Here is a 72,089-nt window from a genome sequence, read left to right on the forward strand (position 1 = left end):
GACAAAGCTCAAAAGGATGATAAAGTTTATGGATTGAAAAAGATCAAGAAAGAAAGATGATTAGAAGCTCAAAGATGAACGAAGAAAAAGGACTTACTTGAAGATCAAAGAAATAGAGTTTAAGGATGTTTGTATGTAAGTACTTCAAGTAAACTCCAAATATAAAACTGAATTGAAGCTCTCATAAAATCAAAAGAAACTTAGAAAAATAGAGTTTTAGTAAAAACCCTAAAGTATGATTTCAAATGAAAGAAAAGAAGGGTTTAAAAATAAATTTTTTTTAAAAAACAGAAGGGCCAGGTGACTGCCTACTTCTGCCAAGCGACTGCCCAAATTAAATGAATTATTTCAAAGAAGCAGTAGGGCGCCAGGTGACTGCCTGAGCACAGCCAGGCGCCTGGGTGGTCATGCCAGGCGACTACCAGTGTTATGTGTTTTAAAATTCCACTATGGCATACGAATGCCAAGTCGTAGCAGGCGACTGCCACTCGAACGTTTGTTTAAAAATTCTAACGAGAATATTTTTTAAATGGATTTTTTGGGAATTATTCTTTTGAAAAACTTGGGGACTACTTCAAGGAAACTTGGGGGGCAAGGAATTAATTCAAAAATTCTATAAATAGCCCCAAAATTCAAAGATTTTGAACACCAAGAAATTTTCCAACAATCAAAGTTCTCAAAAAGCTCTCAAACTCTCTTGTGTTCATCAAACTACAAATACTGAGTTGCTGCTGATACAAACTCCGTAGTAAAGCCTTTAAAGTCTGAATCTTTCAATACTTGAAAGATATTTGGTGATTTAAATTCAGTATTGAGCTTCATTCTCTTTATATTTGATTTACTTTGAAGTATTCTTGTGCTGAATATTGTACTAATCTACTTTGCTGTGAGAGTGCCTTTTGTACACAAATTTTCTCTATCTTGGTTATTGTTTATAGATGATTCAAGGTTGTAGAATCATTCGACCGAATGAGGGAATATCTTTTGGAGAGGCAGGCTCTAGCCTAAAGGAAGGAATGATTGTAATCAGTATTGTTCCACCCGTCAGCGGAGCTAAACTAGTGAATCCTTTGGTGGTTTGCCAAAGGCGAGGATGTAGGCTGGGTATAAGCCGAACCTCGTAAAAGCTTTGCGTGTCTCTCTCTCTCTTCCTTACTCTTTATTTTTCAGCAATACTTACAACCTATGTGTATGCTTTAAATTATTAAATTCTGAGTGTATGGTTGTTAAATAGACCGAAGGATAATTTGTTTTGGCTTGATCAGCATTGATTGTGGAAACCGAAAGGGACTACGTTGGTTGATCATCCTAAACTTATTAATCTGAAAGTTTGTTTAAAAGCTAAACACAAAGAAGAAGCGTGAGTTTGGAATAACACAGGGCTTACATAAATTCTGCATGCTTTACAATTTATTATAGGGCTATTGATACAAAGATCAAGATTTTTTTTATCTTGTTGATTGGTTGAAGTTGAATTGTTTTTATGTTTACATGTTATGATTGTTGATATAAAACAAAGTATTAAAAAGAATATAAGTTTAAAAATCCAATTCGCCCCCCCCCCCCTCTAGGGAAGCTATCCTAATTTCAATTGGTATCAGAGTTAGGTTATAGCAAATTCCTAACAAGAAGCTATAAAAAGGTCTAAATGGCAAACATAGGAGTAACTCCTTTTGGAGAGGCCCAATCCTCAACTCGTCCACCAATCTTTTGTGGACACAATTACACCTTTTGAAAAAAAAAGAATGCAAATTTACCTCCAACACATGGATTAGAAAGCATAGGAAGTAGTCATGGATGGAGACCTTATTCCCATTAAAATAGTAGATGGAAAATAGATTCCAAAAGAGAAAAAGGATATGATCTATTCATATTATAAAATCAAATAAATTCGAGTGCTATAAATGCTTTATATTGTGCTTTAGATGCTAACGAATTTAACAGGGTCATGGCTTGTAAAACGGCTAAAGAAGTATGGGACAAATTAGAAGTCATATATGAAGGAACTATTGATGTTAGGGACAATAGGATAGACATGTTAACAAGCTAATATGAAGCATTGAAGACGAATCCAGATGAAATCATAACAAGTATGTACACAAGATTCACCCACATAATCAATTCCTTAAGTGCCTTAAGAAAAACTTATACAACTTATGAAATGATTAGAAAAATTTTGAGAGTCCTTCCCTCCATATGGGAACCAAAGGCTACAGCAATTACCGAAGGAAGAAACCTTAAGACCACTTCCTTAGATGAACTCATAGGTTCACTCCTTACCTATGAAATGGCTCTAAAAGAAAGAAATCCTAAACCAAAGCAAAAAAAATTTATTGCACTAAAAGCATCTAGCCACGGCTCAAGTGAAGAAGAAAGTAAACAAGTGACTTAGATCAAGATGAATTAGCATTCATCACTAAGAGACTAGGTAAGTTTTATATAAGGAATAAAAGATTTCCTAGAAAGTTCAATAAAAGAAAAACTGAAAAAGGAGAATCAAGTAGAAAAGAAAATAAAAGTAAAAATGAACCTCCAATATGCTATTACTGTAAGAAACCAGGGCATATCAAACCAAATTGCCTATTGCTCAAGAAAGACAAGAAGAAAAAGAAGGAAGCTATGAAGGCCACTTGGGATGACTCAAGCTCCAGCGAAATGGAAAACGAATCAAGCGGACAAGAGATGGCAAACATGTGCTTCATGGCGAATGATGAAAAGGTAAATTCCTACTACTCTTCAACAGAATCTTGCAATGAATCTTGTGATGAGTCATGTGATAGTATGCCCTCATACAAGGAATTACAAGTTGAATTGTTCTCCCTACATAAAAGATTTATAAAAATCTCCAAGAGAAATATAACTTTAAAGGATCAAAATAAAGAACTATTGAAGCAACTTGAATCATTCAAAACCATTAAAAAAGAAAAAGACTCTTGTATTGAGAAGTTAGAGGAAGAAGTAAGTAAAGTAACTCAAGAGTTAGGCAAAACTCATAAAGAAAACTTGAATAAAAAGGATTTAGAAGTAAATGAACTTAAGAAATTAGTGGGAGATAAAGAAAAAATTATATATAACTTTACAAAAGGTAAAGATAATTTTGAAAATATGATTGGACAGCAAAGGCTACATGGGAATAAAGAAGGAATAGGATATAATGGTAAAACAAATAAAAAGAGTAAGAAATTATACATGGGATACTTCGTCAAGGAAGTCAAGCACTATGCTAGCACTTCCTCAAACAACAAACATGAACATACTGCTTGCTATATGTGCAAGACTAAAGGTTACGTAATGTTTGATTGCCTACTAAAAAGGAAGTATGTTAAAATACAAGGAGAATGGAAAGTTAATAACGGAACTAACAACAAAATAAAGACAGTTAGAAGAATTTGGATTCGAAAGACTAACACAATGAATTCTCCATTGCAGGTATGTTTTAGGACAACATCGTCAACGAACAAGTGGTACTTGGATAGCGGGTGTTCAAGACACATGACCGACGATAAGACCAAGTTTATTTCTCTAAAACAAAAGGATGGAGGATATGTCACCTTTGGCGACAATGCCAAAGGTAAGATCATTGGCATCAGGAGAATAGGTAAAGAACCTTCTATTACTATTGATAATGTGTTACTAGTAGAAGGACTAAAACATAATCTCTTAAGCATTACTCAATTGAGTGACAAAGGGTTTGAAATAACCTTTAAGAAAGAAAAATTTGTTATCCAAAATCCTAAAGGAAATAAAATCTTGTTTATAGCTCATAGGATAAATAATGTTTATTGTATAAACCTTGAGAATCTAATGAATCAAAACGTAACTTGCTAGGTAGCCATGAATGAAATAAGTTGGCTATGGTATAGGAAATTAGGACATGCTAGCATGGACCTATTATCCAAATTATCAAAGAAAAATCTTGTAAAAGGATTACCAAATACCAAATTCATAAAATACAAGATGTGTGATGCATGCCAAAGGGGAAAGCAAGTTAAAACAAGCTTTTAAAAGAAAAAGTATATATCTACTAAAAGACCTCTAGAACTATTACACCTAGACTTATTTGGTCCAACTAGAACCTTAAACCTAGGAGGAAAATAATATGCTTTTGTAATAGTGGATGATTATTCAAGATTCACTTGGGTATTATTCCTAGCAAATAAAGATGAGGCTTGTGACATGCTAATCACCTTATGTAAGAAATAACAAAATGAAAAGGGCTATAATGTAACAAATTTTAGAAGTGATCAAGGTAGGGAGTTTAAAAACAAAGAGGTTAATAAATTTTGTAATGAATATGGAATAAATCATAATTTCTCAGCACCTAGAACTCCACAACAAAATGGAGTTGTAGAAAAAAAAAATAGAATCTTACAAGAAATGGCAAAAACAATGATAAATGAAAATAACTTACCGAAATACTTTTGGGCCGAAGCTATTAATATAGCATGTTATATTGTAAATAGGGTGTCTATAAGATCGAGTATAGACAAAACACTGTATGAACTATGGAAAGGTAGAAAACCTACTATCTTCTACTTTCATGCATTTGGATGCAAATGTTTTATCCTTAACACCAAAGATGAAAGTTTGATACAAAATCTGATGAAGGTATCTTTTTAGGCTACTCTACAAATAGTAAAGCCTATAGGGTTTATAATAGCTCTTACTATCATTGAATCAATACACATAACATTTGATGAGTCAAACAATTATGAAAATGAAATTAAGATTGATGAAAAAGAAGATATTCCACAAAAAGAAGAAGATCTTGAAATAAAAGAAGAAAATAATAATGAAACTTCAAATGAAAACATTGTAGAAAATCTAGAACTGCCTAAAGAATGGAGATATGCTAAAAGTCATCCAAAAGAACAAATTCTTGGAGAAACTTCAAAAGGAATAACCACTCAAGCCTCATTGAAAAATATTTGCAACCATAATGCCTTTTCATCTCAAGATGAACCCAAGAATATTGAAGAAGCCTTAAAAGATGACTCTTGGATTATAGCTATGCAAGAGGAACTAAATCAATTTGAAAGAAGTCAAGTGTGGGAACTTATACCTAAACCCAAAGATAAATCAATCATAGGAACTAAATGGGTGCTTAGAAATAAAAAGGATGAAAATGGGATAGTTATAAGGAATAAAGCTAGGCTAGTAGCACAAGGTTATATAATCAAGAAGAATGTATTGATTATGATGAAACCTTTGCTCCCGTAGCAAGAATGGAAGCAATTAGGATGCTCTTAGCTTATGCAAACTATAAGGACTTCAAATTATACCAAATGGATGTAAAAAGTGCTTTCTTAAATGGATATATAAATGAAGAAGTATATGTAAAACAACCTCCATGTTTTGAAAATTCAAAAAATCCAGATCATGTATTTAAGTTAACAAAAACTTTATATGGATTAAAACAAGCTCCTAGAGCTTGGTATGAAAGGTTAAGCAAGTTCCTAATTCAAAACAATTTTTCAAGAGGAAAGATAGATAGTACTTTATTTATAAAAACCAAAAACAAAGACATGCTTATAGTACAAATTTATGTTGATGACATTATTTTTGGAGCAACTCATAAGGATTTGTGTAATGAATTTGCTAAGTCCATGCAAGAAGAGTTCGAGATGAGCATGATGGGAGAGTTAAATTACTTCTTAGGGTTACAAATCAAATAAGCAAAACATGGAACTATTATAAATCAAACTAAATATATTAAAGACATGTTAAAAAAGTTTGATATGGAAGAAAGTAAACCTATAGGAACTTCCATGAGCACCTCAACTAGTCTTGACAATGATGAAAAAGGGAAACAAGTAGATACCAAGCATTACCGAGGCATGATAGGAAGTTTACTTTACTTAACAGCAAGTAGACCAGATATTATGTTTAGTGTATGTATATGTGCTAGGTTCCAATCAGCTCCTAAGGAATCACACCAATCAGCAGTTAAAAGAATTCTTAGATATCTACTTGGCACACTTGAACTCGGTTTATGGTGTCCAAAAGGAACTGAATTTGAAATGATAAGCTATTCTAATGCAGACTTTGCTGGATGCAAGATAGATAGAAAAAGCACAAGTGGAACTTGTCATTTTTTAGGACACTCTTTAGTCTCTTGGTCCTCAAAGAAACAAAACTCTGTGGCACTATCCACAGCAGAAGCATAATACATTGCAACAAGGAGTTGTTGTGCCCAAACATTGTATATGAAACAATAACTAAAAGACTTTAAAATTCAATATCAAACTATTTCAATAAAATGTGACAACACAAGTGCCATAAATATTTCAAAAAATCTGGTATCTCGCTCAAAAACAAAACATATTGACATAAGACATCACTTCTTGAGAGATCATATGCAAAACGAAGACATAATGCTAGAATTTGTAAATACTAATGACCAATTAGCAGATATATTCACAAAACCACTCTCTAAAAAGCGATTCATATTCATTAGAAGAGAATTAGGAATGATGCATATACAAGAATCCAACTAAAATTTTTTCTGCTTGGCAGGCGACTACCACATTAGTGCCAAGCGACTATCAGGCTACTGACTATCTATTTTTGTTTGACAGACGCTAGCCTTACCCTAGCAGGTGACTGCCTCACACTGGCTAGGGTTTAAAACCCTATTTTCTATCTTTTTAACTCCCATCAGGCGTCTGCTACTTCTCCTCTCTCTCCTAAAATCATCTTCTTAATCTTCTCCACACAAACTCTTCTTCCAAATCAACCTAAAACCGTGCATCAAACCTACAGTCAACATCTAATCGTGAATAAAACCTAGGGTTTATCAACTTTTTTCTTCAAAACAATCATGCCACGAATCAAATCGGTTGGTAACAAGGGTTCCTCTTCCTCCACAAGGATCAACAACGATGAAATAGAGAAATGGTTAGTTACTCCTCATGCTAGGCAACTCTATAGGAATCAAATCGCTTTAGCTGAACCCATTCTAGGTAAAATTCTTGATCTTACATTCTTCAATTATGATTTTCCTGAAATCATGGATCTTTTTAAGGAAATTGGATGGGAACGGTTTATTACGTATCAAGCAAAAGGGTACTATCCAAACGTGGTTAGGATTTTCTATGCTAACATGGAAAGGTTTGAAAATGGGATCAAAACAAATCTTCTAGGGCAAAATATTCATCTTACTCCCATATCTTTGGGAAAAATTCTTCGAATCAAGTCAGGAGATTTTGAGGTTCACATTGTTGAGAAACAATGGATAATGTCCCAAGGATTTACTCCAAAATAGTTTTTACCCCTAGTAATAACTGATACACCTATCTCCTTTGGGCATCCACCTCTTTACAAACAACTCAATCTTCAAGCTTTAATCCTGCATAAACTGATTACATAAAATATCCTACCATGTTCAGGCTCTCATGATCATATTTTCTTCTTAGATTGTTTCGTTATGTGGTGTATTCTTAAAGGTAAAAAGCTAGATCTTCCAAGTTTACTTCTTCAATGGATCATTATGAAAGTTGATGCCCCTCGTGTCATTCTACCATATGCTGGGATATTAAATATGGTATTTGCTCATTTCAATGTTCTTACACCATCTTTTAACTTCACTAGCAAAACACATTATGATATCTTTTTGAATACTATTCTTAAGTGAATACGATACAAGAACTCTCCTCAAAGGTGGTTTCACAAAGGAGATCATCACACCTCATCTGCACCTCCACTGCAGCCTTTAATGCTATCTTCTTCAGTACACCTTGACCCAGAAACTCTTTCTTGGTTCGTTCCATTTTTTAATCACTATATGACCTTCAATGATGGAATGCAATTTGGACTTGGTTTTAACTGTGGAAACTCATTGTTCAAGCCTTGTTCAATGCGTAGACAAGATTGAAAAACATTTGGCTAGCTCCTCCAAAGGCAAAACACATATGGATATCAGCTCTGCTCCATCTAGTGATGATGAATTTGCAGAGGAAGAAGAAGATGAAAGTGGATCTATGGAAGCTTCTGACTAATGTATTTCATTTATGTGCTATTTAACATTTTTGTCTATGTATTAGTACTTCTAAGTACTTCTTCGGCTAGTATTTCTTATATATTTGTAAGCTCTATAAGTACTATGTTCTTCAGCACTTCACTATGTTGTTTCTGTATTGCTCTCTTTTCCTTTTTTATTGATGTCCAAAGGGGGAGAGATAGTATTTGAGAGAAGGAAGTGCAAAAATGGAATATGTATGGATAGCAAAGCAAAAATGGAATATGTATGGGTATGATTTCATTTTGGAATATATATGGGACTGTTTTTATGAATTTATTGCTTGTAAGAATATGAATATGTATGGGTAAGATTTCATTTTGATATTTTGCAAGTAACATGGTTTGTATAAATATATTTGATATATCATGCTTATTGAAAGGGGGAGCCATGAGCATTATTTCTATTTCCTATTTTTGCTCTCGATTTGTCATCATCAAAAAAGGGGAGATTGTTGGCCTAACAAGGCTTACAATTCTTATTTTGATGATAACAAATCATGATATATTTAATATGGTTTATTTCAAGTGAAATTTTTTCAGGAAGAAGGCAAAGCTTAAAGGTAGTGACAAAGCTCAAAAGGATGATAAAGTTTATGGATTGAAAAAGATCAAGAAAGAAAGATGATTAGAAGCTCAAAGATGAAAGAAGAACAAGGACTTACTTGAAGATCAAAGAAATAGAGTTTAAGGATGTTTGTATGTAAGTACTTCAAGTAAACTCCAAATATAAAACTAAATTGAAGCTCTCATAAAATCAAAAGAAACTTAGAAAAATAAAGCTTTAATAAAAACCCCAAAGTATGATTTTCAAATCAAAGAAAAGAAGGGTTTAAAAATAAAAGTTTTTTTAAAAAAGCAGAAGGGCCAGGCGACTGCTTACTTCAACCAAGCGATTGCCCAAATTAAATGAATTATTTCAAAGAGGCAGTAGGGTGCCAGGCGACTGCCTGAGCACAGCCAAATGCCTGGGTGGTCATGCCTGGCGACTGCCTGAGTTCTGGCAAGCAACTTCTAGTGTTCTGTGTTTTAAAATTCCACTATGGCAGGCAACTGCCAGGTCATGGCAAGCGACTGCCACTCGAATGTTTGTTTAAAAATTCTAATGGGAAGATTTTTTAAATGGATTTTTTGGGAACTATTCTTTTGAAAAACTTAGGGATTACTTCAAGGAAACTTAGGGGGCAAGAAATTACTTCAAAACTTCTATAAATTGCCCCAAACTTCAAAGATTTTAAGCACCAAGAAATTTTCCTGCAATCAAAGTTCTCAAAAAGCTCTCAAACTCTCTTATGTTCATCAAACTACAAATACTGAGTTACTGCTTATACAAACTCCGAAGTAAAGCCTTCAAAGTCTGAATCTTTCAATACTTGAAAGCTATTTGCTGATTTAAATTCAGTATTGATCTTCAATCTCTTTATATTTGATTTACTTTGAAGTATTCATGTATTGAATATTGTACTAATCTACTTTGCTATGAGAGTGTCCTTTGTACACAAATTTTCTCCATCTTGGTTCTTGTTTATATACGATTCAAGGTTGTGGAATTGTTGGACCAAACGAGGGAATATCATTTGAAGAGGCGAACTCTAGCCTAAAGGAAGGAGTGATTGTAATCGGTATTGTTCCACTCGTCAACGAAACTGAACTAGTGAATCCTTTGGTGGTTTGCCAAAGGTGAGGACGTAGGCTGGGTAAAAGCCGAACCTCGTAAAAGCTTTGTGTCTCTCTCTCTTCCTTACTCTTTATTTTTCAGTAATACTTACAACCTACGTGTATGCTTTAAATTATTAAATTCTGAGTGTATGGTTGTTAAATAGACTAGAGGAAAATTTGTTTTGGCTTTATCAGCATTGATTGCAGAAACCGAAAGGGACTACGTTGGTTGATCATCCTAAACTTATTAATCTGAAAGTTTGTTTAAAAACTACACACAAAGAAGAAGTGTGAGTTTGGAATAACACAGGGCTTACTTAAATTCTGTGTGCTTTACAATTTATTACAGGGCTATTGACACAAAGATCAAGATTTTATTTATCTTGTTGATTGGTTGAAGTTGAATTGTTTTTGTGTTTACTTGTTTTGATTGTTGATATAAAACAAAGTATTAAAAAGAATGTAAGTTTAAAAATCCAATTCACCCCCCCCCCCCTTGGGAAGCTATCCTAATTTCAAAGAACATTCTAAAGTATAACCAGAAGAACAACCATATGGATCTTAGGAATATCATAACAATTTTAAAACAAGGATCACAAGGCAGAACCTAAGACACGGTGGTAAAAAAAAATTTAATAAAATCATCATAATTAAGCACATGCCTGTATGAATTTGAAGCAGATCTAACCTAAAATTGTGAGCAAGCACACAAAATAGAAATGTAAGTTCAAAAGCTCCCCCTATCAATTTGAATACGTGCTTAGATGCTATGAGTTAAGCTGTGAGTAAAAAGAAATTCATTATGTTAAGCATACAAGCCATAGTAACTTTCAGACCTAATCCTAGAGTGGGGAGAAAAAAAGTAATGGGATTTTACATAATCTCCCCTTTTGGATTTAAGAGCTAGAATAGATAAAATTAATCATTTATACTGATATCAATTGTGAAAAATCATTAAAATAGTATAAGCAGAAAGTTTTTATTCTTTATAGATTTTACTGGATATATGTTAAACAGTTAGTATTTCACCAGTAAAACCATTCCTAGAACACGTACACCAGAGATCTAATATTAAGTCATGTGTGTTGTGTTCATGTGTACCAAGAACAATTCATATCAAAGAAGATTCAATGACGATGGAATATGATGTTCAAGGTACTTGTAACGACCTGCTTATATATTCATATAATAAAACATATTTAATAATAAATTCAATCTGAACCCGTGGGTAACGAGGACACACCTGACATTCACAGCGGAAACCTAAACAGCAGTAAATATGAATCACATTCTCATACCACAAAATACATAATACCAGAGTTAACTATAATCCAAAACACTGTGTTTATGTACAATCTCCCAAAAATACAAAAATAACTTTAGGACCCCACATCAAAATCTCCTGATCCTAGTTCAAACTTACCCTCCTAACGGGGTAGCACAATAGACTCAACGGTAGCCATGATCCGCCAGTCTTTCTGGGTTTCCTGAAAATTAATTAAGTTCGGGGGTGAGACACTTCTCGGTAAGGGAAAATAAACTAAATGCAGCTATGTGGCAATATGAATATTTGATGCAACTATACATATATAGTATCTTTCATATATTTGAAAACATTCATTATAACATATCTGAATAAACATAACTTTCATAATTTCTAATAGTTTATAATGATCATGAAATGTCTGATATAACTGATAATACTGAAAATTCACCCAGGATGAATAGCTAGCGGATGTCATGTATTACCCCCCATGACGGGTTGTGCAGCCCGAAGGCGGCACCTGACAATGGCTGGCTGACCACTACCGAGTCAAAAATTTCTGTAAGTATGATGGGCACGCCACACCCTGGTCCAGACTGCCAGGTGGACGTCTATTACTCTACACTGAAAGCCACATCGACTATCCATCTCCCACCCCCTTGTGGGGCGGTTAACACAAGTCTGAACATAATATCTGATCTGTATAGCAACGGTATCGTGCTCCTGTAACTGAACTGGACTATCATTTGGGTTCTGATAATACATAATACATGATAATATATAGTTTAATGTAACTAGATTGATAGCATGTTTTGTAATAACGTAAAAACATACGACCTTGTGTCGTTTACTTTCATATCTATGGCCTTGCGTCAAAATCATACATACGACCTTGTGCCGAAATCATATATCATACACAGCCTTGCGCCGGCTATCAATCACGGCCTTGGGCCGAACATTTCATAAATATTGTTTTGAATAAATAATTCATTTATCATGTATTTTGAAATCATAATGTACTGCATTATCTCATATTCTGTAAAAGCATGTTTTATTCGTAAAATTTCCATAACATAATACTTTTCAAGTAAAATAATATTCATGCCACATAGTGCTGAATAAACCGTACATTCCATTCTAAAAAAGGAAAATCATTTTTCCTAGCATATCATACTAATATATATACATTTCAACATAATAGCAGTATTTTCCCAAACATGCATTATTGCCAATCTCTTCATATATATTATACATGCTTCCTAAAAATAAATTTGTTGATAAATAAAAATAATATAATTTGTATGGAAAATAATTGTTTTAGTTTATTCCCTTACCTGATTAGTGAAAAGAAAGCCCCTTGAATATGTTGGTCCTGCACTCGCAAGGTTCCCCGAGCAACACCCTGAAACCAACAACTCTCAGAACTAAACTTTAGTATTTCTCTGTGAATAACCTTTCCTGTAACTATGGAAAAACCAAATTTTGCATAAAAAAGCCTTATCTTAAACTAGGGATGAATTTCAACTCTGCCCCACCAACGATCCACTCCGGTAGATTTGGAGAAAACTTCCCTAGGAGCGTCGTGATGACCTCAGATCGTTGATTTGGTGAATAGCGGAGCTGAAATTGAAGAGAGAGGAGAGAGAAACTGTAGGGAGGAGAGAGAGAGAGAGAGAGAGATTTCTGTCGATTTTTCTGCATAAAATCTGAGATTTACACTATTTATAACATAGCTTCGTCGACGAGCCACATCACCTCTTTGACGAGGTTAAGAGGCAATTTGTCAATGAACTCTCCCCTTCATCGACGAAATTTAGAGGCCCAAATATCCTCTCGGTATCTTCTTATCGACGAAACACACCTTCATTGACGAGCTCATAATGCAACGTCATCAACAAATGCAAAGCCACTTTTTATATATTTTCCTATTTTCCTCCCTCTTATTATTTAAATACCATTATTCTTCAGGTCATTACATTCTCCCCTTCTTATAAAATTTCATCCTCGAAATTTACTATTCATATAACTCATCATCCCTTAAAGGCAAAATGGTCTACTTATTTTATTACTTACTCTCACTTATGGCGGAGGAATACCGTGGTTACATTCCGAGTCCTGGGAGATTGCATATAACAAATGAAAATTTCCCCCAAAACTAAAATACCACTTACTAACTAAAACATTACATATGCCTGCAAAAAGAAATACTACATATTTACTTACATTTCCTAATTACATCTGAATTTCTTAGAACAATTATGGGTACTTTTGTCTGATCTGTTCCTCGAATTCCCAAGAAGCCTCTTCTATGGCATGATTCCTCCATAGAACCTTTACTAGAGGAATCTTCTTATTACGTAGTTCCTGTTCTCTTCTATCCAAAATCTGCACCGGTACCTCCTTATAAACTAGTGAATCACTAAACTCTAATTCACTAAAACCGATTATATGAGAAGGGTCTGGGGCATATTTCCTTAACATAGAAACGTGGAATACGTCGTGCATCCTGGATAAGGCAGGTAGTAAAGCTAACTTGTAGGCAATCGATCCTACTTTCTCTAAAATCTCAAACGGACCGATGAACCTAGGGCTAAGTTTACCCTTTCTTCCAAACCTCATAACTCCTTTAACGGAGCTATATTCAGAAATAGATGATCCCTAATATCAAATTCTAATTTCTTATGGCGATTATCGACATAACTCTTCTGTCGGCTTTGAGCTGCACTGATTCTATCTCTGATAAGCTGAACTTTATCGTACGCCTGCTACACAAGCTCTAGTCCCACAACTCGCCACTCACCCATCTCGTCCCACTACAAAGGAGATCGACATCTCCTACCATATAAAGCCTCAAATGGTATCATGCCAATGTTGACCTGATAATTGTTATTATACACAAACTCTACCAGCGGCATGAACTGAGTCCAACTACCCCCAAAATCCAATACGCACTCCCAGAGCATATCCTCCAAAATTTGTATCATCCTCTCAGTCTGCCCGTCTGACTAAGGATGGAATGTCATGCTAAACGATAGCTAAGACCCTAGAGCTTCCGGCAAGCTATTCTAGAATTGTGACGTGAAACGCGGGTCTCGATCTGACATTATGGACAAAGGCACCCCGTGAGAATGGACTATCTCCTGAATGTAAATCTCCGCCAAATGGCTAAGGGAATAGCTTATCTTGATAGGGAGGAAATGGGCGGTCTTTTTCAACTGATCTACAATCACCCAAATCACATTTTGGCCTTGCGATGTCGATGGCAACCCTGATACAAAATTCATAGATATATGGTCCCACTTCCACTCTGGGATAAATAGTGACTGCAACTGACCTGCCAGCCTTTGGTGCTCATCTTTTACCTACTGGCACGTCAAACACTGGGCTACATACTCGGTGATTTCCTTCTTTATGCAACTCCACCAATAAAACTCTCGTAGATCCCTGTACATTTTCATACTGCCGGGATAAACTGTATACAAAGATCTATGAGCCTCCTCCAAAATAGCCTTCCTGATGTTAGCATCAGCAGGAACACACAATCCGGAACTACCCCCAAAATCCAATACACATGCCCGGAGCATATCCAATATCTGTATCGTCCTCTCAGTCAGCCCGCCTGACTGAGGATGGAATGTTGTGCTAAATGATAGCGGAGACCTTAGAGCTTCTTACAAGCTTTTCCAAAATTGTGACATGAAATGCGGTTCTCGATCTGACACTATGGACAAAGGCACCCTGTGAGAATAGACTATCTCCTGAATGTAAATCTCCGCCAAACGGCTGAGAAAATAGCTAATCTTGATAGGGAGGAAATGGACGGTCTTGGTCAACCAATCTACAATCACCCAAATTGCATTCTGGCCATGCGATGTCGATGGCAGCCCTAAGACAAAATCCATAGATATATGGTCTCACTTCCACTCTGGGATAAATAGCGGCTGCAACTGACCTGCCGGCCTCTGGTGCTCAGCTTTTACCTACTGACACGTCAAACATTAGGCTACATACTTGGCGATTTCCTTCTTCATACCACTCCACTAGTAAAACTCTCGTAGATCTCTGTACATTTTTGTACTGTCAGGATGAACTATATACAAAGATCTATGAGCTTCCTCCAAAATAGCTTTCTTGATGTCAGCATCAGTAGGAACACATAATCTGGAACAGAACCGTAAAGCTCTGTCATCTAAAATGCAAAATTCCTCTACCTAACTAGTCTGCACTCTATCTATCACCTTGGCTAATTCTGGGTCTTCCTTCTGATCAGCTTTAATTCTCTCCTGCAGAGTAGGTTGCACTACTAAATTAGCGATACATACCTGAGGATCACCCTTGACCAATTTTATGCCGAGTCTCTCCAGATCCATCATAATCTGATGTTGGATCCCCATAGCTGCCAACGCTGATTCCCCAGACTTCCTGCTCAGTGCATCAGTTACCACATTTGCTTTCCCTAGGTGGTAACTGATAGTACAATCAAAATCCTTAATTAACTCTAACACCTTCTTTGTCTTATATCCAATTTCTTCTGAGTGAAGAAATACTTTAAACTCCTGTGGTCATAGAAAATCTCACACCGCTCACCATACAAATAATGCCTCCAAATTTTCAATGCATATACCACTACAGCTAATTCAAGATCATGGGTAGAGTAGTTCTTCTCATATTCTTTCAACTATACCACCCTACCATACTACATCAATACATAGCCAAGTACCTTCAAGGACGTAACACTCACCCCCTGACAGAATGATCACTACTGGCGTTGTGACTGGCCTTTGCTTCAGTTCCTGAAAACTCTGTCCACAACTATCATCCCATTCAAATCTGGCATTCTTCCTAGTTAGTCATGTCAGAGGTTCTGATAATGCTGAGAGCCCCTCAACAAAACAATGGTAATAACCAACTAACCCCAAGAAACTCCTGATCTCCTGAATGTTCCTCGACCTAACCCAATTCACTACCGCATCAATCTTACTAGGATCCACAAAAATTTCGTCTCTTAAGATAACATGCCCCAAAAACATGACCTTTTCGGGCCAAAAGTCACATTTTCTGAACTTGGCATACAACTTCTTTTCCCTGAGCATTTGCAAGACCTACCTCAAATGTATCTCGTGCTCCTCACAGCTCCTCGAATAAACTAGTACATCATCAATAAAAACAACAAACTGATCTAAATATAGATGAAAAATCCTATTCATCAAATCCATAAATATCCCAGGAGCATTCGTCAGACCAAATGGCATAACAAGGAACTTGTAATTCCCATACCTGGTCCTGAAAGTCGTCTTCGATACATCTTTTGCTCTTACCTTTACCTGATGGTAGCCTGATTTGAGGTCGATCTTTGAATATACCCATGTACACTGGAGCTTATCAAACAAGTCATCGATACGGGGAAGAGGATATTTGTTCTTGATGGTCACTTTATTAATCTCTCTGTAATCTATACACATCCTCATAAACCCGTCATTCTTTTTCCACAAATAGTACTGCACCTCCCCACGGGGATACACTAGGTTGTATGCAACCCTTATCAAGTAAATCCTGTAACTAATCTTTCTGTTCTTCTAATTCTACTGGTGCCATTCGATATGGTGCTTTAGAAATCGGCATTGTACTTGGAAGTGGATCAATGGGAAAATCTACCTCATAGTTAGGTGGCAAACCCGGTAATTCATCTAGAAACACATCAGTAAACTCCTTTACTACTGGCATACTAGTAAGCTTCACTTCATTCCCTGTTGTTTCCTTCATGAAGGCCACAAATCCCTAACAACCACACAGGAGTAGTCTCCTCACCTGAATAGCTAAGACCATCTGAGGTAGAGATTACACTTGTGATCCTGTAAATCTGAATTCCGGTCTTCCTAGCGGTCTGAATATCACTTCTCTCGAATGGCAATCAATACTAGCAAAGTTAGCTGCTAGCCAATCCATGCCGAAAATGATATCAAACCCATACATGTCCAACACTACCAAATCAGCAAATGAAATCCTCCCCTGAATATCAACTAGACAACCCTGGAGCATCCTACTACACCTCACCGCTAACCCGGTCAGTGTAGTCACTAATAATTCAATTTCTAATAATTGTGTGTCTGCCCCACATAATTTAACACACTCCACAGATGCAAACTAATGTGTGGCCCCTAAGTCAAATAGTGCAATAACTTTAAATGAAAACATATTAATCGTACCTATTACCACGCTGTCGACCGCGTCAGAGCAAAGACCCTAGCTGGAGCCATATTCCTCTGCTGGCCTCCACGTGGCACCTGATAGCCTCCTCGAGTAGGTCTAGGATCAAGAGCAACACCAATCTGAGCCTGACAATCCCTCATCACATGCCCTGGCTCCACACACCGGTAGCAAACACCTCGCCCGGTATGACACTTCCCTGGGTGTCTCTTCCCATAAGTTAGGCAAGTTGGAAGTGGCTGAATACCCTGGATACTACGAGTCTCTGTCTCTTTCCTCCAATCTCTATAGTAGCCACCTCTTTTCCATGAACCATGGCTGACTCCCTGTTAGGAATCAGAAGGTGTGGATCTCTTCTTCTCTCTCTGCTCCTCAGCCTCCAACAGCTCCCCAACCTCTTCTATAGTGGCCCCATTTACCACCTCAGCAAAATCTTGCAACTTCAATATCGACACCTACTTATATATTTCTCTGCTTAGGCCTCTTTCAAACTGCCATACCTTTTTCACCTCATCTGGAATAATGTACGGGGTGAAGTGAGATAGTTCGTTGAACCTCGCCGTGTACTGCTATACGGTCTGGTATCCCTACTTTAAATTCAGGAACTCCTCAATCTTAACTTCCCTGGACGAGGCTAGAAAATACCTGTCAAAGAATGTCTCCTTAAACCGCTCCCACATCATTTCCACAGGTACTGTCCTCTACTGCTCTAAGAGTTTCACTTCTGTCCCCCATCTCTCGGCCTCTCCAGTCAATCTATTGGTAGCAAACAGTACCCTTTGTTCCTTTGAACACTGCAGCACTATAAATATTTTCTCTATCTCCTGCACCCAGTTTTCAATGACTGCAGGATCAGTTCCTCCTTAGAAAGCTAGAGGATTCATCTTAATGAATTTCTCGAATGAGTTACCATGGCCTACCGACAGACCACCCTGTTCCCTCAAACTCCTAACAATTTCTACCATAACTTGATGTGCCACGCTACGCAGTATGGCATCTGAATCACCACCTGCAGCGCCTAAGGGCCCAGCACCCTCATTCCCACGAGCATGGGCACTACTACCACCAGGGTCCATCCTGAAAAAAAAAATAGATTATCTTAGAACCCTATCACCATAACATATCATCACACTAGTACAGTATATCCTTAATTAATTCATCACTCTTGATCTTAATTCAAGGTTCAATCCTACAACCTAGATACTCAACTCGACGATAGTTTACCATGACTTTCCTAAAATCGTCACCCCAGGAAAATCACACAAACCACCACGGAAGTCCTGCATCAAGACTACAAAACCAAACCTCAAATTCCCTTATCCTATACTCTGGTATTATTACTGCTGCACTCTAGAGTCTACAGAACCTAGTATCCTAGGCTCTGATACCAAACTGTAATGATCTGCTTATATATTCATATAATAAAACATATTTATTAATAAATTCAACCTGAACCCGTGGGTAATGGGGACACACCTGACATTCACAGCGGAAACCAAAACATTCACAGTAAATGTGAATCACATTCTCATAACGAAAAAATACATAATACCAGAGTTAACTATAATCCAAAACACTGTGTTTATATACAATCTCCCAAAAATACAAAAAAGTTCGGGGGTGAGACACTTCTCAGTAAGGGAAAATAAACTAAATACCGCTATATGGCAACATGAATATTTGATGCAATTATACATATATAGTACAATTCATATACGTAAAAACATTCATCATAACATATCTGAACAAACATAACTTTCATAATTTCTAATAGTTTATACTGATCATAAAATGTCTGATATAACTAATAATACTGAAAATTCACTCAGGATGAATAGCTAGCTGATGTCATGTATTACCCCCCATAATGGGTTGTGCAACCCGAATGTGGCACCCGACAATGGCTGGCCAACCACTACAGAGGCAAAAATGTCTGTAAGTACGATGGGCCCACCACACCCTGGTTCGGACTGCCAGGTGGACGTCTACAACTCTACACTGAAAGTCACATCGACTATCCATTTTCCACCCCCTTATGGGGTGGTTAGCACAAGTCTGAACATAATATCTGATTTGTATAGCAACAGTACTGTGCTCTTGCAACTAAACTAAACTATCATTTGGGTTCTGATAATACATAATATGATGTGAATTCCTACTTAAATAACAAGATCTGACAAAAAAAAAAAGAACCCAAGATCGTTCTACGTTCAGAATTGAATGAAAGACCTCGACCCGTTGTTTATGACAAATAAGAACCTTGGTATATACGACCTCAACCCTTTGTTTATTGCGAAACAAGAACCTAGGTATAAGGAAGACGCCACAAACGGTGGTGGAAAACCGTTTGATAAGTCGTTGGTGAACGCCACAGGAAATCTCGGTAAGTTCGAATAGTTCTTCAAAGAACCGCAAGAAAATACTCTCACAATTTTATTCAATGATGATCTTTGTTCTTACAATAAGAAAGCTTTTATAGGCATAGCCTAGGAGACAAAGCATTAAACACTTCAAACCACTCTCAACAACTCTCAACAACTTACTAAGACTTCTTGCAAGATTACAAATTAGGCTCAACAATTCTCAACAACTTACTAAGCTTCTTGCAAGATTACAAATAAAAAAAATAGCACAAAAGTTAAAGGTAGGCTCAAAAACTCAACAACTTACTAAGACCATGCAAGCAAATAAGTTGTCTTGCATGATTACAAATTAAATATAACACAAAAAGTCAAAGAGTCAAATCCCATATTTGAATAGCACACCATATTTAAGTTCCATCAAAAACTTGGATTAAGTTTAGTAAACCTTCATATTTCTTTGGGCCAAGCTTGGAGTGGCCCGTTTTTTTAATAAGCCCAAATATATTAAATCAGCCCATGAAGTGCTTCTTTGATCTTCTTGGATCTTGCTCTAGTAATAGGCCTAACTACAACATGCAATGGATCCTTTAACGATGCTTGTTGATTCATATCATTGGCCTTGGCCAGATTCTTCTAGAGCTTCAATCATGTTGATGAATCTTTGTTGTTCATGTGGGTTATGCTCAATGGGCCTCCACGAATTTGCTTAAGTTCATGCCTCTTGAATCAGTCCATTGAGTGCAGCTTTAAATTTCTTTGCTCGTGCTCTTGTAACCGGCCCAATTGGCACTTGAACAAGTTCCTTTGAAGTTGTGCTATGATTTGCATCATTCCCCTCCTCTTGAAAAGGATTTGCCCTCAAATCATCACCTACATCAAAAGAACTCAAATCAGTAACATTAAAATTGGCACTTACATTGTACTCACCAGGAAAATCTAGCTTGTAAGCGTTGTCATTGATGCGCTCTAGGACTTGGAAAGGTCCATCTCCTCTTTGAAGCAATTTAGAATGTCTTTGCGCCAAAAATCTCTCTTTTCTCATATGCAACCAAACCCAATCTCCAGGTTCAAAAAGTAGCTTGTGAGGCCCCTTGTTGGCTTGTTTTGCATACTGCCCCGTTCTTCTCTCAATGTTGATTCGTGCCTTCTCATGAATCTTCTTGACAAAGTCAGCTTTCTTTTTGCCATCTAAATTAACATGCTCAGTCAAAGGATAAGGAGATAAATCCAATGGAGTTAAAGGATTAAATCCATACACAATTTCAAATGGTGAAAATTTAGTAGCAGAATGAATAGATCTGTTATAAGCAAACTCAACGTGTAGTAAACATTCTTCCCATGTTTTGACGTTCTTTTTAATGATTGCCCTCAATAAAGTAGACAAAGTCCTATTTACTACTTCAGTTTGACCATCAGTTTGACCATCAGTGTGTGGATGACAGGTAGTACAAAACAATAGCTTAGTACCTAACTTACACCAAAAAGTCTTCCAAAAATAGTTCAAGAACTTAGCATCTCTATCCAAAACAATTGTTCTAGGCATGCCATGTAATCTCCCAATCTCTCTAAAGAACAAATCAGCAACATAAGAGGCATCATTCATTTTGTGACATGGAATAAAGTGTGCCATCTTAGAAAATCTATCCACAACCACAAAAATTGAATCTCTCCCACGTTTAGTCCATGGCAATCCTAACACAAATTCCATTGAAATATCAATCCAAGGCTCACTAGGAATTGGTAAAGGGGTATACAAACTGTTGGACCTCACTCTGGATTTGGCTTGCCTACATGTGACACATCTACCACTAATTCTCTCAACATCTCTTTTCATGTGAGGCCAATAGAAGTGTTCCTGTAAAACAGCTAAAGTCTTTGCAACTCCAAAATGTCCCATTAATCCCCCACCATGAGATTCCTGCACTAACAACTCCCTCAAGGAACAATTTGGTACACATAACTTATTCTCTCGAAACAGGAATCCATTAAGCCTAAAAAACTTACCACAAGCAGTTTTCTCACAAGCTCGGTATGCTTCACAGAATTCGTGGTCATCAGCGTATAAGTTTTTAATGTGTTCAAAACCAAGCAATTTTGCATCAAGTGTGGAAAGTAATGCATACCTACGAGAAAGTGCATCGGCGACCACATTCTCCTTGCCTTGCTTATACCGGATGACGTATGGAAACGTCTCAATGAACTCCACCCAATGCGCATGCCTTTTGTTTAGCTTGCGTTGTCACTTCAAGTGTTTCAATGACTCATGATCAGTGTGAATCACTAATTCCTTAGGCCATAGGTAGTGTTGCCACATCTCTAAAGCTCGAACCAATGGATACAACTCCTTATCATAAGTTAGGTAGTTTAAGGCTGCCCCGCTTAGTTTCTCGTTGAAGTAAGCAATTGGTCGTCCTTCCTGCATAAGAACTACGCCTATGCCAATACCTGAAGCATCACATTCAATCTCAAACATTTTCTAAAAGTTAGGTAAAGACAATAAGGGGGCGTTGGTTAGCTTCTCTTTGATTAATTGGAACGCCTTCTCTTGTTCTTCTCCCCATCTAAATCCAACATTCTTCTTGATCACTTCAGTATGTGGTGCGGCTATGCTACTAAAGTCCTTCACGAACTGCCGATAAAAACTAGCAAGTCCATGAAAACTACAAATATTACCTACACTTGTGGGACTCGGCCACTCTTGGATTGCACGTACCTTCTCTTCATCAACCTATATACCTTGTGCACTAACAACAAATCTCAGAAATACAAGCTTATCGGTGTAAAAAGTACACTTCGTCAGATTAGCAAACAACTTTTCTTTCCTAAGGACTTCTAAAATAGATTTTAAATGTACTACATGATTGTCTACATTTTTTCTATAAATGGGTATATCATCAAAGTAGACAACTACAAATCTACCTATAAATGCACGCAAAACATGATTCATAAGTCTCATAAAGGTGCTAGGAACATTAGTCAATCCAAAAGGCATGACTAACCATTCATACAAACCATACTTTGTTTTAAAGGTAGTTTTCCATTCATCTCCTTCTTTTATTCTAATATGATGATAACCACTCTTTAAATCAATCTTAGAAAATACAGAAGAACCATGCAGTTCATCTAACATATCATTTAAGCAAGGAATGGGATGATGATACTTTACCGTTATGTTGTTGATGGCTCGGCAATCAACGCACATTCTCCACGTCCCATCCTTCTTAGGTACCAATAAGACCGGAACAGCGCATGGACTCATGCTCTCCCTCACGTGCCCTTTTTCCAACAACTCACTTTCTTGCCGTTGAAGCTTCTTTGTCTCCTCAGGATTGCTTCTATAGACTAGTCGATTTGGAATTATCACACCAGGAACAAAATCAATTTGATGTTCAATCCCTCGGATTGGAGGTAACCCATGTGGTGTTTCCTCTGGAAAGACATCCTCATACTCCTGCAAAAGAGAAACAACAGAACCAGGCAAAGTAAGGTCAAGTTCGTTAGTATTTAGACACGCCTCTTTGTACAAAAGTACAATCATCGGCTTCTTTGAAAACATTACTCGCTTAATTTCACTTACTTTTGCATAGAAATTCTTTTGTTTTCTCTCTAATTTTTTCTCAATGGCCGAATTTTGATTTCCTTTTTCTCTCTCATTTTTCTCAGCCTCTCTATGATTTTCACTCTTTTTCTTTTATTCACTCTCTTTTTGCAGTCTTACTTGATCCTCATATACTTGCTGCGGACTCAATGGTACAAGAGTGATTGATCATTGATTAAGTGCAAAGGAGTATTTTTTTCATAAAGCCATCATGCTTCACACACCTATCAAACTGCCATGGATGCCCTAGCAATAAGTGTCTAGCTTGCATCAGTACTACATCACACAACACTTCATCTTCATATTTACCTATTTGAAATGTGACTAACACCTGCTTGTTCACCCTTATCTCACCACTATCATTTAACCATTGCAACTTGCACGGTCTAGGGTGCTTCAACATGGGTAGTCCCAATTTTTCCACCATAACTGTGCTTGCAACATTAATACAACTACCACCGTCAATAATCACACTACATATTGTGTCTTTGATGTAGCACCTAGTGTGAAAGATGTTCTCCCGCTGCACTTCATCAACTCCTTTTGCTTGCAAGCTCAATGCTCTCCTTGCCACCAATGTCAATGCATCAGGGGCTAAATATTCCTCCTCGGAAACATCCTCCAATGGTGGCATGTCGTCGTCATCAAAATCTTAATTATCAGTCACAATTTCACCATTTTCTTGCAACACCATGACCTACTTGTTTGGACATTGACTTGCTATGTGTCCCCTGCCTTGACATTTAAAACATTTAATGTCACGATTCCAAGAGGTAGGAGTGTCAGTTTTACCTTGAGGAATGTGGCGGGTGTTCGCAAACTTGGGCTCAGCTTTGGACGTTTGTGACTTATCCATTTGCTTGGTATAACTCGGTTTCCAAGAGGTAGAACTAGAGTTATGGGCTGCACGAGACACACCCCCCTTCTTGAGTTGTTGCTCCACTTTGATGGCCATGTGCACCATATCTTCCAACTCCACATAATGCTTCATGTTTACCTTATCTTGGAATTCCCGATTTAATCCAAATAAAAACCTAGCCATTGTAGCTCTCAATCTTCCTCTACATTAGCCCAGATCATAGCAATCTCCATCTCTTTGTAGTAATCCTCTACGCTCCGGCTTCCTTGCCTAAGACCTTGTAGCTTTTTGTACAACTCTCGGTAGTAGTAACTTGGAACGAACCGATTTCTCATCACTGTTTTCATCTCCTCCCATGTTTCTATTGGTCATTCTTTATTTCGCCTCCTGTTTATAACAAGCTGATCCCACCAAATATTAGCATAGTCAAAAAATTCAATCACAGCTAATTTTACCTTCTTTGTTTCAGAATAGTTGTGGCAGTCAAATACGAAATCCATCTTCTTCTCCCACTCAAGGTATGCTTCAGGGTCGGATCTACCTTGAAATGATGGAATCTTCATCTTAATACTACCCAAGTTGCTATCTTCCCAGTTCCTAGCTTCTCTAAACCGCCCTCCATGTCCCCTATTACTAACAATAGAATCCCGATCATCTTCTTCATCAAAACCAACCTCGTAAGGCTCTTCATCTTCAACCCTCACTCCCCTCGATTGAACACTTTCTATTTTATGCACATTAGGGGCGTTTTGTGGCTGCTTCTCACGTGTATTCTCCATTTGATCAATCCATTTGTGAACCTGCTCTAGTTCCAACCTCATCACACGCCTCATCTCACTCATCATGGCCTCCATAAACACTTTCGGATCAGCCAGTTCCGTAGCATCTTCGGCAACGCTCTTAGCACTGTTGTGAGACATGATTGCTACAGCGTAAACTTAGAATGGGAAAAAAAAAAAAAAAAGATCTCACAATTCTCTCCTTTATGTGTTTACACTCAAGGAGGTGAATCACTCTACACTCGTGTTTCACTCAAAAAATATGTGGCTTTTAACCCTCTAATGTTCTCACCACTCTTGCCTTTTTCCACTCGATAATTCTCTTCCAGTTATTTTGAAACTAAACCATACTTCAAAATTTCCAGTAACGATTCACCAAGAACTCATCAAGGAATTCCAGATAACAAGAATACAAGGAATACAACTGAATGAAAACAATCAAATTTTTTTTTTTTTATGATCCTTCTTTTTCTTCTTCTTCTTCTTTTTTTTTTTTTTTTTCTTTTTATGATCAGCAATTGGCTTTTGACAATAACAGAATAAGATTTCAAAATAAACTAGAACAAACAAAATACGAGCGGAATGGGGTAGAGGAAAATTCAACTAAACTAGGGTATGTGAACCGAATTTGGAAACTACAAGAACACAAAATAAAGAAACAAAAGAAAGGTTTTAAGGGATAGGAAAATCTGAACTAGAACTTGTGCTCTGATACCAAATGATGTGCATTCCCGCTTAAATAATGAGATCTGACAAAAAAAATAAAAAGGAATCCAAGATCATTCTACGTTTAGAATTGAATGAAAAACCTCGACCCATTGTTTACGACAAACAATAACCTTGGTATATACAACCTCAACTCGTTGTTTATTGCGAAACAAGAACCTCGGTATAAGGAAGATGCCACAAACGGTGGTAGAAAATCGTTTGATAAGTCGTTGGTGAACGCCACAGGAAATCTCGATAAGTTCAAATAGTTCTTCAAAGAACTGTAGAGAAAATACTCTCACAATTTTATTCAATGATGATCTTTGTTCTTACAATAAGAAAGCTTTTATAGGCATAACCTGGGAGACAAAGCATTGAACACTTCAAACCACTCTCAACAACTTACTAAGACTTCTTGCAAGATTACAAATTAGGCTTAACAATTCTCAACAACTTACTAAGACTTCTTGCAAGATAACAAATAAAAAAATAACACAAAAGCTAAAGGTAGGTTCAACAACTCAACAACTTACTAAGACCATGCAAGTAAACAAGTTGTCTTGCATGATTACAAATTAAATATAACACAAAAAGTCAAAGAGTCAAATCCCATATTTGAATAGCACACCATATTTAAGTTACATCAAAAACTTGGATTAAGTTTAGTAAACCTTCATATTTCTTTGGGCCAAGCTTGGAGTGGCCCGTTTTTTAATAAGCCAAAATATCTTGAATCAGCCCATGAAGTGCTTCTTTGATCTTCTTGGATCTTGCTCTTGTAATAGGCCCAACTGGAACATGCAATGGATCCTTTAACGATTCTTGTTGATTCATCATTGGCCTTGGCCAGATTCTTCTAGAGCTTCAATCATGTTGATGAATCTTTGTTGCTCACGTGGGTCATGCTCAATGGGCCTCCACGAATTTTCTTGAGTCCATGCCTCTTAAATCATTCCATTGAGTGCAGCTTTAAATTTCTTTGCTCTTGCTCTCGTAACTGGCCCAATTGGCACTTGGACAAGTTCTTTTGAAGTTGTGCTATGATTTGCATCATAATACATGATAATATACAGTTTAACATAACTAGATTGATAGCATGTTCTGTAATAACGTAAAAACATATGGCCTTGCGTCGTTTACTTCCATATCTATGGCCTTAAACCAAAATCATACATATGGCCTTGCGCCAAAATCATATATCATACACAACCTTGCGCCGGCTATCAATCATGGCCTTGTGCCAAACATTTCATAAATATCGTTATGAATAAATAATTCATTTATCGTATATTTTGAAACCATAATGTACTGCATTATCTCATAATCTGTAAAAACATGATTTATTCGTAAAATTTACATAATATAATACTTTTCAAGTAATATAATATTCACGCCACACAATGCTAAATAAACCATACATTCCATTCTAAAAATAAAAATCATATTTCCTGGCATATCATACTAATATATATACATTTCAACATAATAGCAATATTTTCCCAAACATGCATTATTACCAATCTTTTCATATATATTATACATTCTTCTTAAAAATAAATTTGCTGATAAATAATAATAATAATAATAATAATAATAATAATAATAATAATAATATAATTTGCATGGAAAATAATTGCTTTAGTTTATTCCCTTACCTGATTACTGAAAAGAAACCCCCTAGAATATGCTAGTCCTACACTCGTAGGGTTCCCTGAGCAACAACCTGAGGCCAACAACTCTCAGAACTAAACTTCAGTATTTCTCCATGAATAACCTTTCCTATAACTATGGAAAGACCAAATTTTGCATAAAAAACCTTACCTTAAACCAGGGTTGAATTTCAACTCTGCCCCACCAACGATCCGCTCCGGTAGATTTGGAGAGAACTTCTCTAAGAGCATCGTGGTGGCCTTAGATCGTCGATCCGGCAAACGGCGGAGCCAAAATCAAAGAGAGAGGAGAGAGAAACCATAGGGAGGAGGGAGAGAGAGAGAGAGAGAGAGAGAGAGAGAGAGAGAGAGAGAGAGAGAGAGAGAGAGAGAGAGATTTCTGTCGATTTTTCTGTGTAAAATCTGAGATTTACACTATTTATAACATAGGCTTCGTCAACGAGCCACGTCACCTCATCGACAAGGTTAAGAGGCAATTCATTGACGAACTCTCCCCTTCGTCAACAAAATTTAAAGGCCCAAATATCCTCTTGGTATCTTCTCATCGACGAAACAAACCTTCATCGACGAGCTCATAATGCAACGTCGTCGACGAACGCTTATGCTACCGCTTTTTATATATTTTCCTATTTTCCTCCCTCTTATTATTTAAATACCATTATTCTTTGGGTCATTATAGTACTTGAAAAAATTGGGACTCAAAAATTAGAAACAGTAATAATGTGAGTCCATAAGGCAAGTGATTACAATCCTTATATTAAGGGTGGGGCATAAGTTCCCCTATATATTTGCGTGCACACATACTTGTGATTTACTTCAAGGATGATGTTCATTTAAGAGCATGCATCGTATATTCATCCTTTCAAAGGATTTCTGTATGCAGCAAATATTAGTCATTCAACATATAGCATGACATATTGTATTTCAATTGAAAAGCACAATAGCCAATAAAGGCTATACTCAAGAATTATGAAATAGGGGTTCAACATAAGAACACTTCCCCTAAGTCCTACAATTTCCCTAGTCACATGGACTTGAATGTTATAACATGATGATCATCCATTTAGGTTCAGTGCAAACGTACATAACCCAATGATTTGGACCAAACAGTGTCCATGAACTAGTCCCTCCTAGGACAAAAGAATGTGTACATGTTTTTCAATTTGTATAGAACTTAAGATTTAACATGTACCGACTTATTCAATTATCTAGCATCCTAGGAAATATAAATGAGTTGCTTATACTAACCAAGGATTGATTTCATTAAGAGTGCTGATCAGTATAAGCAATCATTCTTGAATTTCATAAACTAACTATACTAAATATTTATCAAATGTATTTACCACCTAATTAGTATAGTCATCCCTTAGGCCACAAAGGCATCATAAAATATATATTGAGGCAAACGATAATGTTTATAACCAAAAACCATCCATACTAATTCATCGAACCACAGGATATGATATTCAAAATTTTTCAAAAGAGCCCAAATATTCAAAAAACGAAGTGATGCATATGAGTCATTTATGCTCTTTCTAAATATGGAGCTTAGCTCCCTTGACTGCACATAAAAAATTTCAACTAAGGATGGAGTTCATTTGTTAAATTATTTATCATTCAATCATCCTTTATTATGACTCTCAGTATGCATTATGTTATAAGCATTTAGTTTAAAGATATCTGCCTATTGCATTTCATTCAGCACTTGATAGCCAACTAGGCTATATTCAAATAATCATGCAATAGCTACGAAAGACATACAAGCATGCAATAAATCATAGTCATTTAGGCACATAATTTATGGATTCTAAACATTTTGGGAAAATTCTAACAAAATTTTGGCAGCATGTCGTCTGTAAATTGAGCATTTTCCCATTTTACCATGTACCTAAAACTAATAGGTTCAAGCAAAAAATTCATTATAATCTACATCATGCAGATACTATTTAGTTCAAACGTGTTAGAACCTATATCCACTACCAGCATGCAATTCACAATATACTGCATCAGCCATGCAGTTGGTGTTCCAGTTCAAGCATGCAATTCAGTAGTGCAATCAATGAAAATACATTATTTGTCCATTCAATGAAACTACCATTTAAGAAAAAAAATGGACAGTAAGCTTTCAGTTCAAAATATCATACAATTCATTTTAATTCAATTATAAAACCATCCATCAAATAATTTAGCATTTATCAATCAATGGATAGTACCATTTAGCACACTTGCAGATTATTTCAAAAATATAGTCCATCCATCTAATATGATTCAAACTTTAAACAAAGAATGGACAGTGGCATTCAGTACAGATAGCATAAAGGCATAAAATATAACTATAATAAAATGGTGTTTTGAAAATAAGCACATTGCCATAAAAAGTTTATCAAATGAATTTTATTTTTTGATGCTCCTCCTTAATTTTACAACCTATGCATCATCATCTTCTTCATCTTTTTTATGTCATACAATTTAGCCAAAACTCTAGATTTTCAATTTCTTCAATCGTTGCTTTAAAATAATCCTAATAAGTCTATTTTGCATCTGAATGGCATGACCCAATTCTTCAAGCCACTAGAATTTTAGTTTTCAATAAGACACATTTGGATTTCTTAGATTGGATCTAAAAATTTATTCTGAGGGTAAAAAAAAATTATTTAAACATTTAAGCTCTATTATGAGTTTAGGATATATGAGTTATAGCAAATAAATATAACTTTGTCCAATAAACAGAGATAGCCAATATATTCATATATTTACCAATCATACTAACATATATACATTAAGCAAATAGATTGGATATAATCAATTAAGATTTTCATATTGGCTTGCTTTTCTAATAATCTAAGAATAGTAATAGTGTATACTAAAATTTAAGAATTTAAGCACAAAATACTATTTAGACATTTAAAGCGTCATAACCCCTTTTTCATACTTAATCTTAACATCTTATGAGTATTAATGAACTTTCTTTTAAGGCATCTCATAAGATAAAATGCTATAACACATGATTCAACTAAGGATTTAACATGAGATATATCATATGAATCATGGCATGAAATATTTAATCAAGTAGAAAGAGAAAAGATATACCCTTTCAATTTACTCCTTCTTAATCGTTTAAGCTTGGAGCGGTGTTCTCCTCTCTCTTGGTTTCTATATACCTCTCATGGTTCCCAAAATCCTTAGCACTAGTATAATTTATAAACTTCATAAAGGTGTTAGTAACTAAGGCATAATATAAACATATGCATGACATTCAAATGATATGCATTAAAACTATGTCATGCACATTTAAGACATTTTCAAGTTTGGGAAACTGTGCATTAAAAATCATTTTCAATACGATACGATTTCCATTTCCAAACACTTTTTAAAACCTCCAATCAATTGATTTTACAAAAGCATTTTCAATTTCCAAATTGTAAAATCTATATATTTGTTGGAATTGGTGTATTCCCAAGAGGGAGGTGAATTAGGTATTAAAAAATTATCCTTCGTAGGTCAAATCCAAATCACTAACAGTATAGCTCAACCTAGGGTCTATCTAAATAAATACCAATTACCCAACAAGAATTTAACTGAGCAGATAATCAAGGCAAGTACAGCAGGCTCAATTTATCCCAATCATTCACAATATTTAAATCATACACACATTCATAATAAATTAAATATAAGCAAACATGTGTGGGAAATTAAAGTGCGGGAATTTAGGAGTAGACACAAGATATGTTATCGGGGTTCAGCCAATATTGCCTACATCCTCACCTCTAGCTCACAAGCCCGAGGATTCCACTATTACTCACTTAATGGGTGGAGTGACACCGTATATAACACCAAGTCAAATTACCAAGGTTGACCTCAACCTTTACAATCAATCCTTGTAAGGTAGATTAGCACCCCCTCAGGCCACGCCTGGAATACAACAGATAATCAGTATAATTTTCATGTACAATATATATGCTTCTCTAATAAGCAGATATGTACCAATACGCACAATACAATAACAAATTACACTTCAATATGATATGAATGTATAAGCTCAGTGAAGTCTATATCCTAACTCTCAGTTATATACAACTATAACAATTTATATGTGAGAGTGTTGTGAATAAATCTTTAAGTCAATATATGTATATCAATCACAAGAAATAATCTCAAGATCTTTAGAGCACAAGCACATATCTCAAGAATAATTTTTCAAGTATCAAGTATAAGAGATATTTAGATTCTAGCTTGTCAAAAATGAAATAGCCAATAGCACAAGACAAGCCCTTGAATCTTGCAACAAGAATGCAAAACTCACAAGCTCAAGAGTTTTCCCAAAAGAATTATGGATTAAATACTAAGGGAAAACTCTAGCTCACTCTCCTAAAAATCAATTTCAAATAGGAATGTGCAATGAGAGTGTGAGCTTTTGTACAAGCTTTTGTAAGCTTGTATGAATAAGAATATAAAAGAAATTTGCAAAGATTTTGAGAGAGTTTTTGTTAATCAACTTTGCTAATCAATGCTTAATCTCTCCAAATGAATGAGTATTTATAGATATTCAACAAATTATAACCGTTGGGGGACACGAGAATCATTTTAGAAAATTTTAATGAAGGTTAATTAAAATTAATCTCGTTTTATCGCAGTTAAAAAATTTCAACCCGAAAGGTTTGGTTGACCAACCCTTAGCGATGGTCGACCGAACAGACACAACCTTTTTGAAATGATTGCAAGGTTCGGTTTGCTATGAGAAATGGTTATTTGACCAAACAAAGGTGATTTCCTAAACCTTTGAGGTTCGGTAGCCCGTCCACCAGTTCAATTTACTGGTTCATGGGGTTTGATTTGCTAGGCTCATGGAAGACGTAACTGTCATGGTTCGGTTGACCGAGCCAAGTCAACACTTTGACTTTCTGGCTGGTCAGTCTACCGAGGCATTGACAACACCAATAGGTCGGTCGACCGAAGCCCTTTGAAAAATATTTCCTCTTCTTTTGACCTTATATGATTTTATCCCTATTTGTATATGTTTACAATTAGGCTCAAGGGACTTAATCATGATGTGTCCTATGGTCAATCATGGCCTTGAGAGTTAACCCCAAAAATCCAGTATCGGTCAATTGAAGGTGATCCATAAGGTCATTCTATGGTCTTTGAGCCTATGCATCCTATCATGCATGTAATGCAATTATTACAAACCATATTATTACATACCAACAAATTTAAATGAAAATACAATTGAGAATAGTGGTCTTCATTTCCTTTGCTTCTCCAAACACCATCATATTGTGTGAGCATTGAGTTCTCTTATGGCATCATCTGTATCTTTGTCATTGCGTGCTAAGAATAGTCCTGTGCAAAAAGTCAAGACACTGGTAAGATAAAAATCTATGTCATTATCAAAACGAGATATGACCTATAAGGTCAACAATATTAAAGGTAGTGGAGGATTTGCAAAGGTTTGACCCTCAAAATAGGGATACACCAAATATGAGTCTTTGCAATCTTTATGCAAATAAAGGTTAAGCTTATTGCAACTGGTCTTTGATACCAATGGATGTAATTGGTATAATCCCAAGATAGGGTGATTGGAGATTTTAAAACTTTCTAGGTCAATTTAAGATCTCAGATAGTATTTTGCAACCTAGGGTTTTTCTAAGCAGTCTCAATTCCCCCAATTAATTAAGTATGCAAATATTTAAAACAAATATGGCATTCTCTACAATTTAAATATTTGCATACAAACATTTCATCATATTCCAGTAAAATATTAAGGTGTGTATGTAAAATGAATTACCAATTAATGAGAACATACACGAGTGAAGCATATCTCATTTAATTCAAATGTGTGCATGCAGATAATTGTAACGGTAAATAAAAAAGCGTATACATATGGAAATTAAAGTGCAAAAAATAAATGAGATAGAGAGAGACACATGATATTTTTTATCAAGGTTCAGCCAAACCAGCCTACGTTCCCACCTTGGGCATACCCCCCCCCCAAAGGATTTCACTATCCCTGCTCACTTAACAAGACGGAGCAAAAGTCATTTACAACCTCTCTTTACAGGGCAAGGAGTACCCTAGCTACACTTACCGGGTGAAGCCATAACCCAGCAACACTTTATGGGCGGTGCCAAAAACCTATCTCAATTACCAGACTGAGCCCAACTAGTCTCCCTTACAGGGTGGAGACTCCCCATTTTAATTTACCAAGCTAAACCAAATCGGTCTCCCATACAAGACAGAGACTCCCTAGTTAAATTTACAAGCTAAACCTAATCGTTACAATAAAAATAGTTTTGCACATATCAAAATGCTTTTAATACAAGCACAAATGTACATAATAAAAGCCCAAGAATGTACTCTCAAATATGATATGAAATATGCTCAAAAGAGTAAGGATGCTTATCTCAAAGTAATATTTTTAATCTTTGAAGGATAATGCATATAATAAGTTCTTCAAAGATTTTTCCCTAATAAGAAATTTTCTCCAAATATATTTTTCAATATAAAGTAGGAGAGGCTAGGATTTTTCTTTCAAAGGCATTTTGCAAATAATGAGAATGATAATATTTGAGTTAAAGATGTATATATGATAAGTACTCAAAGATTTAAATAAGATTGATGATTTCTTCAAAATATTTATCAAATCAATCATGTGAAGAAATATAAGTTTTACTCTCAAAAAGATGATTTTCAAAATGAAGATATAAACGAGAGTAAATCATATGATTGAAGAAATAAATGCCTTAAATAAATGCTATCTTCCAAAACAAATTTTTCAAGAAAGTAAGTGAAAGAGAGCTAGAGTGAGTGTTAAAAATGTTTCCCCAAAGAAAAATTTGCAAGAAAAATGTAGTTGGGGGAACTTTGATAACAATTAGCCTAAAAAGATTAGAGAGAAAATTTGGCTAATCAAAGTTACTAAACAAAGTTATGAAGGGGACATTTATAGATTTTCCAAAATTTTGACCATTGGGGACACACTTGCTATTTTTAAAATTATTTAATTAAAAATTTAAGCGTGATTAGCGCTGAAAAAATTACCGCAACCCGAGAGGTTCGGTCGACCGGTCCAAGCATCGGTCGGCTAACCTCACATAAGAAATTCGAATTTCAAACTAGGTTCGGTCGGCCAAGCAAAGGGCTAGTGTATGTTAAATTGCACTGAACTGAAAACATGTACACATTTTTTTTTTATCCAAAGGAAACTAAGTTCATGGACACCATTCAGTCCTAAACTTGGGATATGAACTTCAAGAAGGACCTAAATAGTTGATAATCATGTTATATCATTCAAGTTCATGAACTATGGGCTAATTGCATAACTTAGGGGGAGTTCTCGTATTGTACACACTCATTGTATATCTTGAGTTGTGTCTTCCTTTTTGAACCCCTATTGCATAACTCTTATTCAAAATGCAATATGTCATGCGTACACGCTGAATGACTAATATTTTTTGCATACTGAAATCCTTTGAAAATAATGAATTTTTATGAGTGTCCTTAAATGACTATCGTCTTTGAACTATAATGCAAGTATGTGTGCATGCAAATATATAAGGGGAGGCTAAGCTCCATTTTTTTTAAGAAAAATGAACTTAACGTCTATAATCTCTTGCATGCTAAGTTTTGTTATGAAGGATGAACATGTAATGGATGTGCTTAAATAAGATTCATCCTTGAACGTAAATGCACTTATGTGTGCTTGAAATTATACCGAGGAGCATAAGCCTCATCCTTAAGAGAAGGATTATAACTCTCCTACCCTATGGACTCACACTATTATTGTTTCTACTTTTTGAGTTTGAAGTCTTTCTAGGTGCCTTGAACATCATATCCTGCATTTATTAAATCAATATTTGATATGGATTGTTCTTTGGGGCATATGAACACCATGCATGACTTAGTGATTGATTTTTAGCGCATGCGTGTTTAGGTACATTTTACTGGTGAATAAAATTTTTTTAACATATATCCAAGAAAATCTATTAGAAAAGGTAGTTAACTGAATCTAGGCACGAATTCAAATTGATAGGGGGAGCATCTAAAATTAAAATTCCTATCTCATTATGCTCACTAATTTTTGGCTTAGATCTGTGTTAATTTATTATGGCATATGCTTTATTGTAATGCTTTTATTGAATATTATAAATGAAATTTTTTTGGTTTGCCACAGTGTCTTTGGCTCTACCATGTGATCCGTGTTTTCAAATTGTTCTGATATTTTTCTGATCTACATGGTTGCTTTTTCTGGTTATCTGTTGAAATATTTTGTGCATAAATTCCAAACCAGAAGAACATTTGCTTTCTTGAACTTTATTTAAAGTTTTCTCTTTTAGCAAGCACAATCCCTAGAACTTATTTGCAATATCATAAAGGGATGTATATTGAAAGTCAAGGTGTTATCCCAAGAGGGGGGGTGAACTGGGTTTATAAAATTTCTTTTAAGTGTTTTTCTGAATTTTCAACCTTTTGAAAACTTGAGCAAACACACAAGAATGACTTAATCACAGTCCAAACACAAGCCAAATACCAATCACAAACTAAATAATAAATAATTACCCAATCACACAATACTTAACCAAATTGTGAAAGCCTGCAGCACTTACTTATTTTAGCGTTTGCCAATTTTCAGTTTGTAGCCCTGTATGAATGATATTTTAAGCGCTCCTTTTAATCAAGATTTTCGCAAGTCGTTAATCAGCGTACTCCCTTAAAGGTTTCTGCAAAATACTAACCAGCGTACTTTATTAGATTAAAAATTCTTCTCAATATCAGTTTTTCAGCAATCCTGCACTTTGAAAACAAAATTTGTATATGCTGAAATTAAAATAGAAAAGGGTAGAGAGAGTGAGACCAAGATTTTTTACGAGGTTCAGCTTTTCCCCAACCTACGTCCTTGCCTTAGGCAAGACCACCTAAGGATTCCACTAACTCATTCCTTTCCGGACAAAACAAACCGATTACAACCCTCCTTTAGGGTGGAGCCCCCTCTCCAAGTGATATCCCATGCTCAGTTACAACGATCCAATCACCTGAACCGTCAAAGAAATAAGAAACAAGAAAAGATTTCTTTTGTACAAAGAATGTTCTCAGATATAGATGGTTAGTACAATTGAAAGCACTATACACTTCAATAACGAATATCAAAAGAAATAGAGTTGAAGCTCAAGAATAAATTCACCAGAATACTTCTCTAGGTGGAAATAAGCAATTTGGATGCTTAGCTTAGAAAAGATTGATTAGCAGCTTTGAACTTTAGTAATTCTCGGATTGCAAGAGTGAGCAAGAGAAAGCTTTTGAGAGAATAAGAGAACTTTCAGCTTAAGAGCAGATTTTCAATTGCTTGGTGTAAGTTTGATTTGTGAAAACATGTATTTATAGGTACATAAAGGTTAATTCGTGTTGCCCAAGTTTACTTAGAGTGTTTCCCAAGTTTTTACAAAATTTGGGGCAAACGAAACTTAGTTTTTAATTTTAAAACTTTTAAAAAAATATAGCCATTAACAGTGTTCAGGCGCCTGAAGTCTCGGGGTCAATTGCCTAAGGTTCCTTAAAACTAAGATTTTTCAACTGAAAACAAGGTCAAAGGCCTTAGGTGACAAGGGTTAGTCGCCTGAGGTTACACTGACTCTTCAGAAATTCATCAAAAAAATCTTCAGGTGCCTAAACTTATCCTTCAGTCGCCTGAGGAAAATCTTTAGGTGCCTGAGCTTACCCTTCAATCGCCTGAACAGACAATTTTTTTGTTTTTTCAGTTCAGTTTTCAAATACACTTGGCTCTTTTTCTTTGTTACTTGTAAAAACATTTTCTGAGGTTTTAAAAACAAGGTATCTAAGTTCAATACAAACCCTAATGAGCTTCAAAACATTTCCTCATGATATTCAATATGAAGTACTTACATAGTTCAAACTAAAGCCTTAAATACTCTAAGCTTGAAGTCTTTATATGTTTCTTTTCTTTGAGTCCTCTTGACTTGGGCTCGAGTTAACTTTAGGCTTCCAAATGCTTTGATCATTTTTGTTGACTTGAGCATTGTGGTCCTTGGATCACTTTAAAGATGAGTGTGGCATTGTGGTCCTTGGTGATCTTGAACTTGCATTTCCTTTGTTCTTTTGAACTTTGTCATTTAAGCATTCCTAAAACATCATCACTTAACAACACATGTTAAATCAACCTTCATTTGTTATCATCAAAACAAGATTCAAAAGCCATGTTAGACCAACAATCTCCCCTTTTTTAATGGTGACAAATCAAAGATGAGAGAACCTTTGAAAACACTCCCCTTTACAATAAGCATGCCTTTGTAATAAATATGAAAAATGATGATTTCAAGTATGAGTGAGTTCAAAAATAAGTTACAATCAAAAGTATATTGCATTATAGCTCATGTCATCATATATGCTTCATTAAGTTTTCATGTTCATTTTAGCTTTTACTCCCCCTTGCTATATGCTAAGATTTATATTATTTTTACATTTATGCTATATGCTCATGTTTCATCTCATTTTTCATGGTTGTTGCTTGTTGCTTACTCATGTTTGCTCAATTTTTCTCCCCCTTTGACATCATTCAAAAATAAGTGAGGGGCATTGACACAAAGTGATTTAGCACATTGAGAGCATAGTCATATGAAGGGCATAGTCATATTAAAAAAGGACATAAGTAATAGAGCTTACAAGCCCAACCAAAAACAAACTAAGCAACATAAAACAAGGCTAATACATAGGGAGTTCTAAATACAAAGCAAAGTGACAAATCAAGAATAAGTTATCATCAGCAGCATCATCATCTTCCTTTTCAACTTCTTTTTTATCACCGTCCTCTTCATCACCTTCCTCTTCATCACCTTAATCTTCATAACCTTACTCACTGCCATCCTCAAATTCTTCAGCATCACTTCAAGGAGCAGAATTAGTGTCCATAGGATAAACACCATAAGATGAGCTAGCCTAATCTTATTCGATACGAGTGAGGCACTAATCAAATAAGGAAACATTCTCCTTAAGGGTTTGAAGTCTGGATCTCATGTCTCCACTAAAGGTGGAGAATTCTTGATGAAAGGGAATGAACCAAGAAGGTGTATCAGCAAGAGGTCCTTGGTCTTGAGCTGAAGGAGGAGGAGGAGGTACAACTGCTGCTCTTTGAGGTCTTCCTTCTTTTAAGAACCAACCCTGATCATGCTTTTCATAGCCCATAACGAGTACGTTTTATGAACAACTCAAAAGGTGTGGTAATACCAAGATGAGCAAAAATAAGGTTCAACACACCTCCATATGGAAGAGTGACATGAGTGGCTTCCAAATTGGCTAACATCCATTTCAAAATGAGGCTAGACAGATCAAGTTTCTCTCCCTTTAGTAAACACCATAAAACAAAGCAATTGAGATAGGAAAAATGATCATACGAGCCAACTTTAGGTAGGATGTTGTTGGAGATGATTTTATGAAGTATTCGGGCCTGGAGATTCAACTGCTTATACATAGGTGGATGGCCAAAATATACGGGATCGTTTACCATAATCAGAGTCAAAAACTCTTTGGGTGTGAAGCCTTGCTCTAGAATCCAAGATTGAGCAAAAGCGGGACATTCAAATTCGCCTGGGATGATATGCAAAATGGGAGCTAGGATTTGAGGAGTCAAAAGAATTTTCTTGCCTCTAACCTCAATGGTTAGAACATTCTTACCATGAATCGTATTGGCATAAAAAATTTTGACCAAGTTAGGATACATGCCTTTGGCTTGAAAAATAACAAAATTTTTCCAAGCTATATTCCTAAACATAGGCAATATTTCAGGGAATTTGGAATCAAAGAAGGTGGTGTCGATCACCTTACCAAAAATTGGGCCCCCCAAAATGGAGAGTAGAACGATATCAGAGCTTAGATTAGGGAGTGACTAACCATTGCTCAATGTTGTTATCGTCCCTTCCAGAAGAAGATCCTCGGTCCGTTGTGGTCTTAGTGCAAGGCATCATTGTGTTTTTCGAGAATGGAACGCTAGAATCCGAGGGAAAGAGTGTAGTAGAAGGAGTTTGGGGCTGTGATTTGAGGGATTTTGAGTAAGAAAGCAAGACCAAAGGTTGGAGCTTCAGGTGAGTGATGGAGCAAAAGTCAATAGCCTGAAGTTAGGGTTTTTGTGCTTTAAATATATAAATCTCACGACTTCAGGCACTGAAAGATTAAGTTTAGTCGCCTAAAGATTTACAGAATTGAAATCTCAATAGGCAGTAGCACCTCACTTGCTGGAGGTCTGCTGGTTCAGGTGCCTGGACCTTCAATATACAGTGTTCAGTCGCCTAAGCTTCCAAGCTTAGTCGCCTGAAGTCCCTAATTTCTTAGTTTTCTCATTTTTCTCAATATGAAACCTCCTTAAATTACTTCCCTGCTATGTTACAACCCATGTTCTCTTCTAATGGATATAAATCTTTCTTCGGAAAAAAAGGTTTTGTGAAGATATCTATCCATTGGTCATTTGTATTTATAAATTCAAGTAGGATGTCTTTGTGTTGAACATGATCTCTTAGAAAGTGATGTCTTATGTCAGTGTGTTTTTTTCTTGTGTGTGATATAGGATTTTTATAGAAGTTTATAGCACTTGTGTTATCACATTTAATTGGAATGGTGGTATATTCTAAATTATAGTCTTTTAATTGTTGTTTCATGTATAAGGATTGTGCACAACAACTCCTAACTGCTACATACTCAGCTTCAGCTGTGGATAAGGTTACAAAGTTTTGTTTCTTAGAAAACCAAGACATTAGCGAACGTCTTAGAAAATGACAAGTCCCACTTGTACTTTTTCTATCTATCTTACACCCTGCACAATCGACATCCGAATAGCTAATCATTTCGAATCTAGTGTCCATAGGTTACCAAAGTCCTAAATCTATTGTACGTATCAAATATCTTAGCATTCCTTTTACAGCTATTTGATGTGATTCTTTCGGAGCTGATTGAAATCGTGCACACTTGCATACACTAAACATTATATTAGGCCTACTAGCTATTATGTATAGCAAACTTCCTATCATACCTCTATAATATTTCATATCTACTGGTTTCTCTTTTTCATCTTTATTAAGGCTTATGGAAGTACTCATGGGGGTACCTATGGGCTTACTACTTTCCATATCAAATTTCTTAAGCATATCTTTTATGTATTGGATTGATTTATAAAAGTTCTATTTTTAGCTTGTTTAATTTGTAATCCTAGGAAGTAGTTTAACTCTCCCATCAAGCTCATTTCAAATTCTTCTTGTAAACCTTTAGCAAATTCTTTACATAGATTTTCATTAGTTGCACCAAAAATAATATCATCTACACAAATTTGGATTATGAGCATGTCACCTTTCTTAGTTTTGATAAACAAAGTACTATCAACTCACCTCTAGAAAACCCTTTATCTAGAAGGAATCTATTAAGTCTTTCATACCAAGCCCTAAGGGCTTGTTTCAAACCATACAAAGCCTTAGTTAGCTTGTAAACATATTTATGTTTTTGTATGTCTTCAAAGCCCAGTGGTTGTTCTACGTATACCTCTTCATTAATATAACCATTTAAAAAAACACTCTTTACATCCATTTGATACAATTTAAATTCCTTATGAGATGCATAAGTTAAGAACATTCTAATTGCTTCCATTCTATCTATGGGAGCAAATGTTTCATCATAATCTATCCCTTATTCTTAGTTATATCCTTTAGCTACAAGTCTAGCTTTATTTCTAACTACAATTTCGTTTTCATCCTTTTTATTTCTAAACACTCATTTAGTTCCTATAATTGAATGATTATCCGGTTTGGGAACTAATTTCCATACTTTACTTCTTTCAAATTGATTTAACTCTTCTTGTATTGCTATTATCCATGAGTCATCACTTAGAGCTTCTTCAACATTTTTTGGCTCATCTTGAGATAGGAAAGCATAGTGATTGCATAGATTTTTCAAAGAGGATCTTGCAGTTATACCTTATGATGGTTCTCCTATTATTTGATCTTTTGGATGATTTCTTACATATTTCCATTCTTTTGGTAATTCAGTATTTTCAACAATATTATTATTTGATTTTTCTTCATTTTCTTCTTATTTTTCTTCTACTATGTCTAAGTTTTCTTGTTTTTGAGTAGTTTGAACTTCTTCAACTTTTAATGGTTTATTGAATGGACTTTCTTCATCAAATGTTACATGAATTGATTCCAAGATTGTAAGAGTTCTTTTATTGTATATTCTATAGGCTTTGCTTTTTAATGAATATCTTAGGAATATCCTATCATCAGTTTTTGCATCAAATTTGCCTAAATTGTCTTTATCATTTAATACATAGCATTTACATCCAAAAACATGGAAATAAGAGATGCTAGGCCTTCTGCGTTTCCAAAGTTCATAGGGAGTTTTATTCAAATTTGATCTTATTGAAACTCTATTTATTACATAGCATGCGGTGTTTACCACTTCAACCTAAAAGTATTTTAGTAAATTATGTTCATTTAACATTGTTCTTGCCATTTCTTGAAGAATTCTATTTTTTCTTTCAACAACTCCATTTTGTTGTGGAGTTCTAGGTGCTAAAAAATTATGATTGATTCCATTTTCATTACAAAATTTATCAACATCTTTGTTGTTGAATTCTCTTCCTTGATCACTTCTTATATTTGAATCATTCTATCCTTTTTCATTTTGAAGTTTCTTGCCTAGATTTATTAATATATTACAAGCTTCATCCTTGGAGGCTATAAACAATACCCAAGTAAACCTAAAGTAGTCATCAACTATAACAAAGGTATATTGCTTACCTCCCATGCTTTGAGTTCTAGTAGGACCAAACAAATCCAAATTTATAAGTTCTAAGGATCTACTACTAGATATATGTTTCTTCTTTTCAAAACTTGTTTTGATTTTTTTTCTAAGTTGGAAAGCATCACAAATTTTATCTTTTATGAACTTTGTATCTAGTAAACCTTTAACTAAGTTCTTTCTAGATAGGTTTTGTTAGACCAAGTAGATAAAGGTTTTTCATTCCTACTATGTTTTGATGATAACAACCCATTAGCTGCTCTTAAGGCTACTAACGTTTGTCTCTAAGTCATGATTAGCTATACAGAACGGCGCCTGAATCAACAAATAGTCAAAGCAACCAGTGCCATGACCAAAAGCACAAGTCTCTCAACGCATTCATGGACGATACACAAATGAACAAAGTCATATGAAGAATGAGTGTGTGAATAAAAGAGATATCATCTTGTGAACATCTTGTACATAGAGTAAAACTCAATACTAAGAGCAACAAAGAGGCGTATCACACACACACAACAAAATACTAGTAAAGTCATTTAAAAGTGTATAAAGAAACCCCCAAACGGACAAAGACCTTCTTAGAACTTAAAGGAAAAAATTTTAAGAAGAAGGATCTCGTCAACGAACACAGAGCTTCGTCGACAAGAGTAGCACAAACTTCATCAACGAACACAGGGTTCTCATCGACGAAAAGATACCAAGGGGCATCTGAATTCAGAGCCATAACTCGTCGACGAACATAGGGCGTCGTCGACAAATGGCATGAAGAATTCGTCAACGAACACAGGTTCTTGTCGATGAAAATATACCTACAGGTACCTGAATTCAGAACCAGCAACTCATCGATGAACACAGGGCTTCGTCGATGAATTGACTGAAGAGATCGTCGACGAAGTTCTGGCTTCATCGACGAACGTCGGGCAACAGTGAACATTAAATGCTACAGAACGGCTAGTTTGACCCTTGTCTCATATTCATAAATGCCCAAGGGTTCTCCAGCCTTGCCCTTGTCCATTTGATGTTTAAATAGGAGTGAATAAGCATTTATTTCCTATCAAGAAAATTTATATCGTAAATAGATCATTCATTGGTGTTGTCAACTTTCTAGGGTTTGCTCGTACACTCACTTGCCCTCTTCTTGCCACTCTTAGTCTTGCTTCTACTCTATAGACAAGAGGACATTGAGTAAGGATTTTATTGTTGTAATCAGCTTAAAGGGAGTATTCAAGTTTACATTTATTTCTTATCTACTTCTTGTAAAGAAAGGCTCTTTGTGAGCTATTGTTGGGTGTCTCTAAGTGAGCACCTTGTTGAAAGCTCTTGGTGAGCTGCTGTGTATTGGCTTCTCCACCCGAAGGAGGATTATAGTGGATTTTGGGAATCCTTGAGTTGGTTTCAAGGCGTGGACGTAGGTGGGGTGCCGAACCATGTAAATATCTTTGTGTTCAGCTTCTATTCTTTCATATCTCATTTATTATTATTGTGATTTCCTGCATCTTTACAATGCAACTTTATACACTTACTCTTGGTAAGATTTTTGTAGTTGTAGAAAGTTAGCACATCCTTGAAGAAAGTCTATTCACCCCCTCTCTAGACATTCAAGCGGGCCAACAGGTTTGATAATAGGTCCATGCTTGCATGTCCTAGTCTTCTATGCCAAAGCCAACTAGCTTCATTCATGGCAGCCAAGCATGTTACATCTTGAGAGATTAGGTTTTCAAGGTTTATACAATATACATTATTTACTCCAAAGGTTGTGAATAGAATTTCATGTTTACTAGGATTTTGAACTATACACTTATCATGCTTAAAGATAATGTCAAGACCTTTGTCACTAAGTTGACTAATGCTTAAAAGGTTATGTTTTAATCCATCAACTAACAAAACATCATCAATAGTAAGTGAGAGTTCTTTACCAATTTTACCTGTTCCGACAATTTTACCTTTGGCATTGTCACTGAAGGTCATATAGCCTCCATCTTTTTCAACTAGGGACGTGAACTTTGTTCTATCTCCCTTCATATGCCTTGAACACCCGCTGTCCAAGTACCATTTTTCCTTTAATGGAGTAGTCATAAAGCATACCTACAAGGAAGCATTCATGGTGTTACTTTTGGAACCCAAACCTTCTCAATTCTTTTTAAGTCATACCTAGTTTTAGTACTTACTTTCCATTCATTCTTGATTTTGACATACTTCTTTTTAAATGGACAATTGAACTTTATGTGTCCCTTATTTCTACACAAGTAGCAAGTGGTGTTTCCATGTATATTTGTAAAAGATGTGCTTGCATAGTATTTTTTATATTTCACAAAATATCCCATAAATAAATTTTTCTTCTTCTTTTTTTCAATTCCATTGCAACCAATTCCTTCTTTATCACTTATCATCCTTTGTTGACCAACCATTTTTTTCAAAAATTTCTTTACCTCTAGTAAAATTGTGAATGATTTTATCGTTATCTTCAATTTTTCTTTTAAGATCACTTATTTCTAGGCCCTTCTTGCTTTTATCATTTACTTTTAGTTTTACTAATTCTTGAGACATATTGTTGATTTTCTTCATTAGATCATCAATATGAGAATCTTTTTCTTTTTCAGCTGATTTTGAAATTTCTAGTTGATTCTTAGAATTTTCATTTTGTTCTTGCAAGGCTATGCTTCTTTTAGACACTTTGATGAACCTATTGTGTAAGTTGAATAATTCAGCTTGGATTTCCTTGTAAGAAGGCATACTATCACATGAATTATAATTAGACTCTCCACTAGATTCTTCCGATGAACTATAATAAGAGTTTACCTCAGCATTGTGTGCCATAAAGCACACGTTGGCAACTTCCTGTTCACTTGAGTCATCCTCCGATTCGTTTGAGCTTGTGTTGTCCCACATAGCTTTCATTGCCTTCTTTTTCTTCTTCTTGTCCTTCTTCAATTGTAGACAATCGGGTTTAATGTGTCCAACCTTCTTACAATTATAACATGTAGGTGGATCGTTCGTAGTTTCCTTTGTGTTTATTTCACCTTTGTTAGTTTTAGATCCTTTAAATTTCCTATTCTTCCTGAAAAATTTTCCAAGTCTTTTAGTGATGATTTCTTGTTTTTGTTATTGTTCTCTAAATTTTTTTTCATTCATTGTCATCTCATATGTGAGTAGAGAACCAATTAATTCATCTAAGGAGGTGTTTTTCAAGTTTCTTCCTTCTGTAATGGCAGTGACCTTAGGTTCCCAAATTGGTGGTAGTCCTCTAAGCATTTTTCGGATCATTTCATAAGTTGAGTAATTTTTCCCTAAGGCATTGAGGGAGTTTATTATGTGAGTGAAACTAGTGTACATACTAGTGATGGTTTCATCCAGGTTCATCTTAAAAGCCACATACTCACTTGTGAGCATGTCAATTCTACTATCTCTAACATCTATAGTTCCTTCATAGGTTGCTTCTAACTTGTCTCAAATTTCTTTGGTTGACTTACATGCCATGACCCTATTAAACTTATTAACATCTAAAGCACAATATAGTGCATTCATGGCACTAGAGTTTACTTGCATCATTTTATAATCATTGTCAGTCAAGTCTTTTTCTTCTTTAGGGACTTCTTTACCATCTACGAGTTTAGTAGGAATGTAGTAACCATATGTGACAACCTTCCATGCTTTCCAATCATGGTTTGAATATATATCATTATTCTTTGTTTCCAAAATGTATAATTTAAACCACAAAACATAGGTAGTTTAGCAAATGATTGGCCTTCAGAAAAAGGGGAAACACCTAGGTGTGCCATTTAGACCTTTATATAGCTTCTAATTAGGATTTGTTATAACCTGGCTCTGATACCAATTGAAAGTCAAGGCGTTATCCCAAGAGGGGGGGTGAATTGGGTTATAAAAATTCTTTTAAGTGCTTTTATGAATTTTCAACCTTTTGAACTTAAGCAAACACACCAGAATGACTTAATCACAATCCAAACACAAGCCAAATACCAATCGCAAACCAAACAATAAAAAATTACCCAATCTCACAATACTTAACCAAATTGTGAAAGCTTGCAGCACTTTCTTATTTCAGCATTTGCCAATTTTTAGTTTGTAGCCCTGTATGAATAATTTTTAAAGCACTCCTTTTAATCAAGATTTCCACAAGCTGTTAATCAATGTACTCCCTTTAAGGTTTCCACAAAATACTAACCAACGTACTTTCTTACATTAAAAAGTCTTCTCAATATCAGTTTTTCGCAATCCTGCACTTTGAAAACACAATTTGTATATGCTGAAATTTAAATAGAAAAGGGTAGAGAGAGTGAGACCGAGGTTTTTACGAGATTCAGCTTATCCCCAGCCTATGTCCTCACCTTAGGCAAGACCACCTAAGGATTCCACTAACTCATTCCTTTCCGGACAAAACAAACCAATTACAACCCTCCTTTAGGGTGGAGCCCACTCTCCAAGCGATACCCCTTGCTCGGTTACAATGATCCAATCACCTGAACTGTCAAAGAAACAAGAAAGAAGAAAAAGTTTCTTTTGTACAAAGAATGCTCTCAAATAGAGCCGGTTAGTATAATTGAAAGCACTATATACTTCAATAACAAATATCAAAAGAAATAGAGTTGAAGCTCAACAACAAATTCACCGAAATACTTCTCTAGGTAGAAAACAGCAATTCAAATGCTTAGCTCAGAGAAGATTGATTAGTAGCTTAGAATTTCAGTAATTCTCAGATTGCAAGAGTGAGCAAGAGAGAGCTTTTGAGAGAACAAGAGAACTTTCAGCTTAAGAGCAGATTTTCAATTTCTTGGTGTAAGTTTGATTTGTGAAAACATGTATTTATAGGCACATAAAGGTTAATTTGTGTTGCCCAAGTTTACTTGGGGTGTTTCCCAACTTCTTACAAAATTTGGGGCACAAGAAACTTAATTTTGAATTTTAAAACTTTTAAAAAATATAGTCGTTAACAGTGTTCAAGCGCTTGAAGTCTCGAGATCAGTCGCCTAAGGTTCCTAAAAACTAATATCTTTAAACTTAAAATAGGGTCAAGCACTTGAGGTGACAAGGGTCAGTCGCCTGAGGTTACATTTCCTCTTCAAGAATTAATCAAGAAAATTTTCAGGTGCCTGAACTTATTCTTCAGTCGCCTAAGGAAAATCTTCAGTCGCCTGAACAGACAAATTTTTTTTTTTTTCAGTTTAGTTTTCAAAAACACTTGGCTCTCTTGCTTTCTTACTTGTAAAAATATTTTCTAGGGTTTTAAAAAGGTCTCTAAGTCCAAGACAAACCCTAATGAGCTTCAAAACATTTCCTCATGATATTCAATATGAAGTACTTACATATTTCAACCTAAAGCCTTAAATACTCAAAGCTTGAAGTCTTTATATGTTTCTTTGCTTTGAGTCCTCTTGACTTGGGCTTGAGTTAACTTTAGGCTTCCAAATGCTTCGATTATTTTGGTTCACTTGAGCTTCCTTTGGATCACTTTAAAGATAAGTGTGGCATTGTGGTCGTTGGTGATCTTGAACTTGCATTTCCTTTGATCTTTTGAACTTTTTCATTTAAGCATTCCTGAAACATCATCACTTAACAACACATGTTAAATAAACCTTCATTTGTTATCATCAAAACAAGATTCTAAAGCCATGTTAGGCCAACATATATATATATATATATATATATATATATTCTTGGCAAGAAATGATTTTACATGAAAATATTTTGTTTCTTGCTCATGTGCTTAAATGCCTTCATGACTTGTGCAATTATGTGTTAAAATTTTAAGTCATGAATTTTCAAAAAATTTTAAGGGTGTTGCATAACTAGTTCATCGATTTTTTCGTGAAATGCATGTGAACTAGTTAGATTATGTTTATGCTCAAACTTGTTAGCTTTACTTTAAACCCAAGAGGGGGGTGAATTGGTATTTTAAAATTTTCTCCCCTAGGTCTTATATGCAGCTGTAGTATTACTCAACCCTAGGGTCAATCTTGTGCATATATAAAATAAATCAATATATTCAGTTAAAACTAAATTGCACACATTAAAGCATGCACAGTAAAGCAAGTGAAGAGAAACAGCAACAGATATGTTATCGAGGTTTGGCAAATGTACCTACGACCCTGCCTTGGCTCACAAGTATAAGGATTTCACTAAGACTCACTTCACGAGTGGAGCAGCGCTGAAATACAATCAAGTCAAATTAACACAGGGTTGACCTCAACCTTTACAACCAATCCTTCCGAGCTAGATTAACGCCCTCTTAGGCCACTCTTGGAATACAACCAATTCAAAATACAAGATGTGTACAAAATATATGCTTGTCCAACAAGCAAATTTGTATCAGTATTAATCAAAGCACATCAATAATATAAGAACTATAAGCTCAATGTTATATGTGTGCAAAAACACTCAGAATAATGTCTATGATCGATCAAGTGCAATGAGTGTATTAGCAAGCTAATCTTTGAAACTATATATAGATGTAAATCTCAATCATACTTTAGGGTTTCAAAGATTTCCAACAGTAATAATCAAAATATCTCTAAAATAATTTTCTCAAGATTCAAGCACAAGAGACATTAGAAACGTAAGCTTGTGAAAATGATTTTTTGCTTAAACAAGAACACAAGCTAAGCTGTCTTGCAATTCAAATGCCAAGACCTACAAGCTTTAAGGTTTCCCACACAATAGATTTATTAGATTAAATTGAGGGAAAACCTATGCTTAACTCTCAATCCAAAAATCAAACATACAATGAGCACAATGAGAGTTTCTAGCAAATGGGAATAAAGTATAATCACTCAAAGTACTCTCACAAGGCTTGATTTAGCAAAGGAATAGTAGTACAAAAATGTATAGGCTTTGTGTTTGGATAAAGCTCTCTCAAAAATATAGAGAATTTCTTTGCTAATAAAAAAATGCTAATTACCCCTTAATTGAGCAAACGAACCTATATTTACAGACATAGCCAAAATTATAACCATTGGGGACACCAAGGGAATTATTAGAATTATTCTAATTGAATTTTAAAAAATTAACCCTGTTTAACCCCAGTTAACTTCGGTAAAAATTAGGCCAACCTGAGAGTTTTGATCGACTGAGCCATAGGTTCGGTCGCCCGAACAGACACATGAGAAAAAGCAAGTTTTTCATGTTCAAGTGCTTGAACAAATATTTGGTCTATTGACTAAGGCGATTTTCCAACCTACTCGAGGTTCGGTCACCTGGTCTTAAGTTTGTTTTACCGAACTTACACTTTCAGTCACTTGAGGGTATTTTGAACATAAATGTTTGGGCACCCAAGTTGTTGGAAAAAATCATGATGAATGTTCGGTTGAGCGAAGATGCTAAGGTCTTTTTGGTTTGGTCGCCCGAAGTCAGGTCAACACTCTGACTTTTTCAAACATTTGGTCTACCAAGGCATTTTACCTTGCCTGGTTCGGTCACCCGAAGCCTTATCATTTTAACACCTTAAGTCATGTTTTAAATCAAAAGTTTACCCTGATAGCATATGTGATAATAGGGACTAACCTAAGTGCTTGTGTAAGGACCTAGCATCTTTCTAAGGTCATTTTTTGGCGTATGGTCCCTATATGCATGATGTGCATCAATTATTATAGGTCGTTCTTAATTAAATATTACAGACCCGAATTGAAAAGAATATAAATTACAAAGGAAATAAATATTCTGGGTCTTTAGCTTATTCAAGTCACCTCATGCCATCATATGATCTTACCAATATTATCTTGCACACAAACTTAACTGACATTAAATACCAGAGTATTTGTCATAATCAAGACAGGCTATGACCTATAAAGTCAACATTCTCCCCCTTTTTGATGATGATGTTGACTCTATGAGTCCAATCCTATTTTAATAATGACAAATCACTTGATATTTGATCTGTGCATTGAGATTGTGAACAGGAACTATATTAAGCATGCACGGAAGGATAACAAGTCATGGAAGCCATGAAGAGTCAAGCATACACAACTTTGCAAATCCATGGAACTCAAAGAGTACAAGAATGAAGATGCAAGCAACAAGTTCAAGAACGTCATGGGAATGGGTACGTAGAGTTAATGCATTTACATATTTATATGATTTAATTTGAGACTCAACATATACCCTAGACTAACTTTAGGACTCATGCATTTCATGAACATCATTAGGGGACATTCATGGACTTAGAAATATTTTAAAACACCAAAAAATATTTTTATAAAAGAGCCAAGAAACAAAGCAAAGCAGTTTTTCAAACTATAAAGAAAAAATTCAGGAAATATGAACTTCAGAAGACCGAACTCAATGGTCAGTCGCCTAAAGTTGCAACTTCAGAAGACCTAAGTTAACCTCAGTCGTCTGAAGAATTTCCTTAGAAGACCGAAGATTAAGTTCAGTTGTCTAAGAATTTATGATAAAACATAGAACCTAGCAAAAGCAAAAGCACCTCAGAATACTAAACTCATACTTCAGTCTTCTGAACCCGACACTTTAGTCATCTGAACCCCAAACTTCAGTCGTCTAACCCTATGTCCAGGTTATTTTTTTGAAGCTCTAAGGAACTTCAGTCGTCTGGGCCTTTGACCTAAGTCGTTCGAACTTGCGAAAAAACTTAAAAATCTAATTTTCATTAAGAGAACTCGGGACATATTTTTTTATCCAACAGTTGAGATCTATTCTAAGGGCAAGATACCTATATATTGAACATCTAAACCCAAGTGCATTAGCTAAGATCAGCGTGAGAGAAGAGAATATCCTTTTGACATAGAATTGAGAGACTTGATCATATTGCTATACGATTGCCTACACTCCAACATATACTCACCAAGCTTGGGCAAATCAATTCAGAAAAACAAAAGGGATTTCATTTACACATATTGATTTCAACTTGGTATTGAGGTTTGGTAAATCGATTTATTATTTTCAAAAGTTTCTCATCTCATCGTCTATTATTGAATATTCTTAGAGAGATCAATCTTGAGTTTTCATATACATATAGAGAGTGTTTTTGACAAGTTCATTACTTGAGAAAGTTTTTCTTTTGCCATTGATTAAATAGTTATCATTCAAGTGTGTCCTTAGTTAAAGACTTGATATTTTGAATGCTTCAAAACCATTTGACCAAATATCCTTAGAAGCTCATAACTATATATATATATATATATATATATATATATATATATTAGGGATATTTGCTGAAAAATCCTATGTTAGTTTTTTATCTTTGGTAATCACATCATATATATATATTAAGTTGCATATTACAAAGATCATATCGTGGTTGAAAACTTGAAAGAAGTATTATTGTCACAAAGTGTGTTTCAAATCTTTGCAATCTTCAAAGTTTTTTGTATTCAAAGATTTAACCTAAGTTCTCCAAAGCATTGATTTATATAAATATTTTTGGGAGATTTGATAAAAGGGGAAGTTAGTGAATCATATTATTGCATATAACGATTATATCGTTACATTCATTCTGAGCATCAAGTTTGATTATGTATTATGAATTTCAATTGTACTCACTAGCTTTGTTAGAAGCAACTTTGAGTGTTTTACATATTTGATTGTAATCACGGTTCGGGTTGTGAACCGGGTTTGAAAAGAGTGTTGTATCTCTTGTAAGCAATGGATTAGGAGGAAGTTGTACCTCTTGTAAGCATCGGACGTAAGGGAAGCTCCATCCCAATTTAAGGAGAAGAGATTATAGTGGAATCCTTGAGTGGGTTGCTCAAGGTGAGGACGTAGACCGGGTTGGCTGAACCTCATAAAATCGCATTTGTATTCTCTCTTCCCTTATCTCTTTACTTTTCTCACTACATTTCATTAATCATATTGCATGTGTATGTTGAATAACTCTACATGCACTTAATTGGGCGAAAAGAACTCATTGATATAATAAATTTAATTTAGTCTTACATCCCTGCAATTGATTTGTTAAATATACAAATATGGATTAAATGGTAAATAGTTTCAAAGAATCTAAAATATCCAATTCACCCCCCTCTTGGGATTACACCTAAATCAACATTTGGTATCAGAGCAGGTTTACATAGACTTAGTAGTTCATTTGTAAAAAGATCACATAGCACACATCGGTGTAACTCCATTCGGTGAGGGACACTCATCCACTAAACCACCAATTTTCTATGGTGTAAATTATACCTATTGGAAACATAGGATGAGCATACACCTATTAAATATAGATTAGAAGGTATGGAAAATAGTGACTAAGGGAAATCATGTTCCCATGAAAGTAATTGATAAGGTTAATGTACCTAAAACTGAAGATGAGTATACTGAAGAGGACTGGAAATCAATGCAAATAAATGCTACTGCGATGAACTTGCTTTTCTGTGCATTAGATGTAAATGAATTTAATAGAGTTATGGCATGTAACTCTGCTAAAGAAATTAGGGAAAAATTAGAAGTTACATATGAAGGCACTGGGGAAGTAAAAGATAGTAGGATAGATATGCTCACCAGTGAATATGAAGCATTTAAAATGACTACTGTTGAATCTATTCAATCCATGTACACTAGATTCACACACATCACAAATTCTTTGAATGCACTTGGAAAAACTTACCCTACTTATGAGTTGATCAGGAAAAATACTCAAGGGAGTACCTCCAGTTTGGGAAGCAAAAGCTACAGCAATAGCAGAAGGGAAAAATCTCAAGGAGATGTCTATTGACGAACACATTGGATCGCTCATCACCTATGAGCTGGCAATAAATGAGAGGAAGAATGAGCAAAGCAAAGCAAAGAAAGCCACAGTGCTTAAGGCAACATCTCACAGCTCCAGTGAGGGAAGTGATTCAGAATCAGATGATGACATGGCCTTGCTAACAAAGAAGTTCAGAAAGTTCTTGAAGAAGAATAAGAAGTTCAACCAAAAATTTCGGAACTCAAAGTCATAAAAAGGAGAGTCAAGCATGAAGAAAAAGAAGATCCACCAACATGCTACAACTGCAGAGAGGTTGGACACATCAAGTATGAGTGCCCCAAACTAGTGAAAGCCTCCAAGAAAAAGAAGAAGGCACTAAAAGTCGATTAGGATACGCACAGTACAAGCTGTTCAGAATCTGAATCCAGTGATGACGAGATTGCCAATCTGTGTCTAATGGCATATGATGACCATGAGGTACAATCATCATTCTCATCATCTTCTTATTATTCTAGTCATTCTAAAAATGAGAATGACATGCTTTCATATGATGAATTGAAACAAGAATACTTGTACTTTATTAAAATGCTTGAGAAGAAAACTAAGAAAATTTTTTATTTGAAAAATAAAGTCAAAGAACTTTCAAGTTTAGTTAAATGCCAAAATGAATCTCATGCATCCCTCATGAAATACAAGGATTTGAAAATTGAGGAGTTAGAAAAGAATTTGAAAGATAAATCTGAAATTATTTGTAAATTTACTGAAAGACAAAATAATTTTGAAAAACTCCTAGGAGCTCAAAGAAATTCCCTAGAAAAGGAAGGGCTTGGTTTTAATGGGAAGTAAAATCTAAAGAAGAGACATCTTTACATAGGATATTTTATAAGAGAGTCAAAATCATATGTTCCAACTAAAGATTATCATAGAAATACTACATGTTTTAAATGTAAGAGGTTGGGTCACATAAAATTTGAATGTCCTTTCAAAAATAAAGATGTAAAAATTAAGAAAGTATGGAAGGTCAAAGGAGAATCTAGTACTAACCCCCATGATCCTAAGAAAATCTAGGTACCAAAACTAGTTGTCTGATTGTATCTTGCAGATATGCTTAATATCATCATTCTTAAAAGACATATGGTATATGGATAGCGGATGTTCACGTCACATGACCGGGGATAAAACAAAGTTCACATCCATCACATCCAACGATGAAGGATTTGTCACTTTTGGAGATAATGCTAAGGGAAGGATCACGGGTGTAGGTAAAGTTGGTAATGATTCATCACTAATTATAGATGATGTTTTACTGGTTGATAGTTTAAAGCACAACTTATTAAGTATAAGCCAACTATGTGATAAAAGTTACAAAATGTCTTTTGAACATGACAAGTGCATAGTTGAACACAAAACTAATAATAAGATACTATTCACAGCTGAGCGTCATAAAATGTATATACCACCAGTTTTGATAACTTAACCTCACAAAGTGTGACATGCTTCTCTGCTATGAATGAAATTAGTTGTATTTGGCATAGGAGACTAGGACATGCAAACATGGACTTAATATCTAAACTAGTTAGGGGAAACTTAATTAAAAGATTGCCTAAGACAAAATTCATCAAAGATAAAATCTATAAGGCTTGTCAACTAAGAAAACAAGCAAGAACAAGATTTAAGAAGAAGAAAGAAATCTTTACTACTAGGCCACTTCAAATGCTACACTTAGACTTATTTGGTCCAAACCCAATTCAGAGTTTAGGAGAAAAGTCATACGCATTCATCATAGTTGATGATTTTTCAAGATATACATGGGTACTATTCTTAGGTCACAAAGATGAAGCATATGAACAATTCATAAACTTGTGCAAGAAAATCCAAAATGAAAAGGGATATACTATCACTAAAATTCGAAGTGATAGGGGTAGAGAATTTAAAAATCAAGGCATGGAAGACTACTATAATTCATTAGGAATTACTCATAATTTTTCAGCTCCTAGAACACCACAATAAAATGGTGTAGTTGAAAGGAAGAATAGGTCTATACAAGAAATGGCCAGAACTATGCTTAACGAACATAAACTACCTAAGTATTTCTGGGCTAAGACAGTGAATACCGCCTGCTATGTTCTAAATAGAGTTTTGATTAGACCATCTCTTAATAAGACTCCATACGAATTATGGAATGGCCATCGACCAAACATATCATATTTTCATGTCTTTGGCTATAAATGTTTTGTGCTTAGAGACAATAAACATTTAAGAAAATTTGATGTGAAATCAGATGAAGGTATCTTCCTATGGTATGCCTTAGATAGTAAATCCTATAGAGTATATAGCAAACAAACATTGACGGCTATAGAATATATTTATGTAGTGTTCAATGAGTCAAATCCCTTCTCCAAAAGAACTGATGAAGATGAAATTGAAATAAATAAGGAATTTGAAAAACTATCCATTAAGAATGTTCAGAAAAGAAAAATGAAATTGAGGAACCATCCATTGAAACAAATCACATTGAAAATGAGGTTAAGGAACCACCTAGAGAATGGAAGTACATAAAGAATCATCCCATTGAACAAATAATAGGTGAACCATTACGTTGAGTAGCCACACGATCCTCGCTTAGGAATATGATTAATCATTTTTCCTTTCTATCTCAAGAAGAACCTAGGAATGTGAGTGAAGCAATTGAGAATGAATCGTGGGTGTTTTCCATGCAAGAAGAGTTAAACCAATTTGAGAGAAACAAAGCATGGACATTAGTTCCTAGACCTAAGGATAAGACAATCATTGGTACAAAATGGATATATAAGAATAAGAAAGATGAACATGGAATAGTTGTTAGAAATAAAGCTAGACTAGTAGCTCAGGGATATAACCAGGAAGAAGGAATAGATTTTGAAGAAACCTTTGCACCTGTAGCTAGAATTGAAGCCATTCGAATAATTTTAGCCTATACAGCTTTTAAGGATTTCAAGCTATACCAAATGGATGTCAAAAGCGCATTTATAAATGGATACATAAGTGAAGAAGTGTATGTAGAACAACCCCCAGGCTTTGAAAACCATAAGAATCCAGATCACTTTTATAGATTAACAAATGCCTTGTACGGTTTAAAGCAAGCTCCTAGAGCTTGGTATGAAAGGCTGAACGGTTTTCTACTAGAAAATGGATTTATCAGAGGAAAGATAGATACAACTCTGTTCATAAAGTCTAAGAAAGATGACATTCCCCTAGTTCAAGTATATGTAGATGATATCATATTTGGAGCTAAAAACAAAGAATTGTGTAATGAATTTGCTAGTACCATGCAAAATGAATTTGAGATGAGCATGATGGATGAACTAAATTTCTTCCTAGGGCTTCAGATCAAACAAGCAAAACATGGAATATTTAAAAATCAATCGAAGTACATTAGAGATCTGCTCAAAAATTTTAATATGGAAGATGGAAAAATACTAGGTACACCTATGACCGCTTCATTGAAATTAGATAAAGATGAACAAGGTATACCAGTAGATGTCAAGCTCTATCATGGAATGATTGGTAGCTTACTTTATCTGACTGCTAGCCGACCTGACATAATGTTCAGTGTATGTTTGTGCATAAGATTTCAAGCTGCACCAAAAGAGTCACACTTGCTAGCTGTTAAACGAATACTTAGATACCTGATAGGAACCGTGGAAATTAGATTACGGTATCCAAGGTATACATTTTTTGAGATTATCAGCTATTTAGATGTTGATTTTTCGGGTAGCAAAGTGGATAGGAAAAGCACAAGTGGTACATGTCATTTCTTAGGACATTCGTTAGTCTCTTGGTTTTCCAAGAAGCAAAATTCAGTTGCTCTTTCCACAGCTGAGGCTGAATACAAAGCGGCAGATAGTTGTTGTGCTCAAACACTATACATGAAGCAACAAGTAACGGATTTTGGATTAAACTATGAAACAATTCCTATAAGATGCGACAATATGAGTGCAATAAACATCTCAAAGAATCCTATATTACATTCACGAAAAGCATATAGAAATATGACATCACTTTCTTCGTGATCATGTACAAAAAGGGGGTTTGACGCTTGAGTTTGTATGCACGAATGAACAATGGGCAGACATATTCACAAAACCACTCGCGGAGGATAGGTTTATCCAAATTAGGCGAGAATTAGGCTTGATGCATAGTCGATAGGTTGCCTAGAATTATATTAGATGACATAATTCAGGGGGAGCAACGTCACTTGATATTCACAATTTGTTGAACATTTCACTTTCGACTCATTTGTTCTCATTTGATATCACATTAATCAACATTGGTATCCTCACATAATCTTTGACATTTGGCACACTATGTATGTTCACAATGCAATTTACATTCCACAACATAGATTTATGCATTAGCAAGGGGGATGGTTGATGTCAAAAGGGGGAGAAGTAAATTTTTTTTTTTTTTTTTTTTTTTGTCAAATATGATGGTTGAATAAGTTCAAAACTTTAAAACTTAAAAGGGAAAAAAAATATAAGACTATGTCCACTCATGTATTAATATTATACCCTTTTTTGTTGATGTCAAAAGGGAGAGAAGAATTAGGCTTCAGGAAAAAATGGGCAACAATGGTTGACAACACTAATTGTGTAAAGGGGGAGAAGAATTAGGTAATAAGATGAATCAGGTTATAAGAATCAAGCTATAGGAGAAGAATCAAGCTATACAACTTGTGCAACATAAGCATATTTCATTTGGAATTAGGCTAAACAACGCGTGTGTGAACATGAGCATATTTCATTTGGCATGAGAATATTTCACTTACTGAATTGTTGATGCATTAATTGAGGGGGAGCCTTGTTAGGTGTAACCCATTTTATTCTATATTTTTGCTCGTGTATTTGTCATCATCAAAAAGGGGGAGATTGTTAACTCTATGAGTCCAATCCTATTTTGATAATGACAAATCACTTGATATTTGATATGTGCATTGAGATTGTGAACAAGAACTATATTAAGTATGCACGGAAGGATAACAAGTCATGGAAACCATGAAGAGTAAAGCATACACAACTTGGCAAATCCATGGAAATCAAAAAGTACAAGAATGAAGATGCAAGCAACAAGTTCAAGAACGTCATGGGAATGGATACTTAGAGCTAATGTATTTACATATTTATATGATTTAATTTGAGGCTCAACATATACCCTAGACTGACTTTAGGACTCATGCATTTCATGAACATCATTAAGGGACATTCATGGATTTAGAAATATTTTTAAAACCTCAGAAAATATTTTTATAAAAGAGCCAAGAAAGATAGCAAAGCAGTTTTTCAAACTATAAAGAAAAAATTTAAGAAATAGGAACTTCAGAAGACTGAACTCAACGGTCAGTCACCTGAAGTTGCAACTTCAAAAGAACGAAGTTAGCCTCAGTCGTCGGAAGAATTTCTTCAAAAGACCAAGAATTAAGTTCAGTCATCTGAAGAATTTATGGTGAAACACAGAACCTGGCAGAAGCACCTTAGAAGACTGAACTTAGACTTTAGTTGTCTAACCCTGTGTCCAGGTTATTTTTTTGGAGCTGTAAGGAACTTCAGTCGTCTGGGCCTTTGACCTCAATTGTCTGAACTTGCAGGAAAACTTTATAATCTAATTTTTATTAAGAGAACTCATGAGATATTTTTTGATCCAACGGTTGAGATCTATTCTAAGACCAAGATACCTATATATTGAACATCTAAACCCTAGTGCATTAGCTAAGATCAACATGAAGAGAAGAGAATATCCTTTTGACATAGAATTGAGAGACTTGATCATATTGCTATACGATTGCCTACACTCCAACATATACTCACCAAGCTTGGGCAAATCAATTCAGAAAAACAAAAGGGATTTCATTTACACATATTGATTTCAACTTGGTATTGAGGTTTGGTAAATCGATTTATTATTTTCAAAAGTTTCTCATCTCATCATCTATTATTGAATATTCTTAGAGAGATCAATCTTGAGTTTTCATATACATATAGAGTGTTTTTGACAAGTTCATTACTTGAGAAAGTTTTTCTTTTGCCATTGATTAAATAGTTATCATTCAAGTGTGTCCTTAGTTAAAGACTTGATATTTTGAATGCTTCAAAACCATTTGATCAAATATCCTTAGAAGCTCATAACTATATATATATATATATTTGAGGGATATTTGCTGAAAAATCCTATGTTAGTTTTTGATCTTTGGTAATCACATCATATATATATTAAGTTGCATATTACAAAGATCATATTGTGGTTGAAATTTGAGAGAAATATTATTGTGACAAAGTGTGCTTCAAATCTTTGCAATCTTCAAAGTTTTTTGTATTCAAAGATTTAACCTAATTTCTCCAAAGCATTGATTTATATAAATATTTTTGGGAGATTTGATAAAAGGGGAAGTTAGTGAATCATATTCTTGCATATAACGATTATATCGTTGCATTCATTTTGAGCTTCAAGTTTCATCATATGATTATGTGTTAGGAATTTCAATTGTACTCACTAGCTTTATTTGAAGCAACTTTGAGTTTTTTTTATAGATTTGATTGTAATCACGGTTCGGGTTATGAACCAGGTTTGAGGAGAGAGTTGTATCTTTTGTAAGTAGCGGATTAGGAGGAAGTTGTACCTTTTGTAAGCAGCGGATGTAAGGGAAGCTCCGTCCCAATTTAAGAAGCAGAGATTATAGTGGAATCCTTGAGTGGGTTGCTCAAGGCGAGGATGTAGGCCAGGTTGGCTAAACCTCGTAAAATCGCGTTTGCATTCTCTATTCCCTTATCTCCTTACTTTCCATACTACATTTCATTAATCGTATTGCATGTGTATGTTGAACAACTTTACACACACTTAATTGGGTAAAAAGAACTCATTGATAAAATAAATTTAATTCAGTGTTAAATTCCTGCAATTGATTTGTTAAATATACAAATGGGGATTAAGTGCTAAATAGTTTCAAAGAATTTAAAATACCCAAATCCCCCCCCCCCTCTTAGGATTACACCTAAATCAACAGATGACAAATACATCATGCAAAAGTGGGTACAACCAAGAAAGACTCCCCCTGACAATATGCATAATGAGAATTTTCAAGATTTAAAAAATTCAAACATTTTCTCATGATACCCAATTTTGCCTAACTTCTCCCCCTTTTGGCAACGGAAAAAAGGGCCATGATAGATTTTAAGCATATAGGCAAGGCATTAAGTAAGAATTATTTAGATACAAGATATGGTTTGGGAAGATTTTTAGAAATTTTGGCAGCATGCTGTTTGAATATAGAGCATTTCCCAAAAATATCTATATAGAAATTACTTGATTGAATTCAACATTACAAGTATCCACAATAACTAACTCAAACAGTCTAGTATGGATCAAAACATAAAAACATAAGTATAGATATCAACATGCCAAAGATATGATAGTCATGCATTGCAAACCACAAAAAAATTCACAAGGTATAAAGCAATGATAGATTTATTAAAGTTTCCAGAGCCATATATTTCTATGTTGAGTAGCTCCCCTTAAGTTTGTGCACTCTATCAATTTTCTATCTGGCCTCTCTACTGTGCAGTAGACCTAGCTCTCATCTAATCTGTATAAGCCTATCTTCTAGAAGAGGTTTGGTGAAAATGTCAGCCCATTGTTCATTGGTGCACACAAACTTAAGTGCCACATCCCCTTTCCGCACATGATCACGAATGAAATGTTGTTTAATCTCAATATGTTTGGTTCATGAATGTGAGATAAGATTCTTTGAAATGTTTATTGCACTAGTATTATCACATTTAATTGGTACCGTATCACAGTGTAATCCAAAATCTATAAGTTGTTGCTTCATATAGAGAATTTGAGCACAACAACTTTCAGCCGCAATATATTTTGCTTTGGCTGTGGATAAGGCAACTGAGTTCTGTTTCTTGGAGAGTCAAGAAACCAAAGATTATCCTAAATAGTGACAAGTGCCACTAGTACTTTTTCTTTCTACCTTACTACCAGAAAAGTCAGCATCGATGTAGCTAACAATCTCAAATGTTGTATGCTTAGGGTACCAACTAGGTACCTCAGAATTCTTTTGACCGCTAACAGATGAGACTCCTTAGGAGTAGCTTAAAACCTAGCACACATACACACATTAAACATAATATCAGACCAGCTAGCTGTAAGATATAGGAGACTACCAATCATCCCACGATAAAGTTTCACATCAACAGGGATTCCTTGCTCATCTTTATCAAGTTTGGTGGAAGAACTCATAGGAGTACCAAGAATTTTACCACCTTCCATATTAAATTTCTTGAGCAAGTCCCTAACATATTTAGATTGGCATATGAAAGTCCCATATATAGCTTGTTTAATTTGCAGTCCTAAGAAGAAACTCAGTTCACCCATCATGCTCATTTCGAATTCACTTTGCATGCATTTGGAAAACTCACTACATAACTCATCGTTAGTAGCTCCAAATATAATATCATCTACATAAATTTGCACAAAGAGCATATGATCATTTTTAGATTTGATGAAAAGTGTAGTATTAATTTTTCCCTAAGTAAAACCATTTTCTAAGAGTAAACCACTAAACCTCTTATACCAAGCTCTAGGAGCTTGTTTCAATCCGTACAAGGCTTTTGACAACCGATAGACATGATTAGGATATTTATGATTTTCAAACCCTGGAGGTTGTTCTACATATACTTCTTCATTTATATATCCATTTAAGAAGGTGCTTTTAACATCCATTTGGTATAATATAAAGTTCTTAAAAGCAACATAAGCAAGCAACATACGAATGGCCTCCATTCTAGCTACAGTAGCATAGGTTTCCTCAAAATCTATCCCTTCTTCCTGATTGTATCCCTGGGCAAATAATTTAGCTTTGTTTCTAGTTAGTGCCCCATTTTCATCCTTTTCATTTCTATAAACTCATTTAGTTCCAATAATAGTATGATCGTTGGGCCTAAGAACTAGGGTCTAAACTTTGCTTCTTTCAAATTGGTTAAGCTCTTGCAGCATAGACATTATCAGAGATTCATCCTCTATGGCTTCCTTAATATTTTTGGGTTCTTCTTGGGATAAAAATGCAAAATGACTAACTAAATTTCTTAAGGAAGATCAAGTGGCTACACCATGTGAAGGTTCACCTACAATTTGATCTAAAGGGTGGTTCCTAATGAACTTCCAATCCCTAGGCAGCTCTTGAACCTCACTTTCAACTTTATCATTTTCAATTGATCTATCATTTGCTTCTAAATTGATGTCCACATTATTTTCAATAGATAGCTTATCTAAACCTTTTCTAATTTCAATATCATCTTCATCATCTCTTTTGGAAAATGGATTAGATTCATCAAACACAACATGAATAGATTCAATAACAATTAATGTTCTCTTATTAAATACTTTGTATGCTTTACTATTAAGTGAATAACCTAGGAAAATACCTTCATCAGATTTAGAGTCAAATTTCCCTAAGTGTTCATTATCTCTAAGTACAAAGCACTTACAACCAAATACATGAAAATAGGAGATGTTAGGCATATGGCCGTTCCACAATTCATATGGAGTCTTATTAAGCGAGGGTTTGATTAACACTCTATTCATGATATAACATGCAGTACTCACAGCTTTGGCCCAGAAATATTTGGGTAATTTGTGTTCATTTAGCATTGTCCTACCCATTTCTTGCAAAAACCTATTCTTTCTTTCTACAACTCCTTTTTGTTGTGGGGTCCTAGGTGCAAAAAAATTATGTGAAATGCTCTCTAGGTGACAATAGTTTTCTATGCCATCATTTTTTAATTAAATTCCCCTATCACTTCTTATGTGTGTGATTTTGTAGCCTTTTTCATTCTGAATTCTTCTACATAATTTAGTGAATTGTTCACATGATTCATCTTTATGAGAGAGAAATAGCACTCATGTGAACCTAGAATAATCATCCACAATAACAAAAGCATATAATTTTTCACCTAGACTTTGAACTTGATTAGGACCAAATAAATCTAAGTATAGCATTTCAAGTGGTCTAGTGGTAGATATGAATTTCTTTTTCTTAAAACTTGATTTTTTTTTTTCTTACCCATTTGACATGCATCACAAATCTTATTTTTCACAAAAGGTGTTTTAGGTAAGCCTTGAACCAAATCCTTTTTCACAAGTTTTGATTACATATCTATGCTTGCATATCCTAAACGTCTATTCCATGACTAGGTAACTTCATTTATAGTGGAAAAATATGTAACTTGTTGAGAAACTAAAGTATCAAAACTAGTGGAGTACACATTTTTATGACGTTCAACATAAAAAGTACTTTGCTATCAGATTTACTCTCAATAATGCATTTATCATTTTCAAAAGATACTATATACCCTTTATCACACAATTGGCTAATACTTAAAAGATTATGTTTCAAACCATCAACAAGTAATACGTTATCAATAACCAGGGAAGGTTCCTTACCAACCTTACCGGCACCGATGATTCGGGCCTTTGCATTGTCCCCGAAGGTCACGAACCCTCCATCCTTGGGAGTGATGGATGCGAACTTGGCCTTGTCACCGGTCATATGCCGTAAGTAGCCACTAACCAAGTACCACTCGTCCTTGGATGAAAAAAATCTTAAGCACAGCTGCAAGAAAATCTAAGTAACTGACGCTGGTCCCCAAATTCTATTTGGTCCAAAGGGGTTAGTACCTGGATCACCTTTGACTCTCCACACATTTTTAATTCTTACATGTCTATTTCTAAGTGGATAGTCAAATTGAATATGACCAATTTGTTTGCATTTAAAACATATCATTCGATACCGAAGATCTTTAGGTGGAATTTAGGATTTTGATTTTTGAGTGAAATGTCCTAAATAAAGATCAGTCTCAAGTTTTCAATACCATTAAATCTGAGGCCTTCTTTGCTAAGAGAGTTTCTTTGGGCCCCAAGAAGTTTTTAAAAATGGTGTTGGCTCTCAGTAAATTTATAAATAATTTTGGAGTCATCCTCCAATTTTCTCTCAAGCTTAGAAATTTTCAAATTTTTTTCTTTAAGAGTCGATGCATGAGACTTCTTTGAAATTTCAAAAAGTTTTGACCAATTTTCATATTTCTTTTACAAAACATCACTTTACTTAGTCATTTTTTTTAACAATATAGATACACGAATATATTTATATTGCTATTCCTTATATGTAGGCATGCTATCAGAATCACAATCATCATTAGAATAATATGAAGATAAGGAGCAAGAAGATAATACCTCATCATCCCGTGCCATCAGGAACAAGTTGGCAATCTCAGAGTTGCTACAATCTGAATCTGGATCGCTACTGTTTTGTCTATCCCACGAGGTGCCTACTTTCATGGTTTTCTTCTTTTTCCTAGACTCCTTTTTTTAGCAATGGGCAATCAGGTTTGATATGCCCAACCTTGTTGCAATTATAGCACGTGGGAGTGTTCGATTTTTCTTTTCTTTTACTAGGCTCTCCCTTCTCAGATACTGAATCTCTAAACTTTCTGCATGGCCTACTATTCTGTCTAAAGAACCTGCTGAATTTCCTAGTTAACATGGCCATATCATCTCCAGATTCAAGTTCACTGCACTCACTAGATATATTGGTAGAAGTTTTTAATGCAGTCACTTTTCTCATTCTATTGTGCTTATTCAGTCTCTCATTAATAGCTAACTCATAGGCGATAAGTGAACCTATCAATTCATCTAGTGACATAGCCTTAAGATCTCTACACTTAGATATGGCCGTAGCCCTTGCTTCCCAAATAGGAGGCAAACCCCTAAGGATTTTTCTAATCATTTCATACATGGGATAGGTCTTACCTAATCCATGTAGTGAATTAATAATGTGTGTGAAGTGAGTGTACATGCTCTGAATGGACTCACCAGTATTCATTCTAAATGCTTCATACTCACTGGTTAACATATCAATCCAACTATCCTTCACGTCTCTAGTACCCTCATAAGTGACCTCTAACTTATTTCAAATCACCTTAGTAGAAGAACATGTCATAACTCTATTAAATTCATTAACATCAAGCCCACAATAGAGATTATTCATGGCAGTAACATTTATACTAAGAGCTTTCATATCCTCATCAATATATTCATCTTTAGTTTTAGGAACTCTAATTTCACCCTCAGTTTTCATGGGAACATAGTTTCCCTTAGAGACAACTCTCCACACCTTCCAGTCAATGTTTTGAAGGTAAATGTGCATCATTTATTTCCAAAAGGTGTAATTGACACCACTGAAAATAGGAGGACGTGTGGAAGAGGGTCCCTCGGAGAAAGTGGTTACAGTGTTATGAGCCATATAGATCTTTTGTAGAAAAACGATTATGTCTAAGCTACTAGGCTTTAATACCAATTGTTAGCTTTACTGTAATCCCAAGAGAAGGGTGAATTGGTATTTTAAAACTTTCTCCCCTAGGTCTTATATCTAGCTGTAGTATTACTCAACCCTAGGGTCAATCTAGTGTAGATATAAAATAAATCAATATATTCAATTAAAACTAAATTGCACAACTAAACTAATTACGCATGCACAGTAAAGCAAGTGAAGAGAAATAGCACCAGATATGTTATTGAGGTTTGGCAAATGTACCTACATCCTCACCTTGGCTCACAAGCACAAGGATTCCACTACGGCTCACTTCACGAGTAGAGCAGTGCTCAAATACAACTAGGTCAAATTAACACAAAGCTGACCTCAACCTTTACAACCAATCCTTTCAGGTTAGATTAACGCCCCCTCAAGCCGCGCCTGGAATAAAACCAATTCAAAATACAAGATGTCTACAAAATATATGCTTACCTAACAAGAAGATTTGTACCAGCATTAATTAAAGCACATCAATAATATAAGAACTATTAGCTCAGTGCTATATGTGTGCAAAAAAACTCAGAATAATGTCTATGATCGATCAAGTGCAATGAGTGTATTAACAAGCTAATCTTTGAAACTACGTATAGATGTGTATCTCAATCACAATTTAGGGTTTCAAAGATTTCCAACAGGAATAATAAAAATATCTCTAAAATAATTTTCTCAATATTCAAACACAAGAGATATTAGAAATGTAAGCTTGTGAAAATGATTTTTGGCTTAAACAAAAACACAAGCTAAGGTGTCTTGCAATTCGAATGCCAAGACCCACAAGCTTTAAGATTTCCCACACAATAAATGTATTAGATTAAATCAAGGGAAAACCTATGCTCAACTCTCAATCCAAAAATCAAACATACAATGAGCACAATGAGAGTTTCTAGAAAATGGGAATAAAGTATAATCACTCAAAGTACTCTCACAAGACTTGATTTAGCAAAGGAATAGTAGTATGAGAGTGTATAGGCTTTGTTTTTGGAAAAAGCTCTCTCAAAAATAAAGAGAATTTGTTTGCTAATCAAAAAACTGCTAATTACCCCTTAATTGAGCAAATGAACCTATTATAACCGTTGGGACATCAAGGGAATTATTAGAATTATTTTAATTGAGTTTTAAAAAATTAACCCTATTTAACCCGAATTAACCTCAAAAAAAATTAGGCCAACACAAGAGTTTCGGTCGACTAAGCCATAGGTTCAGTCGCCCGAACATACACATGGGAAAAAGCAAGTTTTTCATGTTCGGATGCCTAAACAAATATTCGATCTACTGACCAAGGCGATTTTCCAACCTGATCGAGGTTTGGTCACCTAGTCTCAAGTTCGGTTTACCAAACTTACACTTTCAGTTGCCCGAGGGTATTTTGAACGTAAATGTTCGGGCGCCTGAGTTATTGGAAAAAGTCAGGATGAATGTTCGGTTGGCTGAAGACGCTAAGGTCTTTTTGCATGATGTGCATCAATTATTACAAATCGTTCTGAAAGTCAAGGTGTAGTCCCAATAGGGGGTGAATTGGGTTATTAAAATTCTTTTTAAAAATTCTTTAACCTTTAGCAACACTCAACAAAAACTTAGTTTGTTTAATTAATCCACAATCACACTTAAATCCAATCAAACACAATATACTTAATCAATATATAAGATGTAGCACTTTTTTGTTTTAGCAAAAACTCAAGGTAGAGTTCGTTTGTAGCCCTATGAATATGTGTTTGTTTCAAGCTCTGTAATGAATGAAATTTTCTTGTCCTCTCCCAACTAAGATTTTCACAAAAGATTAAACAACATACTCCCCTTTGGGTTTTCGCAAAAGGTTAATCAAACATACTTTCTTAAGCTTAGAGTCTTCTTAATCTCGGTTTTTGATTTTCAACAACTTACACTTTGCATACACACCACACAATATATATATATATATATATATATATATATATATATATATATATATATGCTGAGAGTAAAGAGAAGGGTAAGAGTGAGACCGAGATTTTTACAAGATTCGGCTTATCCCCAGCCTACGTCCTCGACTTAGGCCAATACCACCTAAGGTTTCTGCTATAGCACTCCTTTCTAGGAGGAGCAAACCTTTACAAATCTCTCCTTAAAGGTAGAGCCCCCTCTCCAAGCGATACCCCACGCTTCGTCCAACGATCCAACTAATCCTTGAATCATCAAAAACAACAAGAGAGATAATAGAAAATCTAGTGCACAATGACACTCTCAAAAGAGCAGATTAATACAATTAAAAGCAATATATACTTCAATATAAAATATCAAAGAAAATAGAATTGAAGCTCAAGAGTAATTTCACCAAATTTCTTCTCTAGATGAGAACCAGCGATTCAGAAGTTTCGAACTCAGAGAAGGATGATTCAGTATTTCAAGATTCTTCATCCATTCAGATTTGCAAAAGTGAGCAAGAGAGATCTTTAAGAGAGCAAGAGAGCCTTCAGATTTTGAGCAAATTTTTAATTACTTGGTATGGTTTGATTTGATAAAACACATATTTATAGGCCTATAAAGATATTTTTGTGTTGCCCAAGATTACTTGGAGTATTTCCCAAGTTTTTATAAAATTTGGTGCACAAGAAACTTAAGTTTGAAAATTAAAACATTTAAAAATTATAGTCGTTAACACTGTTCAGTTGACTAAGCCATCGGGTTCAGTCTTTTGAAGTTCTTTAAAACACTGAAAAACTAACTGGAGATAGGGTCAGTTGACTAGGGTGACATAGTTCAGTCATCTAAGGCTATACAACCTCTTCAAGAATTCATCAGGAAATTCTTCAATAGACTGAACTTAATTTTCCATCGTTTGAGGAAATTCTTCAGTCTTCTAAGATTAAACTTCAGCCATCTGGGCAGTTAAAAATCTAGTTTTTCAATTTAGTTTTCAAAAACTCTTTGCTCTCATGCTTTGATTACTTATAAAACTTTTTTTCCTAGAGTTTTTAAAATAAAGTCTCTAAGTCCACAGTAACCTCTGAAGAGCTTCAAAATATCTCCATGTGATATTTCAATATGAAGTACTCACATCATTTGTCTTAAAGCCTTAAATACTTTAAGCTTGAAGTCTTCCATGATATTTTTGCTTTGAGTCCCCTTTGGCTTGATCTTAAGTCAGCTTTAGATTTTCACATACTTTAATCATTTTTCTTGAGCTTCCTACGGATCACTTTGAATATGAATGTGGCTTTTCAGTCTTTAGTGATCTTTGAACTTTTATTGCTATTCTTTCTTTTGAACTTTGCCTTTAAGCATTCCTGAAACATCATCACTTTAACAACACATGTTAAATCAACCTTAATTTGTTATCATCAAAACGAGATTTCAAAGTCATGTTAGGCTAACAATCTCCCCTTTTTGATGATGACAAATAAGGAGCAAAGATGAGAGATCCTTTGGAAAGGCTCCCCCTTACAATAAGCATTCCTTTTAACAATTTTGAAAATAATAATAATAATAGTAATAATAATAATAATAATAATAATAATAATAATAATAATAATAATAATAATAATAATAATAATAATAATAAAGCATACAATCAAGTATATTTCATTATAGCATATGTCATCATGGCTTTTACATTTCATTATAGCATATGTCATTATGGCTTTTATTGCTTTAACATTCATATTTTCTTTAACATAGTATTCATATTTGTTTCACAATCCATAATTGCTCTAGCATTTATAATTGTTTCACAATGCATATTTGCTCAAAATTCATATTTGCTCAAAATTCAGATTTGCTAATAATTTCCTCTCCCCCTTTGACATCAGCGAAAAAGAATGGAGGGGCATAAGGCAAAAATTCATATAAGAGCATAGTCATGGTTTACAAGCATAGGAAAGACAAGCAAAGAAATTCAAGGCAGCATAAAAATTAAGCGTTTACATAAAGAGTGCATAATACATCATAAAAAGTCTAAAATTCAACTATCAGCATCATCATCATCTTCCTTGTCAACTTCTTCTTCATTTTCCTCTTCTTCACCTTCGTCTTCTTCACCTGCATCACTTCCTTCCTCAGTATCTTCATCATCACTTTGAGGGTCCAAACTACTGTTCAAAGGATTAGCACCTCAGGATGAGCTAGCTTGATATTTCTCAAGACGTGTAAGGCACTGATCAAGAGACGAACATGTAGTTTGAAGGGAAGATATATTCTCTTGAAGAGATTGAAGTCCAGATCTTATGTCTCTACTGAAGGTGGAAAATTCATGATGAAAAGACATAAACCAAGAAGGAGTTTCTGCATAAGGGCCTTGGTCATAAGCTGGAGGAGGAGGAACTATTGTTGGTGCTCATTGAGGTCTTCTGCCTTTTAGGTACCAACACTGATCACTCTTGTCATAGCCCATTTTCTTAAGGGTTGTGGAGTAGAAGAGGTTATAACGAGTACATTTTATGAACAACTCGAAACGTGTAGCAACATCAAGCTGAGCAAAAATGAGGTTCAAAGCACCTCCATATGGAACTGTCACTCTAGATGCTTCTAACTTTGCCCAAATCCACTTCAAAATAAGACTAGACAGATCAAGTTTCTTTCCTTTAAGTAAACACCATAAAACAAAGCACTCAACATAGGAAAGATGATCGGAGGAGCCAGTCTTGGGTAAGATGTTATATGAAATGATTTTGTAAAGGATTTGGGCCTGGAGATTCAATTGTTTGTACAATGGTGGATGTCCAAAATAGACGGGTTCATTTTCCATAATCAGAGACAAAAATGCTTCAAGTGTGAAGTATTGTTCTAAATTCCAGGATTGAGCAAAAGCAGGACATACAAATTCTCCTGGAGTGATATGCAAAATGGGAGCTAAAATTTAAGGAGTTAAAAGAATTTTTTTGCCTCTAACCTCTATAGTTAAAATACCGTCTCCATCAATCATGTTGGCACAAAAAGATTTTGATAAGATTTGGGAACATGCCTTTGGCTTGGTAAACCACAAAGTTCTTCCAACCTATATTCCTAAACATAGGCAGTATTTTAGGGAATTATGTATCAAAGAAGGTGGTGTCGATCACCTTACCAAGGATAGGATCCATAGAACGGAGAGTAGAATGATAATGAAGCTTGGATGGAGGTGTGACTAGCCATCTCTCGATGTTGGTATCGTCTCAGCCACTAGAAGTTCCTCAGTTGGCTATCGTCTTAGTGTGAGGCATATTGAAGATTAGAGAGCAAATGAACACCAGCTATGAAACCCTAGAATCCGTAGGTAAGGATGTATAATCGTGTTGGGAGGCTTGGATTCAAGAGATTTTTAGTGAGGATCGAAGGAAACAGGAGTGGGTACTTCAGATGAGAGATGGAGCAGTGTTCAGAAGTCTAAAGTTAGGGTTTTTGTGTGTTAAATATATAGATCCCACAACTTTAGTAGACTGAAGATTAAGCTTAGTCGTCTGAAGATTTTCAGAATAGGAATCTGAACAGGCAGTAGCACCTCAGTCAACAAAGGTGTGATGGCTCAGTCATCTGAGCCTTCATGCTACAGTGTTTAGTCGTCTAAGCTTCCAAGCTCAGTCTGAAGTCTGTAAATTTGTAAAATTCTTTCTATGCTTATCCTGAAACCTTTCTAAATCCCTTCCCTACTATGTAATAATCCAAGTTCTCTTCTAATGGATATGAATCTTTCTTCAGAGAGAGGTTTTTTAAAGATATCCGCTCATTGGTCATTTGTGTTTATAAATTCAAATAGGATGTCTTCTTTTTGAACATGATCTCTTAGAAAGTGATGTCTTATGTTAATGTGTTTAGTTCTTGAGTGTGATATAGGATTTTTAGATATATTTATTGCACTTATGTTATCACACTTGATTGGAATAGTTGTATATTCTAGATTAAAGTCTTTGAATTGTTGTTTCATATACAAAATTTGCGCACAACAACTCCTGGCTGCTACATATTCAGCTTCAGTGGTTGATAAGGCTACAAAGTTTTGTTTCTTAGAAAACCAAGACACTAATGATCGTCCTAGGAAGTGACATGTACCACTTGTGCTTTTTCTATCATTTTACATCCTGCATAATCGGCATTCAAGTAACTAATCATTTCGAATCTGGTGTCCTTAGGGTACCAAAGTCCTAGATCAATTGTTCCTAACAAGTATCTTAGGATTCTTTTCACAGCTACTTGATGAGATTCTTTAGGTGCTTATTGAAATTGTGCACACATGCACACACTAAACATTATATCAGGCCTACTAGCTATTAAGTATAATAAGCTTCCTATCATACCTCGATAATATTTCATATCAACTCGTTTTCCCTTTTCATCTTTATCAGTGCTTATTAAAGTACTCATGGGAGTTCCTATGCGTTTACTTCCTTCCATATCAAACTTTTTCAGCATATCTCGTATGTATTTTGATTAATTAATGAATTTTCCATTTTTAGCTTGCTTAATTTGTAAACCTAGGAAGTAATTTAATTCTCCCATCATACTCATCTCAAACTCATTTTGCATACACTTTGCAAATTTCTTACATAATTCATCATTCATAGCACCAAATATGATATCATCAACATAGATTTGAATTATAAGCATGTCTTCATTTTTTGTTTTAATGAATAAAGTGCTATCTATCTTTCCTCTTGAGAAGCTATTATCTAGTAAGAATCTGCTTAATCTTTCATACCAAGCTCTAAGAGCTTGTTTTAATCCATATAATGCTTTAGTTAATCTAAACACATGATCTAGATGTCTTATGTCCTCAAATCCAAGAGGTTGTTCTACATATACTTCTTCATTAATATAACTATTCAGAAATGCACTCTTTACATCCATTTGATATAATTTAAATTCTTTATGAGATGCATAAGCTAAGAGCATTCTTATTGGTTCCATTCTAGCTACAGGAGCAAATGTTTCATCATAGTCTATCCCTTCTTCTTAGTTATAATCTTTAGCTACAAGTCTAGTTTTATTTCTAACTACTATTACATTTTCATCCTTTTTGTTTCTAAATACCCATTTAGTTATTATAATTGAATGATTTTCTGGTTTGGGACTAATGTCCATACTTTGCTTCTTTCAATTTGATTCAACTCTTCTTGTATGGAAATTATCCATGAATCATCATTAAGGCTTCTTCTATATTCTTTGGTT

Source organism: Malania oleifera, chromosome 5, assembly GCF_029873635.1.
Source record: "Malania oleifera isolate guangnan ecotype guangnan chromosome 5, ASM2987363v1, whole genome shotgun sequence".
Taxonomy (NCBI): domain Eukaryota; kingdom Viridiplantae; phylum Streptophyta; class Magnoliopsida; order Santalales; family Ximeniaceae; genus Malania; species Malania oleifera.